We start from the raw sequence: 72,089 nt of genomic DNA on the forward strand, positions 1-72,089 counted from the left end.
ACATGTATGAAAGTATACTAAAGCCTCTAGGCTAGTACCCTAGAAGCAGTGAGAATCGATTACCTAAAGCACCGAAACGCTCTCGTATACTATCTCTGGAAGAGGAAAATTTTTGCAGTAATATCTTATATGTATAAAATACTGCCTAAAGCTTCAATAAATTACCACACTAGGAAAACTATATCATGCATGCAAGCAAGGGCTAGACGCCTAGACTAGGAAGCCTAGCGTAAGTGAAGATCGGTTACCTAAGTGGCCGAAACCATGATACTATCGGCATAATATAAAATTTCCTAGCAATGAAGGCTAAATAGCTAAATTTAATAAAGCAAAAAACACCGGTAAGGTCGTTCTGGCTGACTAAATGACACATGCATAGCGAACGCCAGCGTCCATGACGCCTCCGCTTAGGCAACAGCTCTTGTTACGTTAATTAAACCTTGAATCGAGGAAAAAACTGGCAAGAGCTTACATTTATACAAAATAAAGATAATACTCAACTTTCCAGAGGCAGATGAGGTTGGAGAAAGCATCATAGCAGAAAATAATAAAAAAAATAGCGTGAGAGCACTGGGAAACACCGAGTAAGGTTCGCTACGAAAGAAGGAATAAAAAGAGGGCACTCAGACGTGACGCCATACAGGTACTCAAAAGTAGGGGTAGAGCGTGCCTTAATAATGGCTCTCCTCCAATTCTTGCCACTTTCCACTCTCAAAGCGTAAATGCTATTAGGGGTGTAGATAGCTATATGGCGTTTCAAGAATACGTCCTCTGATATTATGCGATATCCCTAAAGGCAAAAGCCAGGGATATTCGCGCCAGGAGTTAGAATTCTGGATACCTTAAGTAAAATTCTCTGGGATATATCACTGTAGTTAAATATAACCTAGGAAGCTACTATAAAGGAACTTCCATCAGGTCGACATGGCCTGAGCCAAAAAATTTTTCTGAGTACCAAATTTCAGTAGTACAGATCTTTTTAGCACTCGCCACTCTGATTCGATGGTATTGGTGTGCACACTGGGATCGTTCGGACTCACAAAGTTAATGCTATGATTAACAGCTTTGATCCTTGATATTATTATAGGCCTTCTAACAGTGCGAAATTATTGTAGTTTTGGGATGGACGCACTCTAATAATATCGGGAGCTATGTCTTTTTCGAACAATCCTCGACAACCCTGAAAAAAGTCTCACGTGTTTCCCGGTCAATGCCGCCGAACACCCATTTGCCATAGACCTTGCTGCCAACATTATATTTTCGTTTTCCGAATTTGCTCTCGTCTATCTCGACGATATGTCCTGGTCCGCCAATTTTTTAACTGTCCATCACTAAGATGTCCTCACACACGTCAAGACAGAAGTTGTACCAATCATCTAGTGTGTGAGAGGCTAACTTTTTGTACAATGGGAGAATCTGGTTCTGAGAAAAACCGTAAATAAAACTTGTAAACATTATAAATACATCTTCGTACGGTAGCTTTGATTGTGAAAAAAGTTACTGTGGTTAGGGGCGATCTTCTTTCAGCAATAACTATATGAACAACACCAAATAACTTAGCTTTGCCACTATTCGCCGATTTCCCATCCTACTTATAGCGCATTTCACCGATACGACATTTTGCAAAAATGCCGGAAAAATAACTTAAAAGTCCCATTTTATATAAATATTTTGTAAACTCATCACTTGCTGTAAAGTTCATAATCCTAAACATACCTGGGTCGACTGAATTGAAGAAAGATTCACAAGTATCTACACACTGATTAGTTGCCATCGCGCCGCTTGGGTAAAGAATGAGCATTTCCGACCCTCGATTGGTGCTCCCGTTTCCGTATTTGAATTTTTTAGAAAAAATTGGTTTTGTTTGGGTAAAATATTGATCACCAGGTCAAGTGGGGTTCCCTTGGGTCGTTTCAAATTGCCGCGGCCGATAATTAACTCAGTATTTCACCGCTATGGCGCTATTGTTTCGATCAAACGTCATCTAGAGGGAATTCTAGGAACTGGGGGAGCAAGAAACTGCGGGGCAAGGTAGGGGGTGGGGTAAACTGGCTACCCTGCTCACTCACACCTCTCGGCTGGGTAACCACTTTGCCTTATGGCTCGGTAGAGAACGGACATGCTGCCTTTCTCTCCCGCAGAGACTTGCCTTGATAATTTTCCTGTTTCATTTTTTTCTCTTGCGTGTGTTTTCATTTATCTTATATATGTATATATGGAAATATAGTTTTATGTTGTTAGATACTTGTAACTTAAGCTTTCCCCGCTTTAACATAATTCACAAGAGGCCTCTGCTATGTAATTTATATTTTAAGGGTTTTAAGGCTGCTATTAAACTCTAATGGGGAAATTATGCAGACACATATTCTTCATTACATAATGTTTTTTATTCACTGAAAAAATAGGCCATATCCTAAAGTAAATTAATATTTGATATAGGCCTACACATATTCATGCATAAGTCTCTCTTATCCATTTCAATACGAACTTACATCAGAAAGCGTTTGTTAATTGTTTTTCCGTAAATATTTATAATGTTTTAATTGCAATATTTTTGGATTCAGGATACTGTAGTTTTGCATAAACTGCATAAAAATCACAATTACACTAATTCATAATTTTACTGCCAAGTTACAATCCCTCTAATGTTGACATGTAGACCTTCCTTTTCTGCTACCTTGCCCTTATTCTAGGCTATTATGATTAGTCTGTGGTTAAGTGGCAGCCGGTTGGGAGACTTCTTTCTCTGTGCCTACTCACACTAGTTTTATGTTGATTGAATATTGTCTGGTGATTTCAGCATATTACTCATCTGTAAATGAGTGAATAATTATTAGTAATTATCCAGGGGTATCCCATCTGCGTCGTCAGTTTTTTAATATTGATATGTTGAATCAAACGCAGGTATATACATAACCCTTTATTGTATAATAAGAGGCTACATTACTCTGTGGCCATGGGCTTCCAAGTTCCAACTGAGCGTCGAAGGTCTCGTAAACAATCTCAAAAACCAAAACACCAAGAACAAACATAAGAGCATGGCTCTCAAAAGACTTAATTCCTACTGCCGTACAAAAGTAAAAGGAATCACATCCTATCTTTTAGGTAATCAATAAATGCTTGAACCCTAATATCAAAATACATTATTTCAGTTATGTACAATGTGTGACATGTTTTATCAATGCAATATGATGCAATGTTGTACTCAATACATGTAACATTTGAGGTAATACAGTATATTATTACAGTAATACATAACAGTCTCCTCCCCCTTAACTTGACATTGTAAATATCTTTATAAATCTAATCTCTCAGGGGGCCTTCCTCTATTAATCCTATTAGGAAGCACTAAAACCTCATTTTGTACTGGTACATGACTTGGTTCTGAATCTACATTTGATGTTCAAGCATCTTGGTTATTCTTTGACTCATTTGATCTAACTACTTCTGAAAGTTTTCCATCTCTAACATTCACATGCTCTACTGTATTTCTGTTTAATGGCTGTAATTGATCAACATGACGTTTTAACAATATTTCCACCAACATGAACATCATAATGTAAATTTCCAATCTCTCTTACAATCTCTCATGATACCCACTTCTCTGGAGTGTTGTTACTTTTGGAAGATTTTCTAATTGTTTATACCATTTATCTTCTAAATCCCTTTGTAAACTTAGATACAACAAATCTAACTCACACCTAATTCGCCTCCACATCAACAAATTTGATGGTGTCACGCCTGTTGTGTTGTGCGGCGTTGTTCTAAAAGACAATAAAAACTTTGATAAATGTAAAAATATGTTACCTGAATTTGCTTCCCTACACATCATATTGTGTTTAAAAGTTTGAACAAACCTTTTAAGCCTCTCCATTGGCAGAGGGATGATATGTTGCTGAAAATGTATGTTTTATTGCAATGACTTTACAAAATTCTTAAAACTCTTGTGATGTAAATTGTGGACCTTTATATGTAACAATCCTTTCTGAAATACCATGTGTAGAAAAAAAAAAATCCATTAACCCTTTTATTGTGGCGAAAGATGTTGTTGTCTTCATTGCAATTACTTTTGGCCACTTACTGCAAGCATCTACGACTATCAAAAACAAATAATTTAAAAAAGGACCTGCAAAATCTATATGCAGTCTTTGCCATGGATACCTGGGTAACTCCTATGGGTACATTCTAGAAAAAAGAGGATTGTTCTGTTGTTTAACACAATTCATACAATTCTTTATATAGGATTCCTCATCTTTATCTACACCTGGCCACCATACATGAGTTCTCGCAATTGACTTTGATCTTACAATACCTTGGTGATCAGCATGTATTTCAGACAAAAACTTATTTCTCAGTGCATTAGGAATAACTACCCTTGAACCTGTCATATCTATTTCATGTGTTACACTCAGTTCATACCATATATCCTTATACGGTTTAAAATTTTCCTCTTTTCCACATAAGTCCCTACCTGTCATTAAACTCTCTAAAACCCTACTAAGTACTGGGTCTCTCTTGGTACTGTGTGCTACATCTTTTGCAGTTATGGGTACATCATATACAGAAATTAACAAAACACTGTCATCATACTCCTCTGGAGCTTTGTCTACGGGTAATCTGGATAAAGCATCTGCATTACCTATGTTTGATGTTGGACGGTATTCTATATCATAGTGGTACGCTGCTAACGTAATTGCCCAACGTTGTAGTCTTGTAGCTACCAACGTAGGTAAACTTGATTTTGGACCCAATATTGCTAATAAAGGTTTATGATCTGTAACAAGTGTGAACTTTTTCCTATCACAGAGATACATACGGAATTTTTTAACTCCATAAACTAATGCTAAACCTTCCTTTTCTAATTGAGAGTAATTCCTTTCGGCCTTGTCCAATACTCTAGAAGTGAATGCAATTGGTTTTTTGTTCCATCTGGCATTACATGAGATAATACTGCACCTAAACCTATGTTTGATGCATCACACACTAATTTAACTGGTAAATCCATTTGATAATGTACTAGGCATGTAGGTGATGTTATTTCCTGTTTGATTCTTTCAAAAGATTCCTGACACTCTTTTGACCACTTCCATTCTACCCCCTTATTCAACAGATTATACAATGGATATGCAATTGTAGACAAATTCCGAATGAAATTCCCATAAAATATTACTAAACCTAGAAATGATTGTAATTCCTTAACATTTTCTGGCACTTTTGTTGATTGTACAGCTTTAATATTCTCTTTAGTTTAGTGAATACCCTTGCCATCTATTACAAAACCTAAGTATTCCACTGAATCAACTTCTAATATACATTTGCTCTAATTTACTCTAATATTATGTTCCTTCAACTTCTTCAGAACTGTTCGCAATCTTTCTCTATGTTCTCTTTTGTCTTTACCAGCAATTAAAATATCATCTATAAAAATGAATACTCCTTGCATTTCTGAAAAAAAATCTTTTCCATAGTTTGTTGCCATATAGCTGGACTACTTGCAACTCCATAAGGTAATCTCTTTGGTCTAAACAAACCTAAGGATGTATTTACTGTACATAATTCTTGTGAAGTTTCATCCATGGGAAGCTGATGAAATGCTTGTCTTACATCTAATTTAGAAAAAAACCCTGCATCCTGACATACCTGCAAACATGTCTTTCAGATTTGGTAATGGATGTTGAGCTACTTGCAGTTGTGGATTCAACGATACCTTTTAATCTCCACATAACCAAACCTGTCCACTTTCCTTCACAATAGGAACTAATGGTGTAGCCCAATCTGAATATGTAACCTTTTCCCAGGAACCTTCATTTTCTAATCTCCTGATTTCTGTTTCAACTGCGCTCTTCAATTCCTACGGTACTGCTCTGGGAGCACAAAATCTAGGAGAACTGTCAGGTTTCAAAACTAAAATTGCCTTTGCGTTCTTTACTCTACCTACTGTATCTTCAAATACGTCTTGAAACTCTGATATGATTTTATCCACAGACATTTCATTTTTGTGTTCATCTTGTCTACCTGTAACCTTCAAAATATTAGGCTAATCTAACTTCAAATACTGTATCCAATCTAAACCTAGTAAAGTTTGTCTATTACCTTTTACTACCGTTAATGGCATTCTCTCTCATTTCTGTTCTTTGTACTGTACTTTTACGTTAGAAACACCTATTACCTGAATATCAAAATCATCATAACCTTTCAATACTCTATTTGGACCTTCTAATGACAAATTAGGAATGCTTTTAGCCGTTTTCTCAGACATAATTGATACATCGACTGCTGTGTCAACTTGCATCAAAATTGGTTTACCATTTATGATTACTTCTACCATGATATGTTTCTTTGCACATTTGTTGACGAAATTAATGCAAAATGCAAAATCAGTTTCTGTCCTAACCTGATTATCATGAACATTTTCCGCATTATTCTCTTGACCAATAGTATCAACTGTAGCATTTATTTTCTTTGCGTACTGTTTAGGGAATCTACAAGCATTTGCAAAATGACCCATCTTTCTGCAATTCTGGCATGTTTGTCCAGTAGCAGGGCATTTCTTTGCTTTGTATGCAAGATGATTAGTTTTGCCACACCTCTAACACTTGGGTTTTTCTTGTTGTTTCTGTGTATATGCCTGATTCTGATATTTATGAACATTAGTGTTAGGCACTTTTCTATGACTAGGCTTTGTTATATACCTACTCTGATTCTCATTGGTTTTCCACTTATAACCTACGGTATTAATTTTAGAATTTTCCGCTCTATTGCTTGTAGAACTACCTATTATGTTACTTTGCCTATTTGATGTTTCTAAAGCTCTGCCTGTTATCAATACCTTTTCTAATGTTAAATCTTTCTCGGCAATAATTTCTTTCTTAGCTTTTTTGATGTGCAATAAGCAATAACTTGATCTATGATAACATTTTCTAACTCTAGAAATTCACATGAAACTGCTAAATTCTTTAGTCTAGTCACAAATGCATCTAAACTTTCATTTTCTTTCTGATAAGCCTGCGCTGAAATCTGGTACCTTTCAAAATAATTTTTGACCGGAGGAGCAAAATATGTGGTAAGAGCCATGATTACAGCTTCAGTTGTGTCATATGTAGGCTGCAATGTCTTAAACACTTCCTGAACTTCCCTACCTGCTGTATGCAGTAATAAGGCCTTCTGTTGGGCATCCTTTATATTCCCTATTGCTTCTGAATAAATTTTAAATTCCTCACACCACTATTGCCATCGTGTTGTGAATTGGGCTCAGCTGTGATGCTAAATCGTTCAGGATGTTCAATGTCAAAAGGCATTTTAATTTTTACCTTATTACATACAATAGGTTACTGTTCTGAAGTCACCTTGTATCCTACCTTTTTTGTATCCTACCTAACATTAAATTTCACTTTTTTTTTTGTTTGCTTGCTATGATGAAATTCCTCCGTTTTGCTGCTTGGAAAATCCTCATTGGACTTTTTCTCTTCTTGTCCATCGATCTACAAAAGCTCCTTATCTTGTGCTGGCCATCAATCTACAAAAGCCCCAATGTTTCTTCTGTCTGTGTTCGTCCTTCTGCTTGTCGCCAATTAATATGATGATAGGATGTCTACATAACAAACATATTGTTACCTGCAATAGATGAAGAATTGTGAGTGATTATTTCTCAGCTGATCCCATCTGTGGTCGTCAATTTTTCTTGGTTGGATTTAATGATACGTTGGTATTCTTAAAATGCACTTTAATAAATCTTGTGACTACATTACTCTATGACAGCCAACTCCTAAGTGTGTGTGTGTGGAGCGTCATACACAATCTGATAAAACCAAAACATTGCTAAACAACAAAAGAGCATCGCTCTCAAAGACTTGAATCCTACTCCAGTTCAAAACTATAAAGAATCACATCCTATCTTTGAGGTATTTAACAAATGCTTGAATCTAATATAAAAATAAATCATTTCACTTATATACAAGGCATAACATGTTTCATTCATGCAATAGGATGCAATGTTGCGCAATACCTGTAACACTTGAAATAATTCAGTACTTTATTCCAATAATACATAACAGTGGCACCATGTGTAGATCTGGAGGTGATGGGCATGGATGTGTTGATCATGAATTGGAATCACTTGGAGAAGACTAATGTATTCCCACCCTTCAGTCTTCTCTTGAAGGTGTTAGATGAGTTCTGATTGTTCAGGTGGATAGTAGCCCTAGTTGCTCCTCTTTGGCCAAAGAGCAACTGGTATCCTTTGGGAACATGATGAACTTAAGGAAGATAACTCTACCCAGCCCGAGCCTGTCTCAAGAAGTACAGAGGAAAACTGTCTTTGCTCCATCCAAATAAACGAATGCCCTTCATCCCATGATTTTTTCTCATTAGCCCTAGGAAAAAAGATTTAACCCTGGATAGGTACGCTCCTCGGACACCCCTTTAAGGGTATACTCGGACGCGAACGACCCCGACGCCAAAAAAAATTCTTGAAAAATCAGTTTTTGCAGTAACCTCCTTTTTTCTTTTGCCAAAAAAAACTTCAATGAATGCTCAAAACAACTGTAAAGATAAATACTACTCATCTGCAGAAAAACTATTTATTATAAATATTTTAAAAAATTAAGTAGAAAAAAAAAGACCTGACATAAAAATTCATAAAAAAAAAGTTTATACATATATACACAAATCCTTTTAGGAATTGATTCTTGAATGTTTAGGACACATCTTGATGTATTTTGGATGAAGTCAGACCCATGGAGGTGAAGATCTGAAATGAGAAAATAAGGGTAACTTTTTTTGGCCAAAAAAATTTGTCCAAATTTCATGATTTTTTTTGGGTACCCAAATGAAATAGGAAGTGGCTATTTTTTTTAGGGAATAAACATATGTTATCCTAAAATAGAAATATGTAAAAAAATCTTCATTATTTTGTAAATTACATTTATATCAGGGGCCATATCTAAAGGTAATTTTTTGAGTACTTAGAAATTTCGTAAAAAAATACATATATTTAATATATAATATGATATTTATGCAGGTAAAAATATACCAAAATATCACAAATTCTATAGGGAACAAGAATATATATATAGATAGGGCAGCTTACGCTTCGGATATGTCCACAAAATGGCCGCCAACCACACTGACTCAGACTCCCTAATCTGCCACTTGAAATGTAGGAAGGGTATGTCGATTTCAAGGTGTTATTTACTAATCTAATTATTATTGGATATGCATAAAAATTGTATGGTGGGTTGCTGGATAATTGACGATTATTTTACGACTATAAAATTAAAATTCTGACCAAAAAAAATTTTTTTGAAGGGAAATAAAATCGAAAAAAAAAAAAAAATGTAAAACAATATAATATTTTAGCTAAAAAAATTTGATGATATTCGATCAAAAAAAAAGTAAACAAAATTTTCCGACAAATAAACATCTAGAGGAATCATTACTCTGTGATAGTTCCTTAGTACGTAGTAATTTTGTAAGAATTGGGAAAAAACGAAAAAATGGCAATCACCGGAAAATCGAACACATACCTATATATACGCCATATCTGGCTAAAAAAAAGATAGGCATGGGTAGCCAGATCATCTAGAAACATTTTCCAACACTATAAAAATATAAGTTTTGCGACACTACTTGCCAATTCCTTACGGTAACATGACTAAGCAAAAAAATGCAAAACAAATAAAAAGGGGCACTCGCGGAAAAATGGCTAACATTCTAATATACGGCATTTCAGAAAAAAAAAAATTCAGCCACGTGCTAGGCAAACCATCAAGGCACATTTTCCGACAAATAAACATCTAAATGAATAATTACTCTGTGATAGTTCCTTAGTACGTAGTAATTTTGAAAGAAATGGGAAAAAACGAAAAAATGGCAATCACAGGAAAATCGAACACATACCTATATATACGCCATATCTGGCTAAAAAAAGAAGATAGGCATGGGTAGCCAGATCATCTAGAAACACTTTCCAACACTATAAAATTATAAGTTTTGCGACACTACTTGCCAATTCCTTACGGTAACATGACTAAGCAAAAAAATGCAAAACAAATAAAAAGGGGCACTCGTGGAAAAATGGCCATTCTAATATACGGTATTTCAGAAAAAAAAAATTTCAGCCACGTGCTAGGCAAACCATCAAGGCACATTTTCCGACAAATAAACATATAAATGAAATATTACTCTGTGATAGTTCCTTAGTATGTAGTAATTTTGAAAGAAATGGGAAAAAACGAAAAAATGGCAATCACAGGAAAATCGAACACATACTTATATATACGCCATATCTGGCTAAAAAAAAAATAGGCATGGGTAGCCAGATCATCTAGAAACACTTTCCAACACTATAAAAATATAAGTTTTGCGACACTACTTGCCAATTCCTTACGGTAACATGACTAAGCCAAAAAATGCAAAACAAATAAAAAGGGGCACTCGCGGAAAAATGCCCAACATTCTAATATACGGCATCTCAGATAAAAAAAAAAGACATGCACGTGTTAGCCCAACCATCAAGGCACACTTTCTAACACATAAACATGAAAAAAAAATCAATAATATACGGCAATTCCTTACTACGTAGTAAATTTTTACAAATATTGAAAAAAAACAGAAATTGGCAACCGCAGTTAAATACCCAATATACCAATAACTACGTCGTATCTGACAAAAACAAAATCACGCATGGGTAGCCAGATCATCTAGACACACTTTCCAACACTAAAAAAGCAAAAGTTTTACGACACTATTTCGCAATATCTTACGGAAAAATGACTTGGCAAAAAAATGAAAAAAAATTAAAAAGGGACACTCGCGGTAAAATGCCCGACATTCTAATATACGGCATCTCAGATAAAAAAAAAGACATGCACGTGTTAGCCCAACCATCAAGGCACACTTTCTAACACATAAACATGAAAAAAAAATGAATAATATAAGGCAATTCCTTACTACGTAGTAATTTTTACAAATATTGAAAAAAAACAGAAATTGGGAACCGCAGTTAAATACCCAATATACCAATAACTACGTCGTATCTGACAAAAACAAAGTCATGCATGGGTAGCCAGATCATCTAGACACACTTTCCAACACTAAACAAGCAAAAGTTTTACGACCCTATTTGGCAATATCTTACGGAAAAATGACTTGGCAAAAAAATGAAAAAAAATGAAAAAGGGCACTCGCGGTCAAATGGTCCTCGTGGTGATGAACGACATTTTAACTAAAAAAAAAATCATGCACATGGTAGCCAAACAATCCACCAAGACTCTCCACAACTGATAACCTATACAAGTTGCACCATTCTACGACAATTTCATAATACGTAATAACTTTGATAATTATGCAAACTACCTTAGAAGGGTAAACTCGGTCGCGCTCGACCCCGACGCGTCTCAGAAATCGGGGAAGGAGTACAGCTACAGCAATGCACATCTGGACACTACTAGAGCGTGTAGGGGAGACACCTCCTGCAGGTCGATCACCCACAAATTCAGTCACGGGGGTGAGTCACGTGAGAAAAACCTGTTTTTTTTTTATGCTCGGGGTCGCAAACGACCCATCGTACCTATCCAGGGTTATAATTCAGCGGGACAAATTGGCATTTGTGGAAAATTATATAACTTCCACTACTTGTAATCGGTATGAAACTTCGTGGAAGAATTGGGTTCGATGTGTGAAAGATACAAATCTATCTTCTAAATCCATAGATTTTTGTATAGGCTGTCTGATCGACTTACATGCGAAAGATTTAGCATCCTCCATGATTGCGCAATGCAAGTCAGCCCTAGCTGGCCCCATTTTATATGCTTTGGACAGAGATTTTAACTCTGTCCTCTTCACCACGATTCCGAAAGTTTGCGCCAGGTTGAGACCAGCAGTTCCACCGAGGCTGATCTCCTGGTTATTGGATGAAGTTTTATAACTAGCTTCGGAAATTGACGATCAAACAGTGTCTTTCCGAGTTTTATCTCAAAGAACAATTTTTCTAATCATTATGGTTTCTGGTGCTCTGATTAATTGAATTATGGTCTTTCTAGAGATGAGGGTCACATAGAGTTTACAGACAATGGTTAAGTTAATTTATACCCTGATCTTACCTTTTTTCTAAGAATGTGCTACCATCTAAACATTGAGGACCATGAAAAATAGTTCCCCTTGAAAGTTATTTCACCCCTTGTCTAGTATAATGTTTAAAAATAACTGAATAGGACAAAGAAGGTTAAAACTGGCCGATTCCTTAAAGGTGAGACGGTCGGATTAAAGTTGTCTTTGAAACAACTGAGAGCAATATTGGTTTATTTCCTTTGAAAAGCAGACCCCGCTAGCATCCAATTTGGTCATGACCATAAGAAAGTGGAATCATCTATGAACTCCTCTTAGTATATGTCATTCGAGGCTTTACAAGCTTATACTGGTTGGAAGTGCACTAGGGTGTTCTTCAAGCATTATAGAAAGCAACTGCATGAAGTTCGTCATTTTGTGGTGGCACCAGGTAATGTTATGAAACCTGCTGCAACGACATAGCCCTCAAGTGCGTCCTTGGGCATTCTTCCACCTTATTTACTTACATAAGTAAACTGTTGGTTTTTGCTTCATGATATACAGTATACAATTTCAGATATTTTAAAATTCAGGATTCAATTTAGTTTCTCTGAATTTTATAAGTGTACCTACGTGAGCATACATTACTATTCTAGGACAGAGTTTAATATAATTAAGTTTATTTGACTGTGTTTGACACTGTATTTTGCATTTAGCCATATACAGCAATATCCATAAAATCTTCTTCTTAAGGAGTTTGGGGATATATCATCTTGTCTCCCCTCATGATTATTTAGGTAAAGAATTTTATTGGGAATATATTTTGCAGTACACTGGTAGATCACAATGCTGTTCATATATACTGTATCAAAATTTGCTCAAATAGATGGTTTAATGAAAATGATATAATGTTGGAAGATTTTATTGCTAAACTTAATTCCTAGTAGAATTAAACTTAGCATACTATAGTCAATTTCTACCAACACTGCGGATTAAGAATCTATTTAACAATGAGTATTAGTTCTTCAATGATTACTCACTACGCTCATGATATTGGCAATATGTGTTCTTCACAACTGCTACGGGGAGTGTTCTTCACCAAAGGGATGGTGGATAGAGGGTCACAGATCCTTCCCCTTAAAACTATCATATTTACCAAATTGAGTTAATTTTGGATTCTTTTTAAAGTAAATATATAGGATTATACTTCATCATATAAGCGGTGAGCCCCCATTTATGGCAAGTTTTTTTTTTTTTTTTTCCCCATGGAGGAGCCTCACACTGAGTATAAATAATTCTTAGGTACACTTCCATCAGGACAACCTGGCCCGAGCCAAAAAAAGGGACATTGACATAGGAAAAATATATTATTGGGTGAGATAGCCATGCCGTCCTGATGGCCCACCCATTACGTCTTACTTTCCCCCGCCCCTTTGCTCGTTGGAGGCTTCTATTTCACAGTAGCTCAGCTGCGACGAGGAATGAGAAGCAGGAACGTATAGGGGCACTGGAAGGTGATAGGATGTGTAATGGGTCCATACCTATCCTTCCCCTTAGTGGGTAATGGGTCCATACTTATCCTTCCCCTTAGTAGATTAGACTGGGTAAGGTCTGTTTTGGGTGCAGATATCTATGGTTATCTTCAGATATGTCCCTGATTATATACGATATCTTCGTATAGTCCTTTTTGGGGGTTGGAACCCCGTGATACCTGATGGTAATTTTCTTGTGATATCAATCGCAGAAATGTTGTACTGTAGAAGTGCCAGAAAGAACTTCTATCAGGATGACATGGCTATCTCCCCCAAAAATAGATTTTTCCTACGTCAAAGTCCCTTTATTGTTAATTTAGTTTTCAAGCATAATGAATCTTTTTGTTTTATTGCCATTAGTTCTTATCCTGTCTGGAGACATTGAGTGAAATCCGGGACCAGCACATCCTAATTTTCGTTAGTGTAGTCTACTGTATTGCAATATTCGTGGTCTGCATGCGAATATTCAAGACCCTACAGTTGCCTCCAGACAATATAGTATTCTTTTGTGCTCAGGAATTTTGGTTTCTAGTATTGGAAACTCATCTGAGCTCCTTGTAACTGGTTTTATGAAGACAATAATTTTCAAGCGAGACGCTTTCCCTAGCTCCAACTACGTTCGCTTCAAATTGCGTGTATGAGAAGACCAGGAATTGAACGAGTCTTAAAAATAAACATGAAAAGATGTTCAATATAATATTATCATTGTGCGCATTTTTATATCAAAATTGGTTTTGAGAATATCATACAATTTCATTTAGGAATTATTGAGTTTTCCCATAAAAATACCAGTTACTTAGAAAAGTTATTTAAGATCCAGTGGTTTTTTCAAGATGGGTTCTCACATCTAGTGAAGCGGAACCTATCTATTTGAATCATTCTTGACAGGTAATGAGCACTCACATGCTCTGCCTCTAAAATCTATATTAATAAACTACCAAGCCTTGGAGAAAGGGAGTTATTAAGATAACAGTAAATCAGTGATGCAATTTTGGGGTATTTTATTTTTATTCCAGATCTAGACTATTAGCTGTAAAACTAGAGTTAAAATAACTGCCCTGGAGTATAGCGTAAAATCTGGAGTATTGGTATCAGTTTTAGGTATTAATAATTCCGCATTCCAGTGCCGATGTCGAACGGATCTTCAGCCACTTGAATATCACAAAATCAAAACAAAATGAACACAAAGACTCTAAATGCAATCCTTCATATGAAATATGGGCTGAAACGGCAGAGAAAGTGCTGTTGTAATTATTCAGATCCTCGTGAAGTTCTGGATAAGATAGGACACAATGAAACCTACAAAAAAAACCGGGAAAGTCGAAATCAAATAGGCATGCAAGGTGTTGCGGAATACCCGTTGGCGTCGGTACCATCATGTTACTTGACGAATTTGAAGCTGTTCAGATGTCCATCAGGGATTCTGATGATAGAGACTAAGAAAATCTTTTAAGTATGAATTGTTAACAGAATTTTTGTATTATTTTGTTAATGTTCCTATCCCCACTCTTTTTTAATAAAGAATTTAACATTGTGCTTTAATGATTTTTTTGTTTTGTATTTTGTTTGTTTTACCCTTTTTCAGTATATATATTTTATTTCAAAAGTCTTTTCAATTATCCTTCCCATATAATTGAAGTAAATTATTATGAAGATCTAGAGGATTTTCCAGAGCACTAAAGAAAAATCTGGCGTAAATCCAGAGGATATGTGCTACAAATCTGGAGGAAAGGTAGCGATATGAGTTGGCAACAGTGCAGTACATATTGAAGGCTTTCAACAGGGTGAAAACCCTGTCAGTTCACTCACACCAATAAAACTCCTGTACCTTTTCCCTAGTACACGGACTTAGCAGCCGCCTTAGAGAACACCTTTCAAATCTCATAAGATTCCATAAAGTAATTCTCATTACAATGGCACTCTCTCTCTCTCTCTCTCTCTCTCTCTCTCTCTCTCTCTCTCTCTCTCTGTGGCCTTCAATCCACCGACTTTGATGCTGTTGCCATTCAGTTGGACTGCCATCAGATGGACTTATATATATATATATATATATATATATATATATATATATATATATATATATATATATATATATATATATATATATATATATATATATATATATATACATATATACTACCTGCTAAATTTATGTAAAATTGAATCCAAGAAGAAATTCTGAATACTTTGCATTTTTGTTTCTTAGTGGAATTGACAAATAATGGTAATGTCATATATAAAGGTCTAGGAGAGCATATAAGGAACTCCTTCAAAGTAAAGGCACTTATACAAATACACAGATATAGTACTTTCAAGTAATTCTCTAGTATACACACATCAGGACGACATGGCTGAGTTCAAAAAACGGATTTTGAGCAAAGCAAAAAATCTATTTTGTGGTGATATGGCCATATCGTCCTGATGGGCCCTCCCTACTTTCGAAAAGGAGTACACAAATATGTAACGAAAGACCCCCCCCCCCCCGAATCTACTCTATATGCGGCTATCCTAACTTAAATGCAACAAGGAATAGTTACGCCATAGTATTACTGGGAGGAGATTAATCGGGTAGCCTTGATAACGGCTCCCCTTCAAACTCACCATTCTTCCCACTCAAGCGAAAACTCTATTCGGGGTGAAGATTGCTATGTGTTGTATCAAGAAATACGTCCCCTGATATTATGCGATATCCTTAGAAGTTAGAATTTTGGAGACCTATGGTCAATTCTCTGGGAGTATCACTGCAGCCAAATATCCCTTAGAAAGCTTCCTAAAAGAACCTTCCATCAGGACGACATGGCCATATATCGCGAAAATAGATTTTTCGCTTAGCTCAAATCCGTTTAATAGAACCAAAACCTTTATGGAAAGAATAGCAAACCCTTTTCTATGCAGACTTAAATCGGTGCCGGTTTAGTATGTGGCCTACCTTTTTTTTTATTCTGGTTTAGTATGCGGCCTATCGGGCTTATTAGGTTATGTTAGGTTAGGTTAGGTTAGGTCAGGTAGGGTTAGGTTAGGACACATGCTAAAACAGATAGAATTGGGTAGGCTGTATTCGAGAGATAGGCCACATACTAAACCAGCACCCTTAAATCGAAGGCTTTTTAGACATCTTTCTACCAGATCGAAGAAATGGAGGCTAACGTTAACCTGGAACCAGACACCCCTAACTTTAAGAGTACAATAACCTTAACAAGAAAATAATTGGTGTTCCTGGTGTAATTTGATTGCTCCTGACGTTGACATTTGTCGGAGACTACATTTTGCAACTTGAGATGTTTCAAACACAAGAAATTAAATATGAAAAACCGAAGTCTTTTTAACAGGGTCTCAGCCATTTCTTTCACAGTGAGGTACATGTCATTCAGTGATGGTTCAGGAGTGGCAGCAGAAGGGTTGGTGTCCATGGCTGATGTATTAGCGCTTTGTGCAGGAGCATTGGTCAGTGGTGCGCCAGCAAGGAAAGGTGTGGAGCCAGCAGGTTGGTCTTTAGCTTTCTTCTTCTTGGTCGCTGGTGCTCCTACAGCACAGGGAATTAGGCCTGCATAGGAGTTCTGGTTACAGCAAGATTAGCAGCAGTGGTCTTCAAAGCATTGCCTTTTGAAGAGGAGGTTTGGACAGTTATTAAAGGTTTACACTTGATCTTTGAAAGGTCAAAGGGTCCGTGCTTTTCAAAGTGGTTGCATACTTTTTCTGATGCAAACTCACAGTCTCTGCAGTTGCATTTGACTTGGTGAATGGAGAAAAAATCATCCTGGACAGTTTTGCTCTTGATTCCCACAACAACAAGCATGAATATGTTGACACTGTGCCATTCATAATCCCTGCAGAATTGACATTTGCAGTTCGCTGAATACTTCTTGCAGTGTCTGTTCTCTTTGTATAAGTGAGTCCATGCCCAGACATCTAAATAGAAGACAGACATGGCGGGCACAGAAGGGAGACTGGTGTCTCCTGTGCCGGGTAAGCACGTACTAGCACTGGCAGAGAGATCCTCTCAGTCCGGGAATGAGCTGAGATTGCCTTGCTTTATGCAATACACTGTCTCTTGCATAGGCAGTTTGTAAGACTCTTCTATGCTTACTTGTTAGATTGTCCAGCCTTGTGCTACTAAGGGTGGAGAGGGGGTTATTCATATATGGTCAGTCTCTAAGGTATTGTCCTTCATTTAAGGTATTATTATTGTCTCTTGCCTCTGTTATTCTTAAGAAACCTTTGAACCTTAAAGACAGCAATAAAGTTGCATGAGCCCATGCTCTTGATTGGCCTCTAGGCTTCAGCTTTATGTCTGAGAGAGAGAGAGAGAGAGAGAGAGAGAGAGAGAGAGAGAGAGAGAGAGAGAGAGACTTTGTGTGAAATGCTGCTAGTTCTCGGTTCTTAATAAATCACAGCGTTTTTTGGGTATGAAGATTTTCCCTGATTGCACATCAACATTTTAAGTGAAATCAACAATATTTTATGTATACATTCAAATGAAAATAAAAAAAATATGAAAATACTAACTATTTCATTCATTTAAAAGTAAATTTATCAAGAAATACAAATTATCTCGCATTTATGTTTCTTTTTCTGATATTTAAAAATAACAAAGTGATGAGTTCTTCTCCGTGCGTTGTTTGATTCAAAATTATATAATCACTTGTTTGTCTTTGAGGAGTACAGATTAAGTTTTGCTCCTTATTATATTCATTAAAATACAAATAGAATAATTTCAATTACCTGAATTTACCAGCAATGGATCATGACAGTTGTCACCTCACCTACAGTATTGTTAAGCTGCGCGTCTGATCAAATTGTACAGTTTATTCTGCACAAATAATTTATTTGTATTGTTTATACCACAAAGAAGTTTAATTTGTATTGTTTGTACCACAAAGACATTACTTTAATCAAAACTTATTTACTAACCTAAATTTCTCTCTCAGATATGTTTTATTAATAAATAATGTTAATGAAAAGAGATTATGAAGTATCTAATAACACTAACTGAAATCAAGGACAAGAGCTTGTTTCCAGATGAACGCTCCATAATCTTGCAACTTTTCACATGTCTTAAAATCTTATTGTGATAGATTATATAATCCATACAAAAAACCTATTATAAACTTTCTTTGAGTACCAGAATCTACTAAAATTATGGAATTAATAAGACTCACTATGGATGAGAGCTTGCAAGTAGGTACTGTCAAATATTGAGGGAATTGCTGTTGTCACTCAGCGGTGGAAGTATGAATTCGTTTACTTGCTATTTTTATGCAGATTATGGAACAATTATAGTATCCTCAAACCAAAAAAAAAAAAAAAAAGAGGTATTAATATAACCTAACCTATACAGAAAGAATGCAAATCCTTTTCTATGTGCACTTAAATTGGTGCCGGTTTAGCATGTGGCCTACCTTTTTTTATTCTGGTTTAGTATGCTCCCTACCTGGCTTGTTAGGTTAGGTTATGTCCAGTCAGGTAAAGTTAGGTCACATACTAATAGAGGTAGAACTGCGTAGGCCATAATCGAAAGGTAAGCCACATACTAAACCGGCACCCTTAAATCGAAGGCTTTTTAGACATTTTTCTAAATGATGAAAGAAATGGGGGCTAACGATCCGGTGAGGAACATTTCTTCAGATGAAACTGAATCCAGACACCCTTAACTTCATCAGTACAATAACCTTAATAAGAAAATATGTGGTGTTCCAGGTGTACTTGGCCCAGTCTTATTTTGCATCTATACTATTGGTCTATCAAGATTGCTACAAAGGCATGGTGTGAAGTTCAAATTATTTACAGATGACACACAGTTTTACTTCTCCATTAAACGGATTTTGAGCAAAGCGAAAAATCTATTTTTGGGTGATATTGCCATGTCGTCCTGATGGATGGTTCCTTTAGGTAGCTTTCTAAGGGATATTTGGCTAAATTGATACTCTCAGAGAATTGACCACAGGTCTCCAGAATTCTGATCAGCTTGTCGAATTTGGTGTCAGAGAAAACCTTCTGAAGTGGATAAACGGTTATTTCAGTAACAGAAAATCACGTGTTTTCTTTAAGGGTGCATGTAACTCCTATGAAAATTTTGAGCTTGGCACACCTCAGGACGGTGTATTGAGCCCATTTCTTTTCAATATACTTATGCACCGTGTACTGTCTCTCCTCCCTGCTATCCCTGGAACCACTGTAACCTGCTATGCTGATGATATCTGCATCCACTCCACTACCCCTCGAGACCTTCAGCGTGTCCTTCAAGACTTCAAAAGGTCCTGTACCACCTGCGGCCTCATACTCTCCCCAGAAAAAAGCAGAATCTTCTCTGTGCGGAACCTCCGAGACCTGCCAGTGTTCACTATGGGTGGGAATATTATACCTCACTGCACACAATATACATATCTAGGTGCACCAGTCTGGATCACCCCTGCTATACCCGCATGACAACGAATCCACCCCATGGTGAAAAACCTTCTTGATCGACTGGAGCCTCGCTTCACTCCCATCAACTGGCTTGCGACCAGGGTCACAGGCATATCTATCCCTGTGGCTAAAACCCTCTACAGGTATATCCTCTTCCTAAGGTCAGTTGTTGACTATTTATCTCATGCTCTAATTCAATTACCCAGACAGTCATTACAACCTCTAGAACTGTTCCAAAATAGAGTAATGAGGTTTATCCTTGGATGCCCTCCTTCAACTCGGATAGTCAACATGCAGACCGAACTCATTTTACCTCCATTAATAGAGGGAATTTATGCCAATGTAACTTTGTTTTCTGTTAAATGTCTACACACTCCACAATTTACTTCAACTTCTCTGCTGTCCTCAGAGCATCACTTGACGAAGATGCACCAAGACCTCAACTCCGGCCAGGGGGCCATAACCTAGTTAGGGGAGTATGTGAAAATCTTCGACACCTTGATATGGTGTACCTGAGAAAGCAGTCATCCAAGATTTGCCACCATGGCGGGTTCCTATTCCTGCTGTCACTTTCAAACCAACCTCTAAAGATGCCCATACCAGTCTACAGAAATAGCTGGTTTTGGAAACAATATCCAAAGTGTCAATTTCAGTTCCTGCAGGACACCACATCTAGATTGACGGCTCAATTCAGGCAGATGGAAGTGCAGCATGTGCTATGTTCTCCCTAACTTTAGAACCTCCTGAGGGTGGGTGGCATGGTCGCAGGTTGCCAAACTCATCCAGTTCCACTTATTGCGAACTTCAAGGTATATGGGATGCAGTAACTGTACTTGTTAGAGGAAATGTGAATGGATTGGTGATCTGTGACTCCAAATCTGCACTCCAGGCACTGACATCTTCTAGGCCCAGCTGTAGCCGTGTTGTGCGAGACATACTGTGTCAACTCGCTGCTCCTTACAATGCCTCGCTTGTCGTGTCCTTCATGTGGATGCCCTCCCATATTGGGCTTGCTGGGAATGACATGGTGGACAGTCTTGCTAAAGCTGTGGGCACGCTGGACCTTGATGACAGAAATGATGAGCCCTCACTTCGCTGCCTTAAACATAGAATATATTCAGCAGCTTTTGCCTGTACAGTACAGCGTAGGCATGCAGAGAGGGGCACTAGTGTTTCCATACAACATCATGATAACTTTCTGTATAGCAGTCACAAGTACCGGCGTCGTGGACTCATGGTGTGTAGGCATAATGTCGTAAGTGCCAGGATAAGGTTGGGATATCGTCCTGTGTGGCAGGTTGCACAGACACTAGATATAACACATTACACCTCATGTAAACTGTGTAACCTTGCTAATGCCAATAACCTTAAACACTATTGCCTTCATTGTCCTACTGTCAGGAATCTGTTACCTCAAGGACAAAAATTTACTTCAAACCTGTCAATATTCACTCAAAGATGACCACCTAGACGTAATTTTGACTCGTCATCCACAGTCTGGTGGCTGCTAAACTATCTGATGCAGTTGTTGTGATAATGGAATACGATCTCATATATGTTATTTTTGTAACTGTGAATTCAATGCTGTAATTTTTCTTTTTATGTTGATTCCTGATATACTGTATGTAATTGCCAATATGTAACTTGGTTTGACGTCTTTGGGCGTAATAAATTTAATAAATAATAATCTCTCTCTCTCTCTCTCTCTCTCTCTTAAACGGGTGTCTCGGAATTGTGTAAAAATATTAGAAAATAATTTATAATATTGTCCAAATTTTAGTATTTTGAATTAGACAAAATTAATGATATCTACATAGCTAAACAGGTTGATGGTTCCATAGCCAGGTTTTGTATAGTCAGCTTCATGACGTAATGACGCCATATTTTGTTGAGAGAATCGGAACTTTCCTTTGATAAATAACAAATGGTGATTCCTCTTGTGTTCAGAGGCATAAATAAGAACTGTTCTGGACGATCTGTAATGACAGAAATGCTTCATTTAACTGAATGGTAATTCCATTTACGATTATCAGACTTAATAAACGACATCTTGCTTGAGTCTTGTCCTGAGTGAATTACTCTTACCAACTAATCTGCTGGCCTTATTAATTAGTCCATGAATATATATATATATATATATATATATATATATATATATATATATATATATATATATATATATATATATATATATATATATATATATATATATAATGTAGAGCTGAAAAGTCCCTATATTTCTCGCTATTTTACCGTAGTTTAAATTTCCCTCCATTTAGAGATATGTCCCTACTGGACTGAGGTCGAGTGGTGAGCTGGGTTTCCTTTTCTGGTGTTGAACTGCCAAATGCGCCAGAAAAGCCCTAAATTATTTTCTTTTTTCTAAGATATAACATTAATTGTGGGAAATAATTCCAGGAAAGCCTCCCCGCTCTGATTCCCTTATCCGGGCCTGGAGGAATAGAGTGCCAACACTCTCCCACTCAACAACCCAGTGAACCGCAATGAACAATGGTTTGGTAAAGTCAAAGAAAAATATATGTTGGGACTTTACTCTGATATCGTGAGTGTAATCAGGAGCAGATCCTATTCTGAACTCCTCTAAAAGAGAACAACTCTAGGTAATGTTCAAGGACCATCGACTTAGAGAGAGAGAGAGAAAAGACCCGATTTTTATGATTTATCAAAATACTAGAGAAACAAAAATGCAATATATTTAGTATTTCACTTTTGTATTTAGCTTTTAAATGCATTTTGTAGGTGGTGTTTATATATATATATATATATATATATATATATATATATATATATATATATATATATATATATATATATATATATATATAAAATGACAGAAGGTTATGGTGACTGGGTGGTAGCGTCCTTGCCTGGTGATTACCAGACGGGTTTGAGTCCTGCTCAAACTTGTTAGCTTCTTTGGTCGCTGCAACCTTACTATCATTATGAGCTAAGGATGGGGAGTTTGGGGGAGCCACTAGCTTTATCTGCTGAGTCATACGCAGCCATTGCCTGGCCCCCCTTGGTCCTAGCTAGGATGAAGATGGGGTTTGGGTAATAATCATATGTATAAATGGTCAGTTTCTAGGGTATTGAGCTGCTTGATAGGTTAATGTCAGTGTCCCTTGCTTTGCCGTTCATGAGTGACCTTTAAACCACCAACCCAAACCTTGGCCTTCCTCTAGCAACTTCTATCATCAACTCTTGCATTCATCACCTTCTTCAGCAGACAGCTATTTTCCATTCACTCGAAATGGGCAAACTTAAATAGCTTTTGGGAGTAGTAGGCTGGCCAGGGCACTAGCCACCCGTTGAGATACTACCACTAGAGAGTTATGGGGTCTTTTGACTGGCCAGACAGGACTACATTTGATCCTTCTCTCTGGTTATGGTTCATTTTCTTTTGCTTACACATTCACACACCGAATAGTCTGGCACAATTCCAACCACATGCAAGCATTGCATAAAACAGTTTCAATACTGGCAAAATTATTGTATATTTATTTGATACATTCAAAAGGTTAACCACAATAGACAATATCAGGTGTTAATAAAACACCAATTATAACTAAGACAAGTGCATACCTTTTACAAGGGAGAAAGTAATAATTTCACATAATAATAATAAGGGGGAGCAACACCGTTTCCCCTCTACACTGGTCGCTGTCGGCTCGAAGAGTGCGCTCTGCGCTTACCTAGCACAGCTACGCCCGAGGATCACAATCACAAACTCTCGACCACAGACACAACTACTCCTTTGTTACGCCTCTCTACACCTCTGCGTATGCACAGTCGATCCTACACCATCTCAACTACGTCGAGCTAACATAACATTTTGATGAGATGAAAACTAATTCGTTTATTAAGTCTAATAATCGTAAATGGAATTACCATTCAGTTAAATGAAGCATTTCTCTCATTACATCATTTTACCCCTACGGAAATTGGTTTTCATTTATCAAGAACTATCAACTAACTGCAAAATCTACGGTAGAAAACAGATCTAACAACAAGTTTTATAAGCTATGAATAGTAGCCATCTCTCAGCCGGATATAGGCCGCAACATTTAATCTTCAAGGTCTGCTGACAGGAATACAGAGCAAGTTGTGGGCCGCCACCCTTAAGGTGCGTTTTTACCTAACCATCCTAATAACCTTACCAGGATAAAACACCTACGTAAGAGTGATCTTAAATTCAATTAAGACCTAGTCACTCCTCATTAAGGGTATAATCACTTAGGATTATTTTCCTTACAAACAACTTCTTTGTAAGATACGCCATAACGTATTTCCAAGAAATCTTTTGTGTTCTTTGTTAACCATGAGGATTAATTTGGTTTCCCTTATTACATTCTCCAGGACCAACGCTAAGCGCCGAAAACATAACCTTATTTGGGCATAGCGATGGTCTAGCTCCATGATTGGTCGGCTCAGAGGGGCATCTCACGCTAGACAGAGTGACGTCACGGCCCCGGACCTTGGCAGTGCATGGCTGTCCGCTGTGGTGTGAGCATCTCTGCGCTCAGCTTGCTGTGTTGACTGATGAGGTGATTTAGGAGTGTCTCTCCGTGCGTGAAGGATCAATCACACATTTGGCTCGATAACTAATCACTCGCAGGAGATTAACGGTACCACCTGTGAATGTTCTTTGGAACTGAACTTGAAACAGAATTGGCGTTGGGAAAAGATGTAAGTCTATTATTTATTCTAATGAACCCTATTACAATTAATGTAATCCTGTACCATTGCTGTATTTTATTTTTTTATTGACAAGCTGTTTTTTTTTGTTTGCAGCTAAAACCTCGTCCGATATACAAGCTGTACTCTTCAATATATCTAATTATAAAAGACGTGAGTTTCAAGACCTACACGCCAATAACTTAGAACTTTAGCCGGGAGAGTGAACCCCTCTCCGGTGTTCTATAGTTTTAGATCTTTTCCCAACGCCAATTCTTAGATGACTGATTGTAACCTGACTATCAAGAAGTGAATCTTTCTCAGACGTTGACGCCGAGCTGGGAACATCGTCATCATGTCGGAGAGATCATTAAAATCAAGAACGTCATCCAAGAGCAACACAGTCGAGGTCCGCCGAAAGCTGTTAAAAGCGCAAGCTAACTTAGCCAAGGTTCAACTGGAGGCACGCTTAGAAGAGGAAGAACGTGCAGCCAAGAAGAAAGCTGAAGCTGATGAACTCGCTGCTCAGAGAGATTCCGAGGATCGGGCCGCTAGAGGACTAGCGGACCCTGCATTGCTGAAGGCTGAGCTCGAGGTTCAGAGACAGCAACTTGAATACGAAATTAGATCGGAGGCAGGAGAGTCGCAATGTGGTTCGGAAGTGTCTTCACATACCGGAAGCGTGAGAGTTCCCAGTGTAAAGGTTGTGGAGACTGAACATGGATCGAGGATCAATCAATGGAGGCTAAGTGTCGCCCACAACCACGAGAATGACCCAAGTGCTATGCGGACATTGGACTCTGTAGAACATACAAGAGGACCAGAATGCCATTCTACACCCATGGAAGTCCACTCACGGCCATTGGATCCCACCTCAACTCCTTTCGCACCACGACATGCCACGTTTGAACCCTCTGTCACTGACCCCTTGACCAACAACTCTCAAGTGCTTAAGGCATTCGAATGCACTCTTGCTAGCAGCAATGAGTTGGCGTGGTCAACGCTGTTACCACCTACTAAACTTGAGCACTTTGGAGGCGACTTCACCAAATTTAATTGGGTCAAGATGTCCTTCAAATGGCACATTGAGAACAATACCTCGGACCCCGAGCGCAGGCTGAACCACTTGTATCATATCCTAGATGGGCCTCCGAGAAACCTGGTTGAGCACTGCTTGCACCTGTCACCGACAATTGGGTACGATGAAACTTGGAAGCAGCTGAGTGAATTCTATGGCAGAGAAGTCGATGTTACCGAAGCTTTTATTCGTCAGCTTCTCGAAAGGAAGGTTATTCGTCAGCTTCTCGAAAGGAAGGAAATCCCAGCAGGTGATAGCGAAGGTTTAATGAACTATGCTTCTTACCTAAAGAAGGTGAAGGCAGCACTGTGTGCAAATTACACTAGAATTGAGCTGCAAGAAACAATAAGTAAGATAGTGGAAAAGCTCCCTCACCCTCTTCGGGTAAGATGGGTCTCCAAGTACCTGGAACACGAACACAAGCTTCCAGCCCTGATCACCTTTGTGGAGAGACATGCACTGGTTGCTAAAGAACTGAAGTACTATGAGTGCAACCGTCGTCCATCCAAGGGCAAACCAGAGGACACGAGCAAGCCGATTAAAGCTAAAGCCTTGCCTGTTCACCACAGCTCTCCTTCCGACAATGGGATATATTGTGTATACTGCAAGAAAAATAAGCACGGAATTCAGTCGTGCCACCGATTCCAAAGCCTTAATTTGGATGACTGCTGGAATGCTGTGGTGGATGCCAAACTCTGCTTCAGATGCCTAAATGTCGCGCACAATCACGAAGCCTGTGAAGAAGAATCTACGTGTGGCAAGTGCGGCTTGGGGACGCATCACACGCTCTTGCACTATGTGAAGTAAACCCCTCCAAGGGACAGTGCAAACTCCAAGAGAGCAACTGTGTCCAAGACATCTGACAAACCTAAAGCGAAGGCCGGGACGACTAGCAATACACCACCTGATAGAACTAACACCGAAACCGCTCCAGAGGCTGGGACTCCTGCGACGATGGGGCACGTACACGCCATGTCCACTGACCGATGACCGGATAGTTGTACAATGTTGAAGCTTATCCCAGTCATGGTGAACGGAACGTGCACTACGGTCGGCTTAATAGATGGAGGAGCCGCACCCACGTTAGCCGCAAGGAGCCTAATAGACCGGCTAGGTGTAACGGGAAAGCCTTGCAACCAGACCATGGTGACAGAGGCCGGTACGTTCGCCTGCAAGGAAGTGGTCCAACTCACCCTTGGTAACATCAACGGAGGTGAGGAGGAAGAACGAGTAAAAGAAGTCTTTGTTACTGGCAAAATTAATGTGTTGACGGACTACATAATGCCTTCGGACCGGCTGAAGAGATGGCCACACATGGCAGACGTAGATCTGCAAAGTGTGCCAACTTACCATGAACAGGTCCAGCTTGTTATCGGGTTAGACACGACCCTGAATCGAATCATTCTGGAGCAACGCCACGGCACTGCCAATGAGCCATCCGCCTACCTAACCAAGCTTGGTTGGGTAGCTTTCGGTCCTACTGGAGACCGGTGTGCATCGGAGGTCTCACCCGTGCATCATGTTCATCGAAAATTTGACCCTCAAGACTTGACAGAGCTACTGCAGAGTCATTTTAATAGAGATTTCTTCGAAAAGGAATCCCTCTCCAGATTGGAAGATTCCCTAGAGGATAAGAGATTCTTGGCCACCTTGAATAACACGACACAGCATCGACATGGAAAGTACGTGGCCAAGCTGCCATTCAAGGACTTTACTCCTCTACCAGATAATATGAATATGGCAATTCGACGAGCCCGAAGCTTGAAAAGAAGACTAGAAAATGACGAAGCTTACAACACATCCTACGTAGCTCAGATGGAGAAATATACTGATAAGGGCTACGCAGAAAGGGTTCCTGTAAGTCAGCTAGACAGGAAGGACGGGCGCGTATGGCTCATGCCGCACCACTCTGTCAGGCATCCTGTCAAACAGAAAGACCTAGTGATCTTCGATCTGAAAGCAAGGCACCGAGGAACATCTCTCAACGAACATCTGATGCAAGGCCCCGACCTCACCAATAGCCTGACGGGTGTTCTCCTGCGTTTTAGAGAGGGTCAACATGCCATCCCAGCAGACGTGCAGGAGATGTTCCATCAGGTGAAGGTACCTGAAGAGAACAGAGACTGCCTGAGGTACCTCTGATGGCCAGAAGGTGTCTCCAGCAGAGAACTGCAAGTCTTCAGAATGACGTCCCACGTTTTTGGCGCAAGATCATCGCCGAGCGTCGTTAACTTCTGCTTACGCAAAACAGCCCTGGACTTCGGAAGCAAGTATAACGAAAAAGCTTCTAACTCTATACGTCGCAACTTCTACGTCGACAACCTCCTTAAGGCGATGGATGATGAGGAAGAATGCATTAAACTGACCAGAGATCTGATCAACCTGTGCGGGGATGGAGGTTTCCGTCTTAACCAATGGACCTCCAGCAGCAAGCGAATTCTAGCTGCAATCCCCGGAGAAGAACGAGACGACTCTGTGGCTGTCCTAGACTTGAATAAGGATGAGCTGCCAACTGAACGAGCCCTGGGGATCCATTGGAATATGAGCATAGACGTGTTCACGTTCAGAATCGTCCTTGAAGACAAACCTTTCAACCGACGTGGTGTGCTCTCTGTTGTTGCATCGATCTACGACCCCTTGGGCTACTTTCATCGCGAAGATCCTGTTGCAAGAAATGTGCCGAAGGAAGCTCTCGTGGGATGAGGAGATGTGTGCTGATGAACTTGTTCGATGGAAGACCTGGCTCGCGCAGTTGCCACAACTGGAAGAGTTCCAACTACGAAGGTCCTTCATACCACCAGACTTCGGAGATGTTGACACCCTTCAGCTGCACCACTTTGCAGATGCAAGTCAGACAGGCTATGGTGTAGTCTCTTACTTTCATGTAGTTGGTGTCAACGGAAAGATTCATTACACTCTCGTCATAGGACGGGCGAGAGTCGCCCCTCTGAAAAGGACCAGCATCCCTCGTCTTGAGCTGACGGCGGCTGCTTTCGCTGCACAGAAGGACTCAAAGCTGAAGACTGAGCTCGATCTGAAACTGGCCCCGTCAGTCTTATGGACTGATAGCACCTTAGTGATGAAATATCTCAGAAATCCGACTGCGAGGTATCAGACCTTCGTGGACAATAGTGTCAATCTCATTAGGGATACATCCAACATTATGGCGTGGAGATACATCAATACTACTGCGAACCCAGCACACCTCGCATCACGTGGCCTCTCCGTCGCTAACTTCCTCCAATCATCTTTGTGGTTTTCAGGACCAGATTTCCTCAAGATCGACGAAACGCACTAGCCAACCATACCCGAAGACGTTGTCAGAGGAGAGCTTGATCCAGACGCCGAAGTGAAGACTTCTCCCGTCTTCGATATAAGGAAGAAAGAACCAAAGTTCATTGAATCAATAGCGACAATATTCTCCTCCTGGTTGAAGTTTCTCAGGACCGTCGCGTGGATGACAAGATTTATCCGCCACATGCAGAAAGCTCGCCCATACAGCGGCGACTCACTCTCGAGTGCGGAGCTGCGTACCGCGGAGAATTTGATCTGGAGACTGACCCAAAGGCAAGAGTATGAAGAAGAGTTAAGCACCCTCTCGAAGAAGGAAAGATCGCTGAAGAGGTCTAGTAAATTAATCAAGCTAAGACCATTTCTCGAGGATGGATTGCTCCACGTTGGTGGTCTATTGCAGAAATCAACACTGGCAGATACGGCCAAGCATCCAATCATCCTACCCAGCAGTTCTCTGGCGGTCAAGCTTATGGTGAGAGCCATGCACGAGTCCTGCGGTCATTGTGGCCAGAGCCACCTGATGACCCAGTTGAGGACAAACTACTGGATCGTCCGGTGAAATGCGATAGTCAAGACTGTCATTCGAGAATGCTTGGTCTGTCGCAGACTAAGTCGTCGTCCTGTAGTTCAGGTGATGGCTGAACTGCCATCCGACCAGCTTTGTCCAGATGAACCCCCCTTTACTAATACTGGGTCGGACTGCTTCGGACCGTTCTTAGTGAAGCATGGAAGGTCCACAGTGAAGCGTTGGGGTGCTATTTTTACGTGCCTCACCTCGCGAGCAGTCTACCTGGAAGTGATCGATACTATGGAACAAGACTCCTTCGTCAATGCCATCAGGCATTTCATCGCTCGTAGGGGGCCTATCAAGAGAATGTGGTCCAACAACGGGACCAACATTGTGGCCATGGAACGAGAGCTAAGAGAAGCTCTCCAGCGCTTCAACGAAGGAGAAATCAGAGACACACTCTCGATCCGAGGCATAGAGTGGAACTTTCATCCACCACGTGCCTCACACTTTGGCGGAGTGTGGGAGTGTCTGATCAGGTCCGTCCGAAGAGCCCTTACAGCGGCCTGTCTCCAACAAGTCACGACTGATAAAACGCTTCGCACTCTGTTCTGCGAAGTGGAGGCTGTTGTTAATAGCCAACCTCTGACGAAGATCAACGGCGACCCGAACTGCCCTGCCCCTCTCACGCCTAACATAATCCTAACTTTGAAAGGGTCACACGATCCCCTCACCTCCACATACAAGAAGGACATGTATGTGAAGAGGCGATGGAGACAGGCACAGTTCCTCGCTGACGAATTCTGGCGCAGGTGGATACAGGAGTATCTCCCTCTGCTTCAGGAGTGCCAGAAGTGGTCAGTCCCAAAGCGTGACATCAACGTCGGTGACGTCGTTCTAACGCTGAATGAGCGGCTTCCCCGAGGCAGCTGGCCTCTAGGGAAAGTCGTGGAGGTCACTCGGAGTGCTGACGGTCGCGTACGTCAAGCTTTGATCAAGACTGAGAACGGCAAGTTCAGTAGGCCCATGCAGAAACTGTGCCTTCTCTTGGAAAATGATAAAGGCGATGATATAAAGTGATGTATATGAGGTTTAATTAGCGTACACCGAGCGCTGCTCGCTGCATTTTGTAAATTTTGAATTTTATTATTTGAGTTGAAAATATAGCAAGGTCATTTGAATGAAGTAACCCAAGTGATGCCGTATCTACGGAAATATTTAGCCCATGACCAAATAGGGGCGGTGTAAGATATGCCATAACGTATTTCCAAGAAATCTTTTGTGTTCTTTGTTAACCATGAGGATTAATTTAGTTTCCCTTATTACGTTCTCCAGGACCAACTTTAATCGCCGAAAACATAACCTTATATGGGCATAGCGATGGTCTAGCTCCATGATTGGTCGGCTCAGAGGGGCATCTCGCGCTAGACAGAGTGACGTCACGGCCCCGGACCTTGGCAGTGCATGGCTGTCCGCTGTGGTGTGAGCATCTCTGCGCTCAGCTTGCTGTGTTGACTGATGAGGTGATTTAGGAGTGTCTCTCCGTGCGTGAAGGACCAATCACACATTTGGCTCGATAACTATTCACTCGCAGGAGATTAACGGTACCACCTGTGAATGTTCTTTGGAACTGAAATTGAAACAGAATTGGCGTTGGGAAAAGATGTAAGTCTATTATTTATTCTAATGAACCCTATTGCAATTAATGTAATCCTGTACCATTGCTGTATTTTCTTTATTGACTTGTATTTATGTATTATAATGAACCCTATTGCAATTAATGTAATCCTGTATCATTGCTGTATTTTCTTTATTGACTTGTATTTATGTATTATAATGAACCCTATTGCAATTAATGTAATCCTGTACCATTGCTGTATTTTCTTATTGACGAGCTGTTTTTTTTTTTTTTTTTTTTTTTTTTTTTTTTTTTTTTTTCCAGCTAAAACCTTGTCCGATATACAAGTTGTACTCTTCAATATATCTATTCATAAAAGACATGAGTTTCAAGACCTACACGCCAATAGCTTAGAACTTTAGCAGTATCATGCACTCAATAACCCTGAGCAGGAAAAAAGATCCTTTGAAGATAATATACCTCTTAAAGCATCCTAATGACTAACTTACACATCAGTCACATAACTTGAACAACTCCACCAGAGTTTGTAAAGCATTTGGATGGGGTTCCTCTTGATACACAACCTCAACCGAGTACAGGTTCATGGTAACGAAGTGTTATTATCAGATCCATAATCTATGAACATAACCCATAAAGACACTTGGAAATTAACATATTTGTCATATGCATGAATAATTTTAAGGCACAGAATAAAATACATTTTCATATAAAAGTACAAAAATACAAAATACAGTATAAAAAGTATAATTATCTTAAATTTCCTCAATTACTCTAGAGGGAGGAACAATATTGCAAGCACCTCTGGTTTGTACTCTTTCGTTCACATTCGGATTGATAATTTACATTTCCTGCATTTTTACTAACCACTGTTCTTGTCCTACAAAAGGTTTTACTTTGTCAGCAGCACGTTCAATAATGGTGTGGTCAAACAAGTTTTTCAACTCATATTTAGCACCATCCCTAAACACTTTAGTTACTACATAAAGACCAGACCATCTTGGGTTTAGTTTCTTACTTGTGCTGGGAATCACACTTTCATTTTTAACCCATACAAGACAGTTTTCATCCACTTTCTTATTCTTCCTCTTTTGATTGGCTGATGCGTGATACCTGCTGGTCATCTCTCTATGAGTTTTTTTAATTATTTCATGTGCTTTTGCAATAGCAATCTCTTCTACACCATTATTTTTTGTGGGTAACACACTAGTAACTTGCGTAAGGGTGCTGCGAGAGAAGAATACATAGTGAGGCTGTTCACCAAGAGTGGTATATACAGCAGAAATGAGCACATGCTGTGTTTCACCTAAGTACTTTGGCCATTGATAAGGATGTCCTTTGCACATCACGTTTAGTACTGTCTTCATAGGTCTATGCATCCTTTCACTAACACTGTTTCCTAGTAGATGATATGGGTAATATAACCTGCATTGATCTTATGTTCGCGACATAATTCTCTAAATTGATTTGAAGTGAATTCAGCATCATTATCCTGAATGACAGTCATAGGTATACCAAAATCATTCATATACATAAGGAAGTTTTGCTTACCTCCTCTGTAGACTTACTTCGCAAGGGATAGGACTTAACATACCAGCTATAATGATCAATAACAGTCAATACATATCCATAACCATTTGCACCAGATAACATATCTGTTGAATCATGACTGGTTCTCTCTAAAGGTTTTGTTACTGGAGGCAATTCCTGAAACTGTTATTGCAAAGAACTACTAGCTTTACGTTTTTGACACATGACACATTCACTTACATATTTGGTAACATCAGATCGCAATTAAGGCCAATAAAATAAGTTTTCAATAGTATCAATTGTTTTGCGTATTCCTAAGTGACCTGACAATGATTCATAAGGCCAATAAAATAAGTTTTCAATAGTATCAATTGTTTTGCGTATTCCTAAGTGACCTGACAATGATTCATGACCGAACTTCAAAGCTGGCTAGGTTAAATCCCTAGGACCTATTAATCTCAGCCGATACTAGCGGCTGATGATCTGTGTGAATAGTAAATGGAACACCCCAAAGAAGAGGATGAAGCCTACGACATGCTAAGACAATACCAAGTGCTTCTCTGTCAGTGGCACTGTAGCGCTGCTTAACTGGCTTCAGTTTCTTAGAGAAATATCCAACAAATTTCAACTGACCATCTTGCCTCTGCATCAAAACCGCACTTACATGATCTAAACTAGCGTCTGTAAATAATCCAAAGGGTTTAGTCATTTGAGCCTCTACTAACACTGGAGCAGTGACTATTGCTTGTTTCATCTGTTCAAAGCTGGACTGACAATTCTTTGTCCACAGGAAGGGTTCTTTCTCTCTTGAGAGATTAGTCATGGGAACAGCAATTTTAGCATAATCCTTAATGCAGTGGTTCCCAACCTTCTTCCATTGGTGACCCAATTTCAGCTTGACCATACTTTTTGCGACCCCACTCAAATATCAAGGCTACCTGAATATTATTTTTTTTTTTTAGATAAAAGAATATTATTGATTAAAGTATACTGTTTATCATTGAATAGCAAAAGCCCAAAAATGCACTTATATAAAATATATAGTTTCTTTATATAAGACACAATGCATAATAGAATGTTATTGATATGAGTACTCAAGCATTATCATGATAATAAATAATGATGTTCTTCATGTCATTCATGTGATGGTTAGAACTGCTTTCCATCGATAGTATCTCAATCCGCAGTGATGTATACGATGAAGCACAACGTAGTTCATCTTCAGCATGGAGATTAGTTCTCAGCTTTGACTTTATTAAAAGTACAAATCAAAAGGTCACTTCACTCATATGTCGAAGAAGAGGGCATAACATTTTAAGCATACCTTTAGCCAAATTTGGATATCGACGTAACTGCTTTATCCAAAATTGAATCTCTTTTAGGGAATCAAAGACAGCTTTAGCACTGTCAGATCTAATAAGATCAGTAAATTCTTTTGGATATCTTTCAGGAATATTTTCAAATGGTTTATTCGAGGTAACGTGTGGGATAACCGAGGTTTTTCTGGAAAATATTGGCTAAATTCCTCTTTTAAGGTCTCTAAGAAGAATGAGTAACCTTTGAAAACTGTTTGAATGGAATATCAGAGTCATTTTATTCAACAGATGCATTTAATGTGAGAAACATGCACAAATTTCTCTTTCGTCATTTACTTCAAGAGATCCAGCTTCATTTGAAAGACATTTAGTTTTTCTTTCTGAAGTGGATGATTAAGGGAATTCAAAATTGTTAAAAATCTAATAAGTATTCATTTTTTGCCCAATTACTCATATCACCTAAGAAACTGGAAAGTTCTGTTCTTCCTTGCCAAGATAAGAATTCTCTAACCTCACTATTCAACCTTTTGGTAGCTACCTTACTCCAGTTTGTAACATAACTTCATACCTTGAATACATTTATTATGACACACTTTAGCAAACAAGCGGTTGTTCAATGCATTTGACTTTAACAACTGATTGCATAACTTTTCAAATCTTTGGCAATGTTTCTGCAGAAAATACTTAACGATGTATCATGCAATGAATTCCAACAACTTCTGGAGAAATATTCTTTACCTTCTGTTGAAACCCTAATCTACGACCTAGCATAGAAGGTGCACAATCAGTACACACACCACCGACATTTTCCCACATAAATCCTCTTTTTTTAAGAAATTATTATATATATATATATATATATATATATATATATATATATATATATATATATATATATATATATATATATATATATACATATATATATATACCACAGCTTTAGTTGTTTCTAATGGTCTGCAAGAAAGAAATTCATTCTTAAAATCGTCATAAACTAATAACCGAGGAAGATTACCTATATATGTTGATTCTTCAACTTTTAATGTGATGAGATCAATTGGAGATCTACAGTGTGATTAGAAAGCGTTATAATTTCCGAGGATTTAACTCCCTTATCTTCAAATATGTCATGAACGATGTCTTTTGCAAAAGGTGAAATGAATTCCTCACCAATGACATGCGTTTTTTTTTTTCTTTTTATTTTTTAACTCCTATCTGTCAAGAAGAGAATTTTTTAGATCCACATGCTTATTCTTAAAAAAAATAGGCTTTCTTTACTGAACTTTACATTTTTTGACTCAAAATGTCGCAAATTTTTCTCCGACTTATTTAAAACTGCAATGATTCTAGGCCCGATGGAGTGGGCCGATGATAACACCTTAAAGAGGTTCGCTTTTTAAAACAATTCAGGAGGGTTTCAATAAAATATGGTCAGAAAATCTGGTTTATTACAAAAATAATCATTTGAAAACACAATAACAAGTCACGCTAATAAAATCAGAAGGACATCACGGGCGGTTAGGCCAATGTGTACTTAAAAACATCACGCAAAATGAAAGTTAGGTCTTCAACCTTACTGCACACGCAGTTACTCGACATTGACAAGTAATTGACTTAATCAAATACAGGCTCTCATGGCCTTAGAAAACGATAACCCTTAGGATGTTTGCAACATGTGTTCGTAAAACTCTAAGTCATGGTTGAACTAAACTGGCGAAATTACAACATTACTGTAATGACTCTATGGTAAATGACATACCGGTGTCTGCAGACATCATCTGAGGCATAAATCAAATCCCTAATCCCAGGGATGACAAATTTACAGACAGATAAAAAATGCACATAACTTACACTGACAAAGGAACCGACCTGGTACCGCGGTAGATAGGAGCCAGAGGCAGAGAGACACACTATAACTTCATAGACGGTACTTACGTCGTTCGGGGCTTAGGCAGAAATGCCGGGCCTTGCTCAGCATAGCTCATAGGAAAACTACTGTCTCCTGCACTAATAAATGGGTCCTTGTAAAATGCGCGGGAACTCTAACTTTATTTAATCAACAAGGAGTTTAATTCAGTTTCTTTATAGAATACAAGCTAGAAAAACAGTTAAAGTCTTACGTTTAATCAAAGGATAAACTCAGTACTTTGGCGGAAGGCAGTAATTTGCCAGAATCTAACAAACTAGCGAGTCCTTGGCTCTAAACATATACATCGATAATTTTGCCTGCATGAATGAATACAATATCATTTTTGTAAATTGTAAATAATGAAGACTTTGTTTTTCTGACACCCGCTCCTTCCCCGCTAGGTGGTAGAAATTTACGCCTCAATACTGTCATGTATTGGACGGCGCTCATTCATAGAAACGCCCGTGAGATCTTCCTGCCTTGCCCCAATTTAACGCAAAGTTTGTGAAGATTATGGCGGGGATTCTGAATGATCAGTTCGAAATTCCCGACACAAAAAGATGTCTTAACTTATCTTGGGTCATTGATTCTTCTGAAAGCACTTCACTGCATATCAAAATTTTTTTGTTTATTCTTTTCCTGCTGAGATAAAGCAAGTGTAATTAATGTTAGCGTAGTCCTCCATATATTTCTGCTTTCCTTTGTTGTTTGCCATTGCCATAATTGAAACAACCTATTGTAAAATCAAATGAGAGAGAGAGAGAGAGAGAGAGAGAGAGAGAGAGAGAGAGAGAGAGAGAGAGAGAGAAAGAGAGAGAGAGAGAGAGAGAGAGAGAGAGAGAGAGAGAGAGAGAGGAGGGGGGGGGGGGCGGAATTTAAGACTACTGTATACTACGTACCTGCATTTTAAGTAATCACCAACAACTCATTTGTCATTTTTGTCTTATATAGCCTATGCATGCCTGACTGCAGCTTAGGTTTATAAACAACAATATTTTCGGCATATATGACTATTTTGAGTTTCCTAATTTGTAGTTAAAATATAGTATTTAATGAATATCATAATTAATAGATAATTCCAATATCAAAAACTTTCTATCACACGAATGCAAACAAAACCTTCAGATATAAACCTAAATAATGAAAGTTATAACCATCTTAAACATAACAATGCTCCTTACCTATACATTTCAGAATACAAATTCATTGTTTGTTCAAACAATGAATTTGTATTTTGAAATGTATAGGTAAGGAGCATTGTTATATATATATATATATATATATATATATATATATATATATATATATATATATATATATATATATATATATGTCTGTTTCTGATAATTTTTGTTAATTAAAGATATTGCGTGTGGTATGTCTGTGTCACTGTGCTACCAGTTGGTTTGAACAAACAATGAATTTGTATTTTGAAATGTATAGGTAAGTATATATATATATATATATATAAATATATATATATATATATATATATATATATATATATATATATATATATACTTCCCTATTATTATTATTGCTTGCTCTATTGAAATTGAATATATATATATATATATATATATATATATATATATATATATATATATATATATATATATATATATATATATATATATATATATATATATATATATATACATAAAACACAGGATGGGACCAGATATAAAATACAGATTTGTTAAATCTACGGATAAACCCTATAAGTACTTTCTACAGAGATAATCGTTCTTGTTAAATCTTCTCTGTACAAAATGAGCTGAAAAAGGCCAATAGACCGCAATGTAATGTATGTACATGTGAATGATCGGCCCAGTTGATCGTCAGATTAAGGCAGGACCCACTTATATGGGTCCTGGATTAAGGTATATGCAAAAAAGGGAAACAACTCAGTTTGAGTTGGGTCATTCTATCCTTCTTTTTTTAGATTTATATATACCACTTAGGTAAGAATGGGGAACATTTTTGGTAAGCCTATTGAATCTTCTTAAACCAACAATAACAGCCAACACCTTTTAAATCATTATCATGCCTTCGCGACCCCAAGAAAAGTGCTTGCCGACCCCATTTTGGGTCGCGACCCCCGGGGTTGGGAACCACTGCCTTAATGTGTATCCTGTAAAACCCACACATTCCCAGAAATCTCCTAGTTTGCTTAACATTGGTAGGTGGTTTCATGCCTTTGATTGCTCTGATATTGTCTGGACATGGTCTACAACCATCCTTGGAGATTATATGACCTAAAAACTTTATTTCCCTTTGGCCTATCTGACATTTCATTAGATTTAACTTCACTCCTTTGTCATTGAAAAGTTTGAATATATGCTTTAACATTTTCAATAGAATGGGAAATCTGGGAGCCTAAACAACTATATCATCTACGTAATTCTTAATCCACCCTTTGTTAATAAGAGGAGCCAAGATATTAGACAAGATACGTGGAAATATAGCTGGACTGAAACTTAATCCAAAAGGAAGGCGCTTAAATCTATACAGTGAAACTCCATCACTAAAAGTTGTTAAATCCCTGCTCTCTTTATCTAATTCCACATGATAATATGCATCTTTCATATCTAAGGAAGCATAATAATGGTTTCCTGCAGCTGTATCTACTATTTCCTCTAATCTAGGTAAAAGGGTGAATATCAACCTGGAGGTGTGTGTTGACTTTACGGTAATTGAGGCACATCCTTTAAGTGTGATCAGGTTTCCTTACAAGAACAATAGGGCTTAACCATGCTGCATTAGATGGTTCTATTATCCCTCTTTCTTCCATATCCTCTAACATGGTGGAAATAAAGAGTTTTGGCTTTTTCAGGGTATCGATACATGGGAGACCTAACTGGATGTGGATCACTTACTGCAATATGAGCTTGAACATCTTCAAACTTTCCTAATTCTTTTTCTTCAAGAATGAATATGGAGTGATTTGCAACTAACATATCACTTAATTCTGCCTGTTGATCAGCATTAAGATGGGAATTATCTTGTTGAGAAAACAAATATCTAATCTTTTCTTTCTAGTATTGCCTGACTGGATGCTAACATCAACACCTGGAGGCTAAATCTTTCTGAATTCTAGTTTTCCGGCACTTTGGATCTGGCTGATCAATATCATCTTCACTGATTATCCTATAACAACCTAATAAAGTTCCAACCATCACTGTCATCCTAGCTTTCGTATTATTTACCAATGGTAAAAACACTTCCTGAGCATCATTAACTTTAAGGCACAAGACAGATTGAGTTTGACACACCTTAATTTCAGGTACAAATTCTAACAATGTGTTGGGAGGTTCATCTACAGCTATTGGGTAAATACCAGCAGTAAACTGTGATAGAATAAGTTTCTTTCTAAGTCTAACCTGAGCTTTTTGAGGTTCATTTGGTTGTTAGATGGTCTGGGTCTCAAATATCTTACCGGATAAATAAATCTATCCCAAACAATTATTTTCTTTGCATCAACCCATGTCATTGGTGCGGACCTAATCAAATCTGCTCCAAATAATACGTCTGTGTCCAAATAACTCTCTGGTATTACAGAAAATAAATGGGTAACCACCCTGGAACCAATGTGAACGTCCAAATACACCGTACCAAGAACAGGGAGAACATGCTGAGTTACTTCAGTAAGTTGTGGGATATTCCTCATTTGATTACAATGTAAACCTAAACTTTCTATAAGCCTCTTCTGTGCTACAATTACTTCACTACCAGTACCAATTAAGAAATGGCACATTACACGATTTATCATCAAATTGATAGAAGGAGACCTGTTACTGGCCGTTAGTCACTCATTTCGGACAGGACCTGGGCACTGTGCTGAACCTCTCTTACAACCAGGTCTGTGCCAATCAAAACAAACACCTCTTGGAGGATTATGTGGACATTCAGACAGCTTATGATCTCTAACCTTACAGTAAGCACAGTACTGATTATTTCCCTTTTCTTACCTAATCTCTTTAATTGGTTAGACAAATCACTAACCTGCTTCTCCAGATCCTCCAATTTTGATGTGGTTTGTGCATTACTATTAGCTGCAGGTGTTGGAAGGGAATTAGCGAATTATTAACAGGTAAAACTCTACGATGGGTAACGGTTCCATTTATTATAGCTAAATGATACTCATACTCAACTAGTTCAATGAATCTTTCCAAAGGTATCCCATCATCAAGGAAATCTTTGAGTCGTTCTTGGGATCTATCGTCAAGTCCACCATACAACTTCCTTTTCACAAGATTGTCAGGTTTTGGCAGGATATCCTTGAGAAATTTCAATGCAAAGGCAGATAATTTACATTTCATTCTGTTAACAAATGTTCTGGGGGCTTCATCTACACTGTACCGTTCCATCTCTATTTCCTGCCAAGACTGTGTAATATTAGCTGAACAAGCAAAGTGGTAATACAGAAAGTCCTTAATTTGACTCCAAGATATGTTATTTCCCCTTTTGGCCATTTCAGCAGTTATTAGCTTTGCAATTTCTTGACCCACTCTGGTAAGTGCTACTTGGATCCTATCCATGTCTGCAGAAACACAGAACTCTACTTGACAAAAAAACCTAGCCAGTCTATTATCAGTCACAATACCTTGCAAATCTGACAATTTCAACATCAAAATATCCTTGGGTTTTAAGCAAAATCCCCTAGACTAATTATCAATAGGGTTATGCACATTACCTACCCGAATAACTGGGTTATTAATGGTGTTACTACCCTGAACTGGATCACTAGGTCCTACTGGCTGTGTATTAGTTAGCAAATTATTTGTCAATGAAGCTGGTTGATTATGTGACATTGGTGTTATGTCCGCTCTGTCTACTGTAACAAAGGGGTTGATGTCAGATGTGTCAGCTCTGTTGGAATTGAATCAGGTGGAAGCGACAGGTAAAGCATTTGACAAAGCGGATATTTCCCTTTTCATATCGATAAGTTGTTCACACATTTGTTGCATTTGACTACTTTGGTTATCTATGGCAGACAAGAGATTATCATATAAATCTTGTTTCAACCTCACCTTCCAATTTCTGAGCCATGTTATACAGAAACACCAGCAAAATAGTCAGCACAGGCTACAAAACAAAACAAAAATAGACCAATAGTACAGTACCTTAGGCAAAGATGATATAGACCTAATCAAGGTTAGGCTATATATATATATATATATATATATATATATATATATATATATATATATATATATATATATATATATATATATATATATATATATATATATATATATATATATATATATATAATATATATATATATATATATATATATATATATATATATATATATATATATATAATATATATATATAACATACATATATATATATATATATATATATATATATATATATATATATATATATATATATATATATATATATATATATATATATATATATATATATATATATATATATATATATATATATATATATATATATATATATATATATATATATATATATATATATATATATACAGTCTTAATGGTTTCATGGCTACTTTAGGACGTTGGGATGGATATATTAATCTATATTAGATGAATACATCCTACACCGCTGTCACCATATGTCATGCCGTTTCACATCTTGCCTTTTCATTTAAACTTTTACTGTCGTCAATTGTCCTGACTTACATTCGGAGGCTACTATTCAATTTAGGACAATCAACTTATTCTTGGCTAGCCTATCTATAACAAACCAAACCTTAGCATAGGCTAATACCATGTACATCATAGGCATAGGTTAATACTCTAAGCCTAGACTTGAATTCAAACTTGACTCTTGCTGTGGAGAAGGACGGATCTTCATTTGCAGTGGAGGTTGAGGGAAAGGCTGGTTCCCGGGGTTTTTTTATTCTCACCTCTACAAGTGCTAGTACATGTCAGGTACTCCAAACTGGTGCCCTGTGATACAAAATCTTCGTTTTGGACAGCGATCTTCGGTCAAACAACATGCAATTTGTAGTCTAGGCTACACTGCAGTCTTACATAACATACTGGTTACACTGCACTTTTAGCCTGGCAACTCAAAGAATAAACTTCACAAATCTGAGAATAATATTACACATCTTAACTTACGGTTGGTGACACAATTCTAACCACATGCAAGCACAGCAGTTTCAATACGGGCAAAATTATCGTATCTTTATTTGATATATTTAAAAAGTTAACCATAATAGATAATATCAGGTGTTAATAAAACACCAATTATAACTAAGACAATTGCATACCTTTTACAAGGGAGAAAGTATTAATTTTACATAGTAATAAGGGGCAGCAACTCCGTTTCCCCGCCACACTGGTCGCTGTCGGCTCGTAGAGTGCGCTCTGCGCTTACCTAGCACAGCTGCACAGCTACGCCCGAGGCTCACACAAATACATCTTTGTTTACCTTGTGCTCTCAATCATAAACTCTCGACCACAGACACAACTACTCCTTTGTTACGCCTCTCTACACCTCTGCGTATGCACACTTGATACCACACCATCTCAACCACGTGTGGCTAACATAACATTTTGATAAGATGAAAACCAATTCGTTTATTAGGTCTAGTAATCGTCAAGGGAATTATCATTCAGTTAGATTATTATTATCATTATTATCATTACTTGCTAAGCTTCAACCCTAGTTGGAAAAGCAGGATGCTATAAGCCCAGGGGCTCTAATAGGGAAAATAGCTCAGTGAGGAAAGGAAACAAGGATAAATAAATATTTTAAGAAGAGCAACATTAGAATAAATATCACTTTATAAACTATAAAAACTTCAACAAAACAAGAGGAAGAAAAATGAGATATAGGATAGAACAGTGTGCCCGAGTGTACCCTCAAGCAAGAGAGCTCTAACCCAATGACAGTGGAAGACCATGGTACAGAGGCTAAAGCACTACCTAAGATTAAAGAACAAAGGTTTGATTTTGGAATGTACTTCTCCTAAAAGAGCTGCTTGCCATAGCTTAAGAATCTCTTTTGCCCTTAACAAGAGGGAAGGGGCCACTGAACAATTACAGTGCAATAAGAAGAATTGTTTGGTAATCTCAGTGTTGTCAGATGTATGAGGATAGAGGAGAATATGTAACGAATAGGCCAGACTATTCGGTGTGTGAATGTGTAAGCAAAAGAAGATGAACCATAACCAGAGAGAAGGATCAAATGTAGTCCTGTCTGGCCAGTCAAAAGACCCCATAACTCTCAAGTGGTAGTATCTCAACGGGTGGCTAGTGCCATGGCCAGCCTACTACTCCCAAAAGCTATTTAAGTTTGCCCATTTCGAGTGAATAGAAAATAGCTGTCTGCTGAAGAAGGTGATGAATGCAAGAGTTGATGATAGAAGTTGCTAGAGGAAGGCCAAGGTTTGGGTTGGTGGTTTAAAGGTCACTCATGAACGGCAAAGCAAGGGACACTGACATTAACCTATCAAGCAGCTCAATGCCCTAGAAACTGACCATTTATACATATGATTATCACCCAAACCCCATCCTCATCCTAGCTAGGACCAAGGGGGGCCAGGCAATGGCTGCCTATGACTCAGCAGATAAAGCTAGTGGCCCCCCCAAACTCCCCATCCTTAGCTCATAATGATAGTGAGGTTGCAGCGACCAAAGGAGCTAATGAGTTTGAGCAGGACTCAAACCCCAGTCTGGTAATCACCAGGCAAGGACGCTACCACCCAGTCACCATAACCTTCTGTCATATATATATATATATATATATATATATATATATATATATATATATATATATATATATATATATGTATATATATATATATATATATATATATATATATATATATATATATATATATATATATATATATATAAAACCACCACCTACAAAATGCATTGAAAAGTTAAATACAAATAGAAATACTAAATATATTGCATTTTTGTTTCTTTCTCTAGTATTTTGATAAATCATAAAAATCGGGTCTTCTCTCTCTCTCTCTCTCTCTCTCTCTCTCTCAGTGTTCGCTTAGACTCGGTGCCGACAACTACTCTGGATTACGTGCATCGTAACCTCCCGAAATTTTCACTGTGATTCCCGTAGAGTTCAACCACGATGTCCATTCGGTATCTGGGAGAACATGGATGGTATTTTTACCCTATAGAAAACAGACATTGTGATGGTTATACAACCTGTACATGTGATCTCTGTGATGCCTATAGGGAGCAACGTGAATTCATTTTCAAGAAATTGAAAAGACATAACTACACTGTAAATCCAGTAGTGACTTACCACAATCTCTTCTGTTCCTGTGAGGGATGTAAAGATCTCTCTGACCAGCTTCAAAAGTGTAATAAGGAAATAATCCTTATGCAAAAGAACAAGAAAAAGAAGACTTCTATAGACTTCACCAGTGCCAGAACCAGCCCCAGCATCGCCACTTGTGACTCCAAGGACTGAGAGCACAGACTCGTCCTTGTCTGTCCCTACAACTCCTCAGCAATTAGGTGCAACAGCAGTCATCCCTCCTACCAACGAGCCTGAGTCCTCCAACGCCATGGAGACCGAACAGGGGGCCCACTCTATGGACTGCAACTGCACAGATTGCCTCCAGACACTTCTGCAAGAAGCCACTGTTATACAAGAGAACATCCCAGCTACACAGCCAAAGAAACCTCTGCCAAAGTTTCGACTTTCACAGGCAAACCACGAGCTCTCTTATGCCTCTGTTGCTGCCATGGCTGCCAAACCTGGCATGCAACTCACTGCAAGACCTAACAGGAAAGGTGATCTTATCATCTATCCCAAGGACATTGAGACAGCCAGATTCCTTCAGGAAGACTCCACCTTAACACTGCTGGATCCTGCTTTTATCAGGAAGAAGGCAGTCATTACCAGGTATCCTGTGACGATGCCTATCTCCATTGTGACCTCGTGCAGCAATATTGACTGTGCTGTTCGCTGCACAAGCAAGGATGACGTTCCTGTTCAACGCCTAATTGCCACCTTTATAGGTCCAGTTCCTTCCAAACTGGACTTAGGAGTCTGGGGTACTTTCCCCATCGAGGAATACACACCTGAGCCCCTTCGATGTTACAGATGCCAACGCTTTGGACATCATGAAGAAGAATGCAGAGGCCCCATTATTTGCGGTATCTGCAGCCAGCGACATAGCACAGAAGTGTGCATAAAGGCCCATAAAGAAGGACGACAAACCACATCCAAGTGCCCCAATTGTTCCAAGCCACACCATGCTTGGAATAAGCGCTGCCCAGAGCGTCTCAAGAGGATAGCAGCTATGAAGAATACATCCTCTTCAAACCAAAACAAACCAGCTCCATCCCAGCCACCTAAAGAACAGAGAACTCCTCGCCAGAGAAGACCAACTCAGCCAACTCCTGCTCCTACTTCTACAGCTACAATAGCTCCTGCATCTACACCTACAACTGCTCCTAAAAAGGACCAGCAACGACCTGCAACTGTTCCTAAGAAGGATCAGCACCGACCTGCAACTGCTCCCCAAAGGGACCAACAACGACCTACAACTGTTCCTGAGAAGGATCAGCACCGACCTGCAACTGCTCCCCAAAGGGACCAGCAACGACCTTCATCCTCTTCCCCTTCCCAAACCTTGACTCAAGCAATTGAGTCTCTCACCTTGCAAGACCTCATACCTATCGCCTTACAGATCCTTACCAAAGTCCTCTCCCTCTCATCATTCTCCTCCTTCCAGCAATTCCTGCAACAATTCCAGTTTCCAGCCAATGAGCAGAGATAATCCTTCCCTGCTTGTAATCCTCTACTTTCAAATTCCCTGATCCTAAAAGGAGAATAGCTATTACAAGGCTGTCTTCCTCATAAGGAAACAGCTCTTGTTTTTCCTGTCTCCCACCCTCTTTCCCTGTTATCCCTCCTCTTACCCTATCCTTAGGGGGCCGTTCTCGTGCCAGCTGACCGAGCGCAGCACAGTTTTGGCCCCCTCCCCCTTTTCCATCACAAGAGCAGGAATAAACTTCTTTGTTTAAACCTACTCCTTTACTCTCCTACTAAAATTTCCTTCACTCCTCTCCCAGTCTCTTTTACTTACTGGGACTTACTACTATCAATACTTTATCCTCTGACTAAAAACTTTCTTTCGTGGACCTAAAAGGGAGACCCCCTTTTCGGGTTACTATCTACCCCTTGTCACGTCTTGTACCATTCCATTCCATTCCATCACTCATTTATCATCCTTACATATCATTTCCTTTACCTATCCCTAACCTGACATTCCTTTTCCTATTTTTACCTAACATTCCTTTTACTAATACAAATTTTACTCCTTGGAGTATACCTTTTACAAACCCAATCCTCTTACGGGCTGCCCAGCGGCAAGAGCCCGTGTCATGCTATATGCATGGCAATCTACACACACACACACACACACACTCTCTCTCTCTCTCTCTCTCTCTCTCTCTCTCGATGGTCCTTCAACATTACATTGGGTCATTCTCTTTTTGAGGAATTTAGAATAGGATCTGCTCCTGATTACACTCACGATATCAGAGTAAAGTCCCAACATATATTTTTCTTTAACATTACCAAACCATTGTTCATTGCGGTTCACTGGGTTGTTGAGTGGGAGAGTGTTGGCACTCTATTCCTCCAGGCCCGGATAAGGGAATCAGAGCGGGGAGGCTTTCCTGGAATTATTTCCCACAATTAATGTTATATCTTAGAAAAAAGAAAATAATTTAGGGCTTTTCTGGCGCATTTGGCAGTTCAACATCAGAAAAGGAAACCCAGCCCACCACTCGACCTCAGTCCAGTAGGGACATATCTCTAAATGGAGGGAAATTTAAACCACGGTAAAATAGGGAGAAATATAGGGACTTTTCAGCTATATATATATATATATATATATATATATATATATATATATATATATATATATATATATATATAAATATTTATATATATATATATATATATATATATATATATATATATATATATATATATATATATATATATATATATCAAATTCATGGACTAATTAATAAGGCCAGCATATCAGTTGGTAAGAGTAATTCACTCGGGACAAGACTCAAGCAAGATGTCGTTTATTAAGTCTAATAATCGTAAATGGAATTACCATTCAGTTAAATGAAGCATTTCTGTCATTACAGATCTTCCAGAACAGTTCTTATTTATGCCTCTGAACACAAGAGGAATCACCATTTGTTATTTATCAAAGGAAAGTTCCGATTCTCTCAACAAAATATGGCGTCATTACTTCATGAAGCTGACTTTACAAAACCTGGCTATGGAACCATCAATCCGTTTAGCTATGTAGATATAATTAATGTGTCTAATTCAAAATACTAAAATTTGGACAATATTTGTCGTGAATTATCTCCGACTTATTACAAGTATGATTCTAGGCCCGAGGGTGTGGGCCGATAACAAGACCTTAATGAGGTTAGCCTCCTAAAACTGTCCAGGATTCAATAAAATATGAATACACTTTACAAATTTATTAGAAAAATAACTATTTAACAAGGAAATTACACACTAAGATATTTAAACTAATTGATAAATGAGACTATCTCCCTTGGGGGTCTGCAACATATGCCCGTGGGGCACTAAGTCCACGTCGGACTAAAAAAAGAACTAATTACACTCAATTTCAATATAATACCTTGGAAGAACACCTACCAAGATTCTCTGACATATCTTAGTAAAAAATCTAATCCCCAATCACTGGGATCACAAAGTTACAGACAGATATAAAAAAACACTTGGCACTCAGAAAAAGACTTGGGGGAACCGACCTGGTTTCACGCGGTTTGGAGCGGAGAGAGAGTAACAATAAAATGGACTTACTTGTTCGGGGGAGATAGGCAAAGAGGACGACCGTAGCTCTGGGCAGCTCTGAAGAAAACTTCGGTCTCCCGCACTAACTAAAGTGTCCTTGGGAGAGGGGAGGGAATTCTTACGTTATTTATTTATAAGGGGTCTGATAAAGCTTCTTTATCGACCACAAGACTGAGAAACTGTTAAAGTCTTACTTCAGATCGAAGGATGAGCTTAATGCTTCGGCTGAAGGCCATAATTTTCTATAATCCACAAAACTAGAGAGTCCTTGGTTCTAAACATATACATCGATATTTTTATCCTAGTGCAATAATACAAGACGAATTCTGTGATTCGTAAATAACAAACACTTAGTTTCTCTAACACCCGGTTAAGTTTTATGCCCCAATACCGTCACGTATTGGACCATAGTCATTGGCAGCAACGCCTGCGAGATCTTCCAATCTTAGCTCAATTTAACGTAACGTTTTTGGAGTTAAATGGTGGGACTTTCGAATGATCAGTTCGAAACTCCCGACATCCTCCACACCCAAAATGAAGGGGCGGTGAAATGTCGGTCAATTAGGCAAGACTGGACTCGGGGGAGGAGTAACCACTCCAAGACTCCGTCAGGCTCATTGCGTAGCGCTCCACAACGACTCTAATAGAGTATACACAATGTACATCGACAGCAATATTATCCCGGGGCAATCAACTCTTACAGTTGTGCACAAGAATAGCTATAAAAAATGTACCCAGACATATAATACATACATGAACTATTTAAATAGAAAGGCAAGTAAGTAATGGGCCTACAATAATCAATAAGCATGCATATATACACAAGAATGGCAATAAAAAATGTACCCAGGTATATAATACATACATGAACTATTTAAATAGAAAGGCAAGTAGGCAATAGGCCTACAATAATCAATAAGCATGTATATATACACAAGGTTGGCAATAAAAAAATGTACCCAGACATATAATATATACAACAATCCAATCATAAGGCAATCTGCCCTTAATCATATCACTGGAATCACCCTTCCCACACTGCCACGCCAGGGCAATTACTTTAGGGGGAACAAGAGGGAGGGGCCTGGTTCTGTACAACGCTCGGTTGGTAAGTACGAGAGACCATCCCGTCCCCGTTCTCCACACCCGACGCACTTCCAACCTCTGTGGATTCATTCGCACCTACATTCACTTCTTTCCACCCTCCCTACCTTCCGGATGGGGCACTCCCTTTTTCACTCACTGTTTGCAACTATGCATTATATATCCTCACTCCGGACTAAGCGTTCTATTAGTTCTTCGCAGCGGCCCTTCTCAATGGGCGTGTGGAACGTCCTTGTGCGTCCGTCGTCTCGGATCCTGTTTCACTTTCACTTGCTTCACTTACCGCATTGTTATCACTATTAGCGTCATTATCCAAGATCTCTGTGGCTGGTTGTCGAGATGCCGTAGCCTGAGCCATCTCCTGGTTGTCCCCAGACGTCTCAACGATCCCTGGCATTCCTGCTGGCAAACTGTGCTCACCCTCCTCTCCATCGTCGTCGTCTTCTCCAACACCATCATCAGAGGGGGCAATTTCCAGGGGAACCATGTGGCTAACAGCTCGCAGGGACTCGACATCCTCGAATAACACCTTGGATGAACGCACGACTCCGTTGTCGTCAGGATATGTCTCCACGACACGTCCAAGGGGCCACGTAGCTCTTTTTTTATTTTCTTGCTTGACTAGCACGACGTCTCCGGGGTGCAGCTTGGAAGGTTCCCTAGATCGACAGTCGTGTTGGGCTCTCAGGGCACTCAAATACTCCTTTCTCCACCTCTCTCGGAAGGCCTTCAAAGAGTCTGTCAGTTTTATGTAACTGTCACGAAGCCTCCGGGAGGTGAAGGTCGTATTGAGGTGGTCGTCTGGCAAGATCTGTGCCATGAGGTGGACTGGGTGTCCTCTCAGCAAATGGGAGGGAGTGAGGACCTCATCCTCGCACTTGTCGCTGCTCTACATTAGAGGCCTGTTATTTACCACTGCTTCTGCTTCCTTCACAAGGGTTAATACGTGGGCGTCCGGCAGGTACTTCTTCCCGAGGGCTATCTGGAGGGTACGTTTCGTCAGTCTGATCAGGCGCTCGAAGAACCCACCTTTCCAAGGTGCACGGGGCGTTTGAAAGCGCCAATCTATGCCAGTTCTCCTCAGGAACTGCTGGACTTCATCCTCTTTGTAGAGTCCCTGAAGGAGGTTGCTGGCAGTCTTGAACGTTTGATGATTATCAGATGTGATGAACGACGGAGCACTGTGGGTAGCACAAAATCGTCTTAGGGCTAAGACGAATTCTTCCGCTTCCAGGGAGGGGCAGAAATCGAGGTACACAGCCCTGCTGGCCATGCATGTCACGATCAGTATGTAGCCTGGCCACGTTTCAGTCTGTATGGCCGCTGTGTGGTCAACTTTGACTGCTGTATAGGGCTTCATTAGGGTGATCCTTTCCTTCCATAGGGGGGATGGTGGTGGCTGTCTCAACAGGGGCTGGAAGGCTAGCACGCATTCTGGACACTGTCGTACGGTCCGCTTCGCAATGGAACGTAGGCCCGCCACCCAGCATTTCTGTCGAAAGATACCCATTAGTGTATTCACACCACAATGTAAGTGCAAACGGTGTAAATATCTTAGATAAGCCCTAACTAAGTACCCTTTGGCTGGCAAGAGAATTAAATGTTTAATTTCCTCTACTTGGGACACTCGTCCCCTAGCGTAAATTAATTTATCATCTAACACTAGATTTAATTATCTGACAAAATTAGTAACTTCACGAGGGGGTCTGACACCACCCTCCAAGTAAGCATAGACTGTAGGCAAATAATGTTTTTGCTCTAGTTGGACAACAATACTGAACGGATGCTGTTTTAATCTGGTAAACCTTTGAATTACCCTAGCAACTCTCAACAAGAATTGGAACTCTACTTCCCTCTGTAGAATTTCCCATATCTCTTCTGGTGGGACAGGTCTTATTTCCTCCCTTATTTCTTGTACCGTCGCCACTATGGTGTTTTCATGGGTGGGATCGTCCTCCTCGTACGGAACAGGCTCTCCCGTGGTCCTCAAGAAGTCTGGACCATTCTGCCAAAGAGCGTTATTCCGCAGTTGTTGCGTCGTTGCTCCTCTGGACATGACATCAGCAGGATTCTGTTTGCTTGAGACATGGTTTAAACTGAATCGGCAAACCTGATGAAGAAAAACAATCTCCCCCACTCGGTTAGATATAAATATGTTCTTGTGGTCCTTGGCATCGGGAGATGCTACCCATGCCAACGTGACCTTGCTATCGGTCCACATGACTATCTCTCGTGGCTCTATCAGCTCTTTGAGTGTCCTAGCTAATCTGCAGCCTAACAACAATGTTAATAGTTCTAGCTTGGGAATTGTCAACTTGTTCATCCCCCTCGGAGTGATCCTCATTTTACTAGTGAGTAAGGCTTACCTGATTGCAATTGTCCCTAGTATATGCTACTGCGCCGTATGCCTTACTGCTGGCATCGGTGAATACATGGAGCTCTAAACCTTTTTTACCTACTGCTCTTGGAAATGTGATGTCGCTCACCGCTTTCTATTCACTCAACAACTCATTCGCTTCTCTAGCTTTCTCTCTCTTTAACACATCATCCCAACCCACATTATCCTCCCATAGTTGTTGGAGGAAAAGTTTTCCTCTTACAAATATTGGGCTTACCAAACTTAGAGGATCGTAAAAGGAGACCAACATGGAAAGTACCCTACGCTTCGTACGTACCCATTCCTCCCCCAATTCACTGATTCTCTTCCTTTCTTTCACACACAATCTGTCGACGTCCCGGGCCCATCGCAGCCCAAGCACGTTCACATTCACCGGCTCACTCCACTGCTTCTCGCTATTGAAGGGTAAGTGATTGGACGCCCACCCTTCTAAAGGCATACCAGCCCCTTTTAAGATCTTATTGACAGACTCATGCTCCTGCCTCATGCTCTCTAGATCCTCGAAAGTACTAAGATAATTATCTACGTAAAAGGACTTCGCCAAATCTGGCCTACCTTCCCTTTTGAAATGACAATTTAAAACTTGTTGCAACAAAAACGGACTCGCCGTGATGCCGAACACCACGACTCTAAAGGCGAAGGTGAGCGCTCGACCTGCTACCTCGCGCCGCAGAAATCGTGTGTATTTGGCATCACGAGGATCTAACAAGACACGGTGGAAAGCCTTGCTGATGTCGGCTAGCATGGCATATTTGTTCAACCTGAACCTTATGAGCAAATGATATGCTAATTCTACCAGATTTGGGCCAGGTAAGAGGCATTCATTCAATGATTTATGACCCTTGGATTTCACCGAGGCGTTGAACACGATTCTGAGGGGGGTTGTGCGGCTATCTTTCTTAATTCCAAAATGCGGCATATAATACCCTTCAACCTTGGGTTCCTTCACTTCTGATATAAAACCTGCTTCAAGATATTCATTTATCACTCCCTGATATTGATCAAAATATTCCCTGTCCTTCCTGAACTTAGTTTGCAACAACTCTAACTGCGCTACAGCGTTTCGATAGTTCGTATCTGGCCTAGCATCCGACCTGAATGGTAGGCTAAACTGATATCCCTCAGGTTTCTTTACAACACTTTGTGACACCTTTCGCATGGCTTCCGCCTCACGAACAGTATATTGCTCTAATGGGGCGATGCCAACACGGTCCAAACGCCACCACTCATCTACGTCAAACTGCTATGGCTCACTCGCAATTTTACATACTCTCAGCGTTTTCACCTGTTCGATCCTTTTCCCTTCCAATAGCCACTGCGGCACCTTCCCATATGGCGACATACCATTATGGGTCAGGAAAAGATTTATCCCATCAACCCCTCTCGATGCCTATGATGAAGTAGCTAAAATAATCAGCCCCTATTAAAATGTGGACATTTTTCAGCACATCGGAGTTGTTCTCTGGATCGGCTAATGTGACTCCCTTACTCAACAGATGCTGTCTGACTTGTACATAACCAGCGTTATGTATTGGGACGTCAACGTTTTCGTGTGCCACCAGCTTCATTCGTACTGTTCTTTTTCCCAACTCTACCCTACAGCTTACGACATCATATTGTCTGCTTATTTCTGCAGAGCCAAACAGAGCTATGTTCAATGCTACCCTTCCTACCACCGGTAGGCCTAATTGTCTCGCGGTTTTCGCAGATATGAAGCTCTTTTGGCTTCCTGAATCGAGAAAATAAGCGGGCTCGCTTGCTACCTTGTTTATGATTGACTTCGGCCATAGCCGTTGGCAAGATGGTATACATCGTAACCTCCCGAAATTTTCACTGCATTTCCCGTAGAGTTCAACCACAATGTCCTTTGTTTATCTTAGTAAACGGGGATGGGACTTATATCCTGAAGACTCCAGACACTGTGAGGACTACTTTAATAGTCTGGACTGTGACTGTGACCACTGTATAGCCTACCAACGGCGACGTACCTTTGTTTTTAACCACGTTGCCAAAGAAACTTCCCTCACATTCGACCCAGCTGTGTACAATCATCATGTCAGATGCAGATGTGAGGGGTGCAAGGAAGCATCTAAACATATTCTTACATACTGTACTAACAAGAGAGCTACCAAGGAAGAGACTACACCCTCTGCCAAGAAAAGAAAGACTAAGAAACTTTCATCAGCTCCAGAATCAGCCCCACCATCGCCATCAGAGACTCCAAGGACTGAGAGCACAGACTGGTCCTTGTCTGTCCCTACAACTCCCCAGCAATCAGGTGCAACAGCAGTCATCCCTTCTACCAACGAGCCTGAGTCCTCCAACGCCATGGAGACCGAACAAGGGGCCCACTCCACGGACTGCAACTGCACAGACTGCCTCCAGACACTCCTGCAAGAAGCCACTGCTATACAAGAGAACATACCAGCTATACAGCCAATGAAGCCTTTGCCAAAGTTTCTACTTTCACAGGCAAACCACGAGCTCTCTTATGCCTCTGTTACTGCCATGGCTGCCAAGCCTGGCATGAAACTCACTGCAAGACCTAACAGGAAAGGTGACCTTATCATCTATCCCAAGGACACCGAGACAGCCAGATTCCTTCAGGAAGACCCCACCTTAACACTACTGGATCCTGCTTTTATCAGGAAGAAGGCAGTCATTACCAGGTATCCTGTGACGATGCCTATCTCCATTGTTACCTCGTGCAGCAATATTGACTGTGCTGTTCGCTGCACAAGCAAGGATGACGTTCCTGTACGACGCCTAATTGCCACCTTTATAGGTCCAGTTCCTTCCAAACTGGACTTAGGAGTCTGGGGTACTTTCCCCATCGAGGAATACACAACTGATCCCCTTCGATGTTACAGATGCCAACGCTTTGGACATCATAAAGAAGAATGCAGAGGCCCCATTATCTGCGGTATCTGCAGCCAGCGACATAGCACAGAAGTGTGCATAGAGGCCCATAAAGAAGGACGACAAACCACATCCAAGTGCCCCAATTGTTCCAAGCCACACCATGCTTGGAATAAGCGCTGCCCAGAGCGTCTCAAGAGGATAGCAGCTATGAAGAATACATCCTCTTCAAACCAAAACAAACCAGCTTCATCTCAACCACCTAAAGAACAAAGAACTCCTCGTCAGAGAAGACCAAGTCAGCCAACTCCTTCTCCTGCATCTACACCTACAACTGCTCCTGCATCTACACCTACAACTGCTCCTAAGAAGGACCAGCAACGACCAGCAACTGTTCCTAAGAAGGATTAGCGCCAACCTGCAACTGCTCCCCAAAGGGACCAGCAACAACCCTCATCCTCATCCCCTTCTCAAACCTTGACTCAAGCAATTGAGTCTCTCACCTTGCAAGACCTCATACCTATTGCCTTCTAGATCCTTACCAAAGTCCTTTCCCTCTCATCAACCTCCACCTTCCAGCAACTCCTGCAACAGTTCCAGTCTCCAGCCACGGAGCAGAGATAATCCTTCTCACCTTGCAATCCTCTCCTTCCCAATTCCCTATTCCTAAAAGGAGATTAGTTATTGCAAGGCTGTGTTCCTCATAAGGAAACAGCTCTTGTTTTTCCTGTCTCCTACCCTTTTTCCCTGTTCTCCCTCTTCCTACCCTATCCTCAGGGGGCCTTTCTCGTGCTTACTGTCCGAGCGTTGCGCAGAAACGGCCCCCTCCCCCTTTCCATCACAAGAGCAGGAATAAGCTTCTTTGCTTAAACCTACTCCTATTCTCTCCTACTAAAGTTCCTTCACTCCTCTCTCAGTCTCTTTTACTTACTGGGACTTACTACTATCAATACTATTTCCTCTGACTAAAACTTTCTTTCGTGGACCTAAAAAGGAGTCCCCTTTTTCGGGTTACTTTCTACCCCTTTTCACGTCTTGTACCATTCCATTCCATCCCTCATTCATCATCCTTACTATTCATCTCCTTTACCTATCCTTTACCTAACATTCCTGTTCCTATTTTTACCTTAAATTCCCTTTATTAATATAAATTTTACTCCTTGGAGTATACCCTTTACAAATCCAGTCCTCTTACGGGCTGTCTTAAGTGACAAGAGCCCGTGTCATGCTATATGCATGGCAATCTACTCATCATCATCATCATAATTATTAATTGTCATCGTGATATCGTAAACTTTTTCAAGGTATGTCTCTGGGGCAATGTTGTTCTATAAAGTCTACCTGTAGAGATATAGAGAAGGACGCCTCCTGTGGGCTTCCAACCTTTTTCACTGCAACCCTATCATTGACGGGCTGTCAACGCAAGAGCCCGTGTCCAGCAAGAATTGCTGGGGCATTGAGCATTCTCACAAGCAAGCAAGTTCAAATAAACATCATGTAATCATACACACTTCTGATTTTGGGGTGTTTGGGAAGCAGTTTTTGCCGTTTTCATTTTTGCTTGATTTTCTTTATTAAATCATGTTCGTGTTACAGGATTTCAATGGTAAACATCCACAGACAGAATTCTCAAATGTCTTACCATTTCAGATTTTCCCTATTAGAAAAAAACTCTGCCTGCTAAAGAAGATGAATGCAAGAGTTGATGGGAGAAGTACAAGAGGAAGTCCAGGGGTTGCATGGATGGATGGAGTGAAGAAAGCTCTGGGTGATAGGAGGATAGACGTAAGAGAGGCAAGGGAGCGTGCTTGAACTAGGAAAGAATGGCGAGCGATTGTGACGCAGTTCCGGTAGGCCCGGGGCTGCTTCCTCAGGTCGAAATGGTGACCACGGAGGAAGCAGCAGTGAGGGATTCAGCGTATGAAACTTCATTTGTGATGGATAACGGGAGGGTGGTCCGTGGTACTCTACCAATACCTGGAAACACCCGCTGAATTCCTCATCACAGCTTTAACCAAATTTAAATGGTTTCGATATACCGTTACCGAGACATACCATTATCTTGCCATGTACCTTCCTATAAGGAATAGTATGATATTAATATATATTTACTCATAAGAGGTATAGCATTTTACATGCTCAGTACCTGTTAAGAATTATACTTTCAGCGTAGCTAATTTCATAAAAGCATTTTAAAAATCCGATTGGATTCTAAACAATAATTTCACGGATCTGGAATTTTTATGGAAAACTCAATAATTCTTTCATAATATTGAATGATATTCGGAAAACAATATTTTGATATAATATTATGCAAATTATCAATATTTTTATATTTAAACTTTTTTAATGTCTATTTTTAGGAGTTTTTTTTAAATTTTATTTTCAGTCACACGTATTTGAATTGGGCGTAGTCGGGGCATTTGCCATTTCCCTGGCCTTAGGGACAGCATCACGTTTCGAAATTATTGTTTCTTAAAACCAGTTATCAGGAGGTCAGATGATTGCCTCATGTAAGTAATTAAAGTTCTTGAGCACGAAAGAATATTATCCGATCTGGACGCAACTGTAAGCTTTTGAATACTCCCATGCACACCACGAAAACAGTAGACTATGCTAACAAAATCTAGGATGCACTGGTTCCGGATTTGCTCAATGTCTCCAGACAAGATAAGAATTAATGGCAATAAAAAAAGAGGGATGGCAGCCACCTGTATATTCGATTACGGGTAACTTAAGCTTGCCGCACACTGAGCCTGAACGCAACCGCCCGATCAGAACCGGAACGTCCGATTGAAATCGAAATCATGCATTCTTACCTGGCTGCGCACATTGGGCCAGAACAGAACCGAACTGACGCGCCAGAACATAACGGAACCGACACAGTATTCTTTGAAATATATTTTTTCTGAAACGTCGGTGGCGTCTGACAGGCTACGCATGCGCAGAACGACTGCAGCGGTGGTTTTGGAGAGGGCAGGGACGGTTGCTGTCTGCTGAGGAATTCGGAGGTTAGTGTGATAGCAACCATTGACGCAGGCGGTGCTGGGTTTATGTTGTCCCATTTTAAATGTGGGAATAACGTTTTATATTCCCCTTCTCCCTCCCTTGATTGGCATATATTATGTATCCACATTGATTTTCTTGCTGCTTTCCCTTCTTCCTCCTCCTCTTCAGCCTTTACTGCTAGACATAGCACTAGCACATCTTCATCGCTGCAGAGCGGTGAGTCACTCATAATTTGTCGATTATAATGTAGAACACACGACCTTCTACTACTACATGTAAACAGTTAATGCAGAACACACGACCTTCCGTTCTGTGGCTTCTGGCTCAGTGTGCACGCTGGACGTCGTTTCTGTTCTGTTCTGAGGCTTCGGTGGTTTCGGCGGCGGTTCCGTTCGGGCTCAGTGTGCGGCAAGCTTTAGAATGCGGCTGTGTAATGGGGGTACGCCCCGCCGTTAGGTAAGTAGGTAAGGACATGGCTTGTAGGTTAGGTTAGGGGGGAAAGTTTAGGTTAGGTGATGTCCATTCTCAATCTACAAGGGAGGAACTGGCCGCTGATATACAAAGGCTCCAAAAAAGATTCATTATACTGTGAAATCAGTTCTGTTTACGCAGGAGTAATTTTCGTGTATTTCCCGTATGATACTTTACGCGAATTTAAGTCCATTCCATTATAAAAGTAACTGATCGATTCTATTGGAACTCTGTCATAATAATGCTTTTATTTGCTAATTTAATATTCTTTTTATTCTTTTATCCATCTTTCAAAAGTGTACCTTTGATAATTATCATTTTTCATCAGCGTATCAAAACTGTGTGGGACTAATAATATAACATAGCGTATATACCTTTAATTTTGTAAGAAAGAATTTCCATTCAGTAAAAAAAAAAATAACATGCAGTAAAATAATTAATATGTTTACATGTACTGATAAAACTACTTGCATGAGCTTCCTTTGCCAAATCCTTTTGATGCGTGTATGACGTGATTATGAAAGTCCTGCTTTTGAAAAACCTTTTAAAAAAAAGTTTCCTTTTAGTCCCATTTCAATTGATTGGTGTAGACAGGTTCGAGTAGTCCTGATCCCCCACCCCTCCATGCATTTTCATTTTATTTAGAATCTAACTGTTCCAGGACTTGTTTATTTTAAAATGCTTTGTGTCATTTCGGTTGACTGAGGGTCAATGTGTTTCCAAAATACTTTGCGTCATTTCGGTAGACTGAGGATCAATGTGTTCTAAAATGCTTTGCGTCATTTCGGTAGACTGAGGATCAATGTGTTCCAAAATACTTTGCGTCATTTCGGTTGACTGAGGATCAATGTGTTCCAAAATGCTTTGCGTCATTTCGGTAGACTGAGGATCAATGTTTTCTTGAACAGACATTGTAGACTACAGAACAAATTGCAATGATGCAATAATTTCAGCCTCATTAGGTGGCAATCCGGTGAAGTGTACTCAGTATCTCCTGAATTGGTTTCAGTCGGTAGCCATTTAGATACGTCAAAGGATAGCCAGTTCCTTGTGATGCGCAGTGCCTATCTAAGCTAAGTCAAGTGACCCCTGCCAGTCCATACTAATTCTAGTAAGATCAACCGCCAGGCATCAGGAGTAATAGCCGAAGAGACAGTTTGTCCATCGCCTTAAACTCATTCGTCACCCTGCTGCCAGTGACTTCATCGAGATTTAGGGGGGCATTTCCTCCACACCCAAATCTCTCAATACTCCTCCAAGTTGCTTATCCGCTTATAACGAGTATAACCGTTGGAAAACATGGATTGCTAAGAAATACTGCTTAGCACAGTATTAATTTCAGTGTATTTGTATTTGTATCCATCTAGATATTAGCCGTCCTTTTTGACGTGTTGTGTACATTAGTTAATGAAGAACTTTCTAATGGAATTTGCCTTATCTATTCCTTCAGGTGAGTGAGAGAGTGCTTGGTGCTTCTCTGGCTTCATCTGGTAACGTAGAACGCACAACTTTTTATTGGCAGGATCACTTCCCATCTTTTCGAGCCAAGTTTTCAAGAGAGGGATGGGTAACTTCACCAAGACTGAATGAGACGTTCGAATGTGACGTCTTATTATCGCTTCGGTGTCCCAGATCAGTCGTAGGGAGCCTGATCTGTGTGGAGGGGGCTTTCCCACTCATGAAAGGACCAGCAGAGTCTTGGGACTTTCGTGCTCTAATTTCTGTTAGAGAAGCGATTAAAGAGGGACCGATCTCAGTCTTTTTTTATCTCTTCAAGCGTTTGATACGTGTTTTCTCCAGGCTCTTAAGGCATCTTTCAGGTGTGCCCTTAGCACCAGGTCTGTCACTATTGCGAACTTGGGAAAGTTTAGCACTTTCCCCTGTTGGCATTATGGCAAGCTGACTGATTACCTGAGTCTCTTGACAGACTTCACGAGCTCCTTTTATATTTCCAAAGGAGAGGAGAGTTGATGTGACTGAGGGCTTTGATGGTTTTTTAAACATCGAAACCCCTGAGCTGGAGAAAGTCGAGACTTCTAGAAGCTTATCTTGCATCCGTGATGTCCTGGGAACCGGGTCATCTCTTTGAATGCACATTGGCCGGACACTTCGGGTGTTGCCCACTCCAGCCTCTTGATCAGGTATATTAATACCTGAACTAATTCTAGGCTTGAATTTGACGTGATTAAGTTCGTCAATCCTTTGAAGATACTTAGAACTGTGAGTCCAACACGTATCTTCCTTAGGATTAATGTTACTCTCTGTAACATGAATTCTAGATAGGAGGAAGGGGGGTGGTTGACTGGAAGGTTCCAAAGGACACCTTTCAGGTCTGACAAGACTACGGACACCCTTAATTGGAACAAGGTCCATATGTTCAGAAGGATTAACATTCAGAACTTGCTGTTTTTTATGAACTTGTTGAGTGGCGACAAGTTCAGAATGGCTCATTGATATCTTGAGTTCTTTTCGTGAACACAAAGCAGCCTTCCCTGGAACTCGATGAGCTAAAGTTTTCTTACTACCTGTATGCTCTATAGCTCTCAGGTATACTCCTCCAGAAGGGTTTTGAACTGTAGGAGAAGGTAAGGAAATGATGGTAGGGATATTTCTGTTTCCCATCAATGGCTCATCTTGAATAGGCTTTGGACCGAAGGATCGAAGGTCCTGCGATCCTGAGGGAAAGTTTCTCCTAGCCGAAGCGTCTTTATGCTTCGAGTAGTCAGTAGGCTTAGACTTTTGACTATCTGCCTGTAGCACCGTGGTCACTGGAATAGTGGGATGTTGTTGAGCAGCCCGGATATTTCCAGCATTTTCGATCTTCTTTTTAGGTTGGGGACCCACAACCACAGAAGATTTTCTCTTTGAAGGAATGCCCCATTTTTAGAGAAGACCTATGTTCTCCATGGTGGCGTTCTTAATTACTTCCTTAGTGACCTCGTGTGGGAAGAAGTCTTTATCCCCAGATGTTGGAAGATATTAGCTTCCTTGTTTCGTGTTTTACTGTTGCATCAGCGAACTCAAACTCTACATGCTCTTCTAGCCTTCATAAAGGCGTAAAGGTCCTTCACCAATATAGCCATATGCATTTTGGCTATAACCATGAGCATGTCTGGGGTACTCTCGTAGGTTGAACACAACTCTATGTAGTTTTGTAGAGAAAGGGATGTCGCAAGTCTCTCCTTTGACTCCTGTTCATTATACAAGAGCAACTCAGACAATTTAGGGAGACATACCTTGAATTGTCGACTTGCTACGTCCTTGTCTAATTTTCCTACTGAAAATGCCAAATGGACTTCCTTCCAATCCTTTTCCTGTCCATGAAAAGCTGGTGACAAAGGCTTGCACTCATCGAGTGTGGGACATGGCTTACCCGCCTCTACCGCTTTGGCAACAGAAGTAAATGCCTTCCCCATAAAGGGGAATGAGAGTGAAGTAGGAGCAAGAAAGGAAGGGTGTCTGTTATTCAGTGAGAATACCTTCGACTCTGAATAACCCACCTTTCTTAGACTACCTGAAAGGATAGTCTGTGCCTTATCATGGTCGAGAATCAAGACCTTCTTTGGTTCTGCTCCTTTTCTTGACTTTGGTTCGTACTTCAGTCGAACCCAACAATTAGGGAAAGCATCAAAGCTTGGCCAAAATTGGATTTTGTCCAACGGAACAGCACCTGTTTTCTCTGAGATGTAGAGATGGCCTTTTGAAATCGGCATCTGCTCCGCAAACCACCAGGGATTGGTTATGGAGCATGTTGGTAGGTCTTGATTCAAGGGTCGTTTGACTGACCCCTGGGAAGCTACAAGAGAAGCTTTACAAGGCTCTATCTTGCGTTTTACTTCCTTCTTTTCCGTTTTGTTTACGAAAGCTCTCTATTTGATTCTTCAGCTGGATACATAATTGTACCACATTATCCAAATTAGGGGTAGAAGACGAAGATGTCGACATCGATGGCTCTATAGCCGGCACAGGCGGAAGAAATTCCGACACAACATTTTCCTCTTCTACCTTGGGGCAATTCTTGCCCTTAATCCCAAAGGTTTTCTGGCAGTCAGGGGATGTAGTTGGCTCCTGAGGCACTACTATTTTCTCACTTGCTTCCGGAAATAGTAGCTTACGCATCCTATCATTAGGTAGGAAAGGTCCCGGAGAGATCTTTTGGAAGCCTCTCACCTAGTTGTGTAATTTATATTGAGCTGTATCCCAAGTCTCCGTAGACTTGGGATTTTCAAATCCTTCAAACATTAATGTGCGACATATATTACAAACCTGTGGGCTCCAATAATGTAGGGATCCGGAAATAATATTGCAGGGGGCATGAAACCTGCGAGTATTATGACCGTAAAAATACTTACTCTTGGCCTTGCAGAGGACTGCAGCACAAGGTATCTGGTGTTCCTCCTGTAAAGAAAGGAAAACCAAATGAGTATACAATGGATTATCTGCTTGACAATCAACATGCAAATGTCCTTTACAATAGAGTAGCTTAGGATAGTAAGCTATAAAGGGATAGTAGGAGATACATACTTGTGTACCCATGTGAGCAAATGCTGTTGCTTCCCCTCAGTATTAACTACATGGAGATTTCTCTATAGAGTAACTCCAAGTAGAAGGGCTCTTACCCCTATGGGTACAGAAGTATCAAATCACTCTCCCAAAATAATGTTAATAGTGTGGGGTCAGGATGACTGATTCTCGATCAGAATATTGAAGAAAACTTATTCATTCAATATATGAACGGTACCAGCAGAATGCTCGTACAAGGGTACCTAAGGTATGTCAGAAAATACTACTGTATCGTGGTACTGTAGTTTTCTAATTGCAGTAAGTCTATATTGCAATTTACCGGCTACCGTACATCATGTATTGTAGTCTAGTCATTACGCTGCCTTCATAGTAGCATATGACAGTATGGTCCATCTAGCATGAAGCCAGCTGGACTAGGAAAATAAAGACATATATTTGTATATCCCACTCAGCCTAATTGCTGTAGTCTTCCTACTATATTGAAATATACAGTTTCCTGATCAAGGAGACTCAAGGAAAAAGGCTGCACCCTTTAAGGGTTAGGAGTGTATTACTCCTGCCTTGAAGTGTTTAATATTGTAGGGTAATCCTAATACTGATTTCTAATCAGGATAATGAAGAAATCATATTCATTCAATATAGGATTGGGCTCAGCAAATGCCTATGTTGGACATCCAAAATATATTGGAAATAACTAATAGTATAAACTATATAGTAGTTTTCTATCTGCAGTATATTCTAAAATGCAGATATACTAGCTACCTGTATAAAATATACAGTAGTTCAGCCGGCATGTAGCCGGCATAGCTAGGTCTTGCCGGCATACCCGGCATGCTAGCTAGAGAGAGAGAGATAGCATGGAAAAAAGGCTACTCCTTACTGTGAATGTATACAGTAATTAAGGATGTAAAAGTCTAATTTGACTGCCTTTTTCCAGAGAGAAGGTTCTAATAGAAGGGGAGAATGTACCATTCAGGCTTCCATGCAGCTACAGTACTATTGCCGACAAGGTACCGCCGATACACTGCCAGCCGGCAAGTCCAGCAGTACCAGTACAGTCGGCATGCTGCCAATGTGGAGGATTAATTTTATTTTAATTTATTTTTTGTTTTGCCAAATCGAGAGAGAGAGAGAGAGAGAGAGAGAGAGAGAGAGAGAGAGAGAGAGAGAGAGAGAGAGAGAGAGAGAGAAAGAGTGTTTATTTGTTTTAGTTTTGTCAAATTGCAAGAGAGAGAAAGTGTGTTTATTTATTTTAGTTTTGTCAGAGAGAGAGAGAGAGAGAGAGAGAGAGAGAGAGAGAGAGAGAGAGAGAATTTAATTTGCTTTAGTTTTGCTAGATTGCGCGTGCGCGAGAGAGTATGTGCGTTTGTGTGTGTGTGTTTTGTGTGTCCGCGGTGAGTGCCGAAGAACAAGGGTAGTTAGCGAATGATTGGTTGTTGTTAGAAAGACTGTCGGTATATTTGAGGTTGTTTGTTTACATTTTTTAGCTAGGATAGGGCGGTGATGAATGTCTTGGGCGAAAGCATTGGATCTTTGACTGTAGCAGGAGTCGGTTGTGTTTTTTTTGTTCATTGGCAGCCGGCTTTAAGTGATTTTTCTTGTATCGGAGTAAGTACTGTTTTTATTCATTTTTTGTTAGGCGCATTCGTGAATGATAGAAAGTTTATTGTTTATCTTTGATTATAGTGCGATAGTTTAGTTAGTTAGGAGTTTTCGTAAGCGTTTTTTCTTTTTATTGCAGGCCGTAATTCCTCCTTTGGATTCCTTTAGACTCCTTGGAGTTTTAGTTTGGCCTGGAAGGTGGTGTTTGCCAGCCGTGTGTATTAGATTGTATATGAATAGCTTGATGATGACGACCCGGACCGGACAATGAATGTAGGAATAGACTGCTGAAATACAGAATTTTTGAACGTTGATGACCCGGCTATAAAATACGGATTTCTCTCACGACAATTGATGACGACGACCACCGCATAAGATTGCACGGTCGGCTTGGCCGTACGATAGTGTTGGGCCTGTTGGCCAGTGCCAGTAGGCTACAACTGCGCAAGGACTGTTGCGTGTGAACCAAGAGGTTCTCTTGGTTTGGCATTACATTTTTCGTGTGTTGCAGAATATGATTGGTGTTTAGTAGTAAGTAATTTATTTAGTCTTAAGTGTGCTTTTGGTACTGTGCGTGGACTGACGGTGTTGGGTATATTAAAGGGATATTGTTTTTTTCGATTGTTGGCGAGTTCTCGGTACCCTCGCGCACCGATATATACAGCAAATTTTGTGTGTATTTTTTTGTCTATTGAATTTATGATAAATTGTGATTGTTCCTGGTTTATGGCATATGGTGGATGGTTTGGTGATAAGTGACTTGTTTTAGTGTTAAGTCAGTTTAATAATTTGTGTTCTGTTTTTGGTTGCGTTAATATAGTTTTAAGGCTATGTTATGTTTTCATTTTCCTTCTGTCCAAGAGTCCAGTTTAAAGTAAAGTAAGGGGAAAGTTTGTGTTGTGGGACATTTGTCAGTTAGTGTGATCAAGGGTGTGGGGGGTTGTTTTGTTTACATCCTGCCACATAAATTTGGCGCCCGAACAGGGACAGCCGAGGTGGGATTGAAGCTGGACTCTTTGACGAAGGACGGAATTAGGATTAAGGTTGAAGAAAAATGGAAGGTAAATACAAGGCTTTGGAGTAGGAATTGCGGCATAATAAAGAACGGGAGCAGATGTGGATAGTTGAGAAAGAGAGGTTGCTAGTAGAGAATGAGAGTTTGAACTGGGAGAATGCGGCGATGCAGAAGGAGCTTAGGGAGTTAAAGGGAACTGTATAGAGAGTGGAAGAATGTGTTGAGATGAGGATGAAAGAGAATGAGGAACGGATGGAGAACCAATTGGAAGCTATGATGGGGCAAGTCATGGGGATGATGAAAACTGTCATGGGTGAAGGTGCAGTCGGAGGAGTGGCTTCTGCTTCTGGTAACGGGTTGATTGTGGAAGAGGATAGGGTAAGTGATAATGGGGAAGGTAGTGATAGTGATATTGAAAATAAAGGGACTAGACATAGTAAGATTGGAACGAAGGGTGATAGGAAGACTGAGAAGAAAGGTAAAGATAATGTGAAGAAAGAAAAGAAGAAAGGTCAGGGTGTGAGTGAGGATGATCATGAATGGGTGAATGTGGTAAGTAAGAAAAAGGGTAAGAAGGGAATAGTTAAAGATAGGACTTTGAGTGTAGAACTAGATTCATTGTATTCAAATGAAGAAGAAGGCAACAAGAAGGGAGTAGACAGTGAAGATAGTAGTGAGAATGAAGTAGAGGAAGTTTGTAAGACAGTGTTTATGAGAGAGGTTCCTAGGTGTGAAAGTTTTAATGAACATAGCAGTAGGGATGTATATGACTTCTTTAGGGAATATGAAAAGTTTTGTCAGGCTAAGTATGGGGATAGTAAGAGAGTTTGGGCTAGGGAGTTGGGAGAATTTTTGTCAGGATATTTGTTGACGATGTATGGGGTGATAATGAGTGTAGGAGAGGTTGAGTATGAAAGTGTAAAGAAGAGGATAATTGAACAGGTAAAACGTATGAAAGGTAGTGTTAGGTATAAGCGAAAAAATGATTTTGATGAAGCACGAATGAAGGTGGGTGAAGCAATCTCGATGTATGTATGTCGGTTAGAAACATTGGCTAGAAAGAAGTATGGGGACGAAGGAATAAATGAAAATAAGGAACTAATGAAGAAGTTTTTGGGTACAGTACCAGAGAGTGTGTGTGAGTTTATTAACCCTGGATAGGTACGCTCCTCGGACACCCCTTTAAGGGTATACTCGGACGCGCGCGACCCCGACGCCAAAAAAAATTCTTGAAAAATCAGTTTTTGCAGTAACCTCCTTTTTTCTTTTGCCAAAAAAAAACTTCAATGAATGCTTAAAACAACTGTAAAGATAAATACTACTCATCTGCAGAAAAACTATTTATTATAAATATTTTAAAAAATTAAGTAGAAAAAAAAGACCTTACATAAAAATTCATACAAAAAAGTTAATATATATACACAAATCCTTTTAGGAATTGATTCTTGAATGTTTAGGACACATCTTGATGTATTTTGGATGAAGTCAGACCCATGGAGGTGAAGATCTGAAATGAGAAAAAAAGGGTAACTTTTTTTGGCCAAAAAAATTTGTCCAAATTTCATGAATTTTTTTGGGTACCCAAATGAAATAGGAAGTGGCTAACTTTTTTAGGGAATAAACATATGTTATCCTAAAATAGAAATATGTAAAAAAATCTTCATTATTTTGTAAATTACATTTATATCAGGGGCCATATCTAAAGGTAATTTTTTGAGTACTTAGAAATTTCGTAAAAAAATACATATATTTAATATATAGTATGATATTTATGCAGGTAAAAACATACCAAAATATCACAAATTCTATAGGGAACAAGAATATATATAGATAGGGCAACTTACGCTTCGGATATGTCCACAAAATGGCCGCCAACCACACTGACTCAGACTCCCTAATCTGCCACTTGAAATGTAGGAAGGGTATGTCAATTTCAAGATGTTATTTAATAATCTAATTATTCTTGGATATGCATAAAATTTGTATGGTGGGTTGCTGGATAATTGTCGATTATTTTACGACTATAAAATTAAAATTCTGACCCAAAAAATTTTTTTGAAGGGAAATAAAATAAAAAAAAAAAATGTAAAACAATATATTATTTAAGCCAAAAAAATTTGATGATATTCAATCAAAAAAGAAGTAAACAAAATTTTCCGACAAATAAACATCTAGAGGAATCATTACTCTGTGATAGTTCCTTAGTACGTAGTAATTTTGAAAGTAATGGGAAAAAACGAAAAAGTGGCAATCGCAGGAAAATCGAACACATACCTATATATACGCCATATCTGGCTAAAAATAAAGATAGGCATGGGTAGCCAGATCATCTAGAAACACTTTCCAACACTATAAAAATACAAGTTTTGCGACACTACTTGCCAATTCCTTACGGTAACATGACTAAGCAAAAAAATGCAAAACAAATAAAAAGGGGCACTCGCGGAAAAATGGCTAACATTCTAATATACGGCATTTCAGAAAAAAAAAAATTCAGCCACGTGCTAGGCAAACCATCAAGGCACATTTTCCGACAAATAAACATCTAAATGAATCATTACTCTGTGATAGTTCCTTAGTACGTAGTAATTTTGAAAGAAATGGGAAAAAACGAAAAAATGGCAATCACAGGAAAATCGAACACATACCTATATATACCCCATATCTGGCTAAAAAAAAAGATAGGCATGGGTAGCCAGATCATCTAGAAACACTTTCCAACACTATAAAATTATAACTTTTGCGACACTACTTGCCAATTCCTTACGGTAACATGACTAAGCAAAAAAAATGCAAAACAAATAAAAAGGGGCACTCGCGGAAAAATGGCCATTCTAATATACGGCATTTCAGAAAAAAAAAAAATTTCAGCCACGTGCTAGGCAAACCATCAAGGCACATTTTCCGACAAATAAACATATAAATGAATCATTACTCTGTGATAGTTCCTTAGTACGTAGTATTTTTGAAAGAAATGGGAAAAAACGAAAAAATGGCAATCACAGGAAAATCGAACACATACCTATATATACGCCATATCTGGCTAAAAAAAAAGATAGGCATGGGTAGCCAGATCATCTAGAAACAATTTCCAACACTATAAAAATACAAGTTTTGCGACACTTCTTGCCAATTCCTTACGGTAACATGACTAAGTAAAAAAATGAAAAACAAATAAAAAGGGGCACTCGCGGAAAAATGGCCAACATTTTATTATACGCATTTCAGAAAAAAAATTTCAGCCACATGCTAGGCAAACCATCAAGGCACATTTTCCGACAAATAAACATCTAAATGAATCATTACTCTGTGATAGTTCCTTAGTACGTAGTAATTTTGAAAGAAATGGGAAAAAACGAAAAAATGGCAATCACAAGAAAATCGAACACATATCTTTATATACGCTATATCTGGCTAAAAAAAAATAGGCATGGGTAGCCAGATCATCTAGAAACACTTTCCAACACTATAAAAATATAAGTTTTGCGACACTACTTGCCAATTCCTTACGGTAACATGACTAAGCAAAAAAATGCAAAACAAATGAAAAGGGGCACTCGCGGAAAAATGCCCAACATTCTAATATACGGCATCACAGATAAAAAAGAAGACATGCACGTGTTAGCCCAACTATCAAGGCACACTTTCTAACACATAAACATGAAAAAAAAATCAATAATATACGGCAATTCCTTACTACGTAGTAAATTTTTACAAATATTGAAAAAAAAAACAGAAATTGTCAACCGCAGTTAAATACCCAATATACCAATAACTACGTCGTATCTGACAAAAAAAAAGTCACGCATGGGTAGCCAGATCATCTAGACACACTTTCCAACACTAAAAAAGCAAAAGTTTTGCGACACTATTTGGCAATATCTTACGGAAAAATGACTTGGCAAAAAAATGAAAAAAAATGAAAAAGGGGCACTCGCGGTAAAATGCCCAACATTCTAATATACGGCATCTCAGATAAAAAAAAGACATGCACGTGTTAGCCCAACCATCAAGGCACACTTTCTAACACATAAACATGAAAAAAAATCAAAAATATACGGCAATTCCTTACTACGTAGTAAATTTTTACAAATATTGAAAAAAACAGAAATTGGCAACCGCAGTTAAATACCCAATATACCAATAACTACGTCGTATCCGACAAAAACAAAGTCACGCATGGGTAGCCAGATCATCTAGACACACTTTCCAACACTAAAAAAGCAAAAGTTTTAAGACACTATTTGGCAATATCTTACGGAAAAATGACTTGGCAAAAAAATGAAAAAAAATGAAAAAGGGGCACTCGCGGTAAAATGCCCATCATTCTAATATACGGCATCTCAGATAAAAAAAAGACATGCACGTGTTAGCCCAACCATCAAGGCACACTTTCTAACACATAAACATGAAAAAAAAATCAAAAATATACGGCAATTCCTTACTACGTAGTAAATTTTTACAAATATTGAAAAAATCAGAAATTGGAAACCGCAGTTAAATACCCAATATACCAATAACTACGTCGTATCTGACTAAAACAAAGTCACGCATGGGTAGCCACATCATCTAGACACACTTTCCAACACTAAAAAAGCAAAAGTTTTACGACACTATTTGGCAATATCTTACGGAAAAATGACTTGGCAAAAAAATGAAAAAAAATGAAAAAGGGGCACTCGCGGTAAAATGGTCCTCGTGGTGATGAACGACATTTTAACTAAAAAAAAAATCATACACATGGTAGCCAAACAATCCACCAAGACTTTCCACAACTGATAACCTATACAAGTTGCACTCTTTTACGACAATTTCATAATACGTAATAACTTTGATAATTATGCAAATTACCTTAGAAGGGTAAACTCGGTCGCGCTCGACCCCGACGCGTCTCAGAAATCGGGGAAGGAGTACAGCTACAGAAATGCACATTTGGACACTACTAGAGCGTGTAGGCGAGACACCTACTGCAGGTCGATCACCCACAAATTCAGTCACGGGGGTGAGTCACGTGAGAAAAACCTCTTTTTTTTTGACGCTTGGGGTCGCGGACGACCCACCGTACCGTTCCAGGGTTAAATTGAAACGGAAGGAGAAAATGAGGTGGACTAGAGAGAGATTGACTTGGGATGATATTTTAGAGATAGTTGAGGATTACGAGTTGGATAGGTGTATGGAAGAAAGTAAATCTGTGAGTGTTAGAACTGGAATGGAGGAATGTGTGCCAGAATTTGATAGTTTTAGAGATGCTGTTATGAGAGGGCCAATGAGGGCAGCTGATAGTGTAGTAGATAGAAGTGTTAGGGTGAGTAATGTAGGAATACCCATGCCGAGAAATGACGAGTTTAGACAGGGAAATCAAGTTTGGAGAGATAGAAGTGCTAGTACGCAGCAAGTTAGGTTAGGTAGTGGTATCCGTGAAGAGAGATGTTATAGGTGTGGGAAAGTAGGACATAAAAAGAACGAGTGTAGATGGGCATTAGGAGCATGTTTCGGGTGTGGAGAGAAAGGGCATCGTACTAGCGACTGTAAGAAAGAGAAAGTGGTTAAGTGTTATCGGTGTGGTATGACTGGGCACATAGCGAGTGGATGCCGTAGTAATCGTATGAATGTAATTTGTGGTAATTGTGGTAAGGATGGTCATTATGCTAGAATGTGCAAGGAGCCGCAGGGTAAGTGTACTGAATGTGGTGCAGATGGGCATGTAGCTAGGGTTTGTAGAAAGAAGGAATCAAGTCAGCCAGGATGTTCGGGAAACTAATTAATCAGAGGGTTCAGCTGGGTGAGTCCTCGTGTGTGTGTGGGGAGTGAATGTGATGCATGTTCGTGAGGGTTTATTGCATGAAGATGTGATGGGAGAAAGAGCACATGATTGCATGAGTGTGAAAATGATTTTTAATGGTGTAGAGTTGGTTGGTTTGATTGATACTGGGTGTAGTGTCAATTTAATGTTTAGGAATGCATATGATAAGGTAAAAGAGGTTTGTGAATTTAAGGGATGTAAGGGTGAAGTAAAAGGTATTGGTAATTTGCGTATGCCTGTGCAAGGGAAGTTGCGGGAAAATTTTATGATTGGGGGGCTGATGATGGAGGATAATGATTTTTACGTGGTTGAGGGAGCGAATGAGAAATATGACGTACTGCTTGGGTATAAATTTCTGAAAAAATGTGGTATGATTGTACATCCAAGTGTGAATATGATAGAAATAAAGGTTAAAGGTAATATTTGTGGGGAATTTTATTTAAAGAAAGACGGCAGAGTGAGTACGAAGGTGTGGAAGGCAGTGCCGTTGGTAGCAAAGGAAAGTGTAAAGTTATCGGGTAAGAAAGGTGAGGTTATTAGTGTAAAAGTTGCATGGCCGAGCAGTCTGGGAATTTCAAATAGTGACAAGGATGAATATGTAGTGGAAGGTATGGAAGCAGGTAATTTGGTGAAAACGAGTGCGTATATATATGATGGTGTTATGAATATGCAGGATCCCCAGGTGTATGTAAGGTTGTTGCCGAGTGTTAGGAGGAAGAGAGTACGTGGTATACGTGAGGGTGATTGCATGGGATGTATGTATACACTGATCAATGTAGAGGATGAAAGATATGTTAAGGCGAGACAGGTAATGGCTGGTAAGGTAAAGAACGATAATGATTGGGATTACGATACGTTGAAAGGAAGAATTAAGTTAGATGAGAGTATAAGTGAGGTCGAAAGGGAACGATTGCTTAAGATGTTATGGGATAAGCGGAGAGTTATGAGTCTCGGTGACGATGATTGTGGGGGGTCAGACCTGCCAGAATTTAAAATAGTTCTCAGTGATGATACCCCCATATATCAGCGTCCCAGGTATTTTTCTCCACCTATTGCCAAGGAGATAGAGGAGCAGTGTCAGGAATTAGAGCGTATGGGTGTAATAGAAAGGAGTGAGAGTGCCTGGAATAGCCTTATTGCCCCTGTACGAAAGCCTGATGGAAGTTTACGCATGTGTATTGATTATAGGAAGGTGAATGAGGTGACTGTTAAAGAACGTTTTCCAATGAATGTGGTGTCTGATTGTGTTTATAAGATGCATGGAATGAAAGTTTTTACTAAATTAGATTTGGTGCGGGGCTATTACCAGATGCCTCTGGCAGAGGGGAGCAGGCCCATCACCGCATTTTCAAGTACAAATTGTCACTTTCAATTTAAAAGGTTGAGTTTTGGTATTGCTAATGCGCCTTCTGCCTTCCAAAGAGCGATGAATGTTGTATTGGCTGGTTTTGATCGACAGAAGGTGACTGTTTTTATAGATGATATTCTGATTGCGAGCGAGACTGTTGAGGAACATATGCGG

The 72,089-nt window shown here is 39.6% G+C and overlaps 4 protein-coding genes across 4 annotated transcripts; all 4 read left to right on the plus strand.

The window, feature by feature from the left end:
• Window positions 1–26,760: 26,760 nt before the first annotated feature.
• LOC137629828 (uncharacterized) lies at window positions 26,761–27,897 on the plus strand. The gene has a single exon (XM_068361473.1). The coding sequence runs from the start codon at window positions 26,761–26,763 to the stop codon at window positions 27,895–27,897; it is 1,137 nt and encodes a 378-aa protein (XP_068217574.1).
• Window positions 27,898–27,939: 42 nt separating this feature from the next.
• LOC137629829 (uncharacterized) lies at window positions 27,940–28,458 on the plus strand. The gene has a single exon (XM_068361474.1). The coding sequence runs from the start codon at window positions 27,940–27,942 to the stop codon at window positions 28,456–28,458; it is 519 nt and encodes a 172-aa protein (XP_068217575.1).
• A 4-nt stretch (window positions 28,459–28,462) lies between these two features.
• On the plus strand, window positions 28,463–29,053 carry LOC137629830 (uncharacterized). Its single transcript, XM_068361475.1, has one exon. It carries the CDS (start codon window positions 28,463–28,465, stop codon window positions 29,051–29,053), a length of 591 nt encoding a protein of 196 aa, XP_068217576.1.
• Window positions 29,054–29,683: 630 nt separating this feature from the next.
• Window positions 29,684–30,637, plus strand: LOC137629831 (uncharacterized). Its single transcript, XM_068361476.1, has one exon. The coding sequence runs from the start codon at window positions 29,684–29,686 to the stop codon at window positions 30,635–30,637; it is 954 nt and encodes a 317-aa protein (XP_068217577.1).
• The last annotated feature ends 41,452 nt before the right edge of the window (window positions 30,638–72,089 follow it).

The sequence above is a fragment of the Palaemon carinicauda genome, chromosome 37 (assembly GCF_036898095.1).
Source record: "Palaemon carinicauda isolate YSFRI2023 chromosome 37, ASM3689809v2, whole genome shotgun sequence".
Lineage (NCBI taxonomy): Eukaryota > Metazoa > Arthropoda > Malacostraca > Decapoda > Palaemonidae > Palaemon > Palaemon carinicauda.

What these genes read in the sequence shown, in the direction of transcription:
- LOC137629828 (XM_068361473.1), top strand. Translation starts at nt 26,761, where the DNA reads ATGTTGAAGCTTATCCCAGTCATGGTGAACGGAACGTGCACTACGGTC.
- LOC137629829 (XM_068361474.1), top strand. Translation starts at nt 27,940, where the DNA reads ATGACGTCCCACGTTTTTGGCGCAAGATCATCGCCGAGCGTCGTTAAC.
- LOC137629830 (XM_068361475.1), top strand. Translation starts at nt 28,463, where the DNA reads ATGTGTGCTGATGAACTTGTTCGATGGAAGACCTGGCTCGCGCAGTTG.
- LOC137629831 (XM_068361476.1), top strand. Translation starts at nt 29,684, where the DNA reads ATGGCTGAACTGCCATCCGACCAGCTTTGTCCAGATGAACCCCCCTTT.